The sequence below is a fragment of the Cydia pomonella genome, chromosome 1 (genome assembly GCF_033807575.1).
Source record: "Cydia pomonella isolate Wapato2018A chromosome 1, ilCydPomo1, whole genome shotgun sequence".
Taxonomy (NCBI): Eukaryota; Metazoa; Arthropoda; class Insecta; order Lepidoptera; family Tortricidae; genus Cydia; species Cydia pomonella.
In genome coordinates this window covers 9,565,758-9,637,846 of record NC_084703.1, presented here as the reverse complement: position 1 = coordinate 9,637,846, position 72,089 = coordinate 9,565,758, and the positions used below count along the sequence as shown (strand labels likewise).

The following is a 72,089-nucleotide window of genomic DNA, read 5'->3' as shown; positions in this document are numbered from 1 at the left end:
TTACAAGTACGAGTATATGCACATCAAAGCTTACAGACTTATCATGACTAATATAGGATATTACCAATCATCCAGCATTCCTAGACTGACAAACCGGAGAAGTAATTAAACTACACATCATAGACAATATCTGGGAGACCGACCTTTGTTCAGAAAACATGTAATAATTCAAGCTAGATCAATGCCTCCCCCTCGAAATCGTTAGAGCCGTTTCCGTGATCCCCGAAATATATAAATATATATATATATATATTTATATAAAAGAATAGCTCGTTTTGAAGGTATAAGAATATCTTGATAATGACTATTGAAATGATTGCGATCACAGAATCTCTTTCATATATTCACAGCATCAGTTGTCACGATAAGTTTGTAATGAATTAAAAATGCACTCTTCAACATTTAAACCGCTGTTTTCACTTAGTTGACTTACTCAATAATTCGTCTAGTCTTAAACTCCGCACTGCCAAAGATAAAATTATTTTACAGTGAATTCTCTCTCACTGCGGTATTGTGGGGAACGAGGTGGTGGATTGGTTGGCAGCATCAGACATGGGTGATAAATGCCATAATGTTCCTTGGTTTTCTGATGTTCTGTACAAGGTCAAAAATATGTGCTTAAACATGTGGTCTGAATATTCTGATGAGAGCATACGGCACAAAACGATCCAACCCACACTTCCTTGAGCCCCATGGTTTTCTTTCTGTAGGATGAACAAGCAGGATTTATTGCGTTTAGATTACGGCCTGGCCACATTGCTTTTAATAGCTATGCGTTTATGAAGCGTAAAGTTTACTCGCCCAATTGTAATGTGCCGCACAGCGTTGTTTACTTAATGTCAGGCTTATGACCTCAACAGAGTCAACAGCATCCTGGCATCCTCAGACTCGGAAGAGGCTGGGCTTCTTTATTATATGGTCAAGGACATCATAGAACTTAGAAGTAGTGAAAGTTAGACTGTTGTCATTGTATTAGAGAGCCACTACGAGGATGGCATTTGTTTAAAAATCCTCAATAAATAAACAAAAGTTAAAAAAGCAACTCGTTTGGCAGATGTTTGGTACTCGCCGAAACTCTTAGCATTCGCCTGTGTGACAACAAAACGCGATATTGCGGTCTTGCGCCTTAAAAATGTGCAAAAACCAATCTACCACGAAGAAAAAAAGGTAGTAGCGTAACATATCATCGGTAAGTAAACAAAATATTATATTAAATTAAATTATCATTTATTTCAGATCTTTACAATCCATAGATTTTGTTATTTTATCTCCTAATAACTAGTGTTAGTACTTACTAATTACAACTAAACTAAACTTATAAGTAATAAAACAACGTACAGGTCGCCCAGTCACAACTAATGCCTCCAAATTCGACAGTCGCATCTATCGGATAATACTTTCAGAAAGCTGTTGGGACTGCTTCTCGCTCGTTGCATTAAAGATGCTGAGCGCTTACGCAAGATGGCATGGAACCCGTCTGTGCGCGCCTCTCATATAAAACCAAACAAATCTGTTTTCATTTTATTTTCTTCTATATGCGGACATTTTGTTTGAAAATCATAGATTGAAATACCTATAACACATACCAACAGATATGACACGTAGGTGCCTAATTTTGTTTCAAGGTTTGATGTAAAATACCTACTTATGTTTTGTATGTTTATTTGATTACTTGTTTAGTGTCAGACCAAGCTAACTCTGCAGCGATCTTGATAGCACAGGCAGTGCAACCCAACTAGCAAATTGGTAATAACATCTGAACCTTTTACGACTAATTCATCGTAGGTGCGTCGTAAATAAGCAAGTTTTAAAACGTGATGTTGTATAAATGTCATTTATACCGCAATTTAGTTTCAATGCAAATTGTTCTTAAATCGCAGTTGTACAGACGTTTGTTTAACATAGTAATAAAGCAATTTAATCACTGTCGTACAAAAGTTTTAACCAAGACCTTTTCCCGGTTTTACAACCTCAATATGACATCTTACAGCACTTTGGTCATAGAAAAGCTTTATGAGTGATTACTGTACAACTAATCATAACATCAGCTTTTTACAGCTGTTAAATTGCTAAAGTGCCATACAACAGTCATAAACACGACCGTCTTATAGCTAAAAGATAGGGATTACGGCTTATTTGTTTCATAAATTTTCAGTTCTTAATACAGTGTTGATACACAAAATGTTAAAATTAGATTGGAAAAAGTGGAAGCAGTTCAAAAGGAGCGGTACTTATAGATGCAAAGTTCGTCAGAGTTGTGCTTCTTTACTTACTAGCACAGACTTAACTTCAAAACTGTTTGTTTCACCTATTAGGTTCACCAAGTTCACCAGGGAACCCTGAATTAGGGTGATGGCGGCCGTATCGTGTTGGCTTAAGAGTTTTAAGTCGTAAGCTAGTGCTTTTATTTATAAATGAGTCATATAACTACTCATAGATAAAAATTAAATTAATTTATTTAATTAAATATAATAAATAAACAATATTTAAAGGGGGCATTAAAATTTTCTTAGAAAACCTAGTAAATTCGTCGAAAATATTATGTTCGCATGCGTATCTGATTTACCCATTACCCATTTTAGTTGCAGTAATAGATGTCGAGTCGGTTATACTTAAGTACCTACTTAAAATGGTAAAAAGTATAATATTTTTCACGACTTGTTTGACCGGCAATCATCCATGCACAGTACACACAAACAGGTAATTATATTATGATTGAAACTGCTTCGCTATTGCATTTCACCGACTCATTAGTCGTAGAAACGTCTGCATTATGATCACTCTACAAGCAATTGCATTTACAAATCGAGAACTTACGATACTTTTCCGACTAAAAAGTCGTTTAATTTATTTTTTATGACAGCTGTAGGACTAAATGTACTTGCTTATGACGATTGAGTGACCACTCAACGACTATTTAGCCATAAAAACTGCGCCAAAATCGCGTCATTTAAACGTTTGTATGCCTTAAATTGCATACCATCAAGTTTTATGAAAAACGTTTGTACAACATTTATATGACATATTTTTGCTAGTCGGGAAGTATCTATTATTTTAAACGTCATCATTTCATAGAAGTCTTAATTCATAAAATAGTCAGGCTATTACAACATAATTAAGAAAAAATAAGATTTACCCCTACATAATGGCAGTTTTACAGTTCTACTACCCACCTCAGGCACAACAGCCACACCGTACTGTTATCCACTGGCTGCCAACAATGCGACCACCTGGGACCAGCTATCTATAGTCACGCCATACATCCAAACATCTCAGAGCCCCTAGTGTAAATTTATTCGATAGCGAAACGTGACGTACTTACGCGTTTGCGTTAAGTCTCATTTTGTATTGGATTTAGAAACAGCGCGCCAAGGAGCGCCCAGCATTTTGGAAACTCAAAATCCCATACAAAATCAGACTGTCGCAAACGACTCACCTCCCTATCAATATTTGTTAAATATTTAGACGACGGCACACTGGGAGTAAAACCTAAGGCTTGTTCATGAAAAAAAGTAGCCACCTAAAATTGAGCCTTCATAGGTGAATAGAAACTTTTTACAATACTAATATCTGACATTCTAACATAGGCATGATCAGGTATAAGAGAAATAAATATTGGAAGTCATTGACTAAATAAAATCAACATGCCGAGAATAAACGATAATATTCGTAAATTAATTATAGTCTCTTATTGTACTGAAAAGGGCATTTGGATGAGACAACTTGCAAAACGATATAAAATATCAAAAGAAGCTGTGCGAAAAGTTATAAAAAAGCGGCCAAGTGCGAGTCGGACTCGCCCATGAAGGGTTCCGTACCATTTATGACGTATTAAAAAAAAACTACTTACTAGATCTGGTTCAAACCAATTTTCGGTGGAAGTTTGCATGGTAATGTATATCATATATTTTTTTTAGATTTTTCATTCTGTTATTTTAGAAGTTACAGGGGGGGGGGGGGACACATTTTTTCACTTTGGAAGTGTCTCTCGCGCAAACTATTCAGTTTAGAAAAAAATGATATTAGAAACCTCAATATCATTTTTAAAGACCTATCCATAGATACCCCACACGTAAGGGTTTGATGAAAAAAGTTTTTTTGAGTTTCAGTTCTAAGTATGGGGAACCCCCAAAATTTATTGTTTATTTTCTATTTTTGTGTAAACATCATAATGCGGTTCATAGAATACATCTACTTACCAAGTTTGAACAGTATAGCTTTTATAGTTTCGAAAAAAAGTGGCTGTGACAGAATCGGACAGACAGACGGACATGACGAATCTATAAGGGTTCCGTTTTTTGCCATTTGGCTACGGAACCCTAAAAAGGTCGCGAAAAAGGCTGCGTGGAGCCGAAATTGGACGCAGCAATAGTTGCATCGTTCCGCCACAATCCATCGGCGTCTACCCGAGATATAGCCAAAAAGTTAAAGACTTCAGTTAGGAACGTGCAAAACGCTAAAAGAAGAAATAATTTACAGTCCAGGAAGAAATAGAAAATCCCGAAAAAGACTCCTGCCCAGCTCGAAAGAGCCCTTCCAGGGCACTATGTCCAAAGGTCAAAACGTCCAAGGAGTCAATATGTCCAAGGGTCAAAACGTCCAAGGAATCAATATGTCCATGGAGTCAACACGTACAATGGTCAAACCGTCCAAAGAGTAAATTTGCCCAAGGAGTTAAAACGTCCAAAGAGTCAATATGCCCAAGTGTCAAAATGTCCAAAGAGTCAATATATCCAAGTCCCAATATGTCCAAAGAGTCAATATGTCCAAAGAATCAAGATGTCCAAGGGTCAAAACGTCCAAGTAATCAATATGTCCAAGGAATCACAATGTCCAATGGTCAAAGCGTCCAAGTAATCAATATGTCTAAGGAGTCACAATGTCTAAAGAGTCAATATCAATATGTCCAAGGAGTTGACTCCAAGTTTGTAAATAATTGTTGAAGTCCAATTAGTAAATATATCCAAGTGCCAAAATGTCAAAGGGTCAATATGTCCACGGAATCAATATCTTCGTGGGTTAACCCACGGAATAGCTGGAGTTTACGTTATTTTGAAAACAATAATATTTATTTCTTTTTATACCTTTTTAGGGTTCCGTACCCAAAAGGGTAAACGGGACCCTATTACTAAGACTCCGCTGTCCGGCCGTCTGTACGTCCGTCCGTCCGTCTGTCACCAGGCTGTATCTCATGAACCGTGATAGACAGTTGAAATTTTCGCAGATGATGTATTTCTGTTGCCGCTATAACATACTAAATAACATACTAAAAACAAAATAAAATAAATATTTAAGGGGCCACCCATACAACAAACGTAATTTTTTTGCCGTTTTTATAGATAATGGTACGGAACCCTTCGTGCGCGAGTCCGACTCGCACTTGGCCGGTTTTTTATTTGATAGAGTCGAAAAGTTAAAGAAGGAACAAAGTACAAAAAGTATAATAGTGCAGTCGACATAGTGTGTATTAATAAATAAACTATTTTATTATTATTAATTAGTGTATTAATATTAGGTAACATAATAAGTTAACTACCAAGTGTACTAAATTGAATGGTTCGCACTAAATCAGCTGCATGGTCCCTGTTAAAGTCCACTGATTAATTTATCATAGAAAGCCGTTCATAGCAACCAACATTACTGTACGACAAATATCGGTACAACCTATATGTTACTAAACAAAGATGGCAGTACACTTTGGCGGTGTACTCAACGTAACACGTAACCAATGTTCGGCATCTATCACCATAAACCGTGACAAAAATAAAATATTAAGGAAAAATGACCACATTTTTGAAATTTTCATAATAAGCCCTTTCATTTGACATATAACACGATATACTTTGCAAAACTTTTATTTTTAATTTTCTCTTTTACCCCCCAAAACTTGTAAGATCTATCGCGTATAATGCACTTACGACGTTTTAGGTACTAATAAAATTACGTCAATACAGGTCGCAGACCTATGCAATTTTAACCTTTGTTATTATTGCCATAAAACCACATTTCACACATATACAGTCATTGTTTTAATCTCGAGCTAGTTCTCGCTTATTTAACCTAAACTTTTTGATGATGGAAAAAATATATTTAAATAACCGGCCAAGAGCATGTCGGGCCACGCTCAGTGTAGGGTTCCGTAGTTACTCATCCGTCACAATAAGCTAAACTGGAGCTTAAAGTATAGTAAATTGTTAACCAAGGGATGAAACGGTACCTTTCACCCGAGTTAAACAAATAGGCAAATTTGCATAATCAGTACCTAATTAAAGTAAGTCTTTTTAATATGAAGGAAAAACTTTTTGCGATAACTTAAAAACAGCTAAACTGATCATGTTCGCTATAGTTTTCATTTAATGTCTTTCTTAAGCTCTACTTCCACGATTTTTTTCATATTTTTTGGACCTATGGTTCAAAAGTTAGAGGGGGGGGGACACATTTTTTTTTTCTTCCGGATCGATTATCTCCGAATATATTCACTTTATCAAAAAATGTTTTTTGAAAACCCCTATTAGTTTTGAAAGACCTTTCCAACGATACCCCACACTCTAGGGTTGAAGCGAAAAAACAAATTCACCCCCACTTTACGTGTAGGGGAGGTACCCTAAAAAAAATTAAATTTTTAGATTTTATTGTACGACTTTGTCGGCTTTATTGATTTATATATCCATGCCAAATTTCAGCTTTCTAGCACTAACGACCACGGAGCAAAGCCTCGGACAGACAGACAGACAGACAGACAGACAGACAGACAGACAGACAGACAGACAGACAGACAGACAGACAGACAGACAGACGGACATGGCGAAACTATAAGGGTTCCGTTTTATGCCATTTGGCTACGGAACCCTAAAAATGGGGTGTTCTACAAGTGTGTCATATTATGTCAAGTTGTCAGTCAATGTCAAAAAATAGAAACTAATTTATTTTTTTAATTTATTGAATAAACAATCAATTTACAGTCTAGAATTTAATACAAGACCCATCGTAGGCAAAACCTTAAGGAGGTTTGTGTGCCGATGGGGAGTTCAGAGAACAATACATATATTAATGTCTTATGTCTACTTAAAAAAAAGAAAACATTGTAGGATGCTTAGTATAAGTAGCTTGTATCGTTTGATTTCAAATAGTAAAATGCTTAATAATTTTTAATAATGGCTAATTTAGAAGAACAAAGAGCTCTGAATGTAGTCTTAAGTGAGGAAGGCTATGGCATACGGGAAATATCACGCGAATTGAATATTTCTCGGAATACAGTGAGGACCTGGATCAGACGGCACGCCGGAGAGGGCATCTTCGAGGACAGACGACGTCATAACCACGACGTTCACCGACTCACGAACGAACAAAGAGTGGACATGCAACACCATTACGAAGAACATCCTTTTACTCCCACCCGATATTTTGCGGCACAACATGACGTCTATCTACAAACTATTGAAATTATTTGCACGGCACTGGACTGCATTACAGACATTATGCTGAGAAAGTAGCCTTAACGGATGATCATAAAACAGCGAGAACGAATTTTGCAAACGCTTATTTAGACTACGACTGGACTAACACTATATTTACAGACGAAAAAACATTTCGATCTTCTCAACACGGTCGCTTAACTTTGTGGCGTTACGATAACACGCGGTACACAGAAGATCACGTCGTGCCTAATCAGCTATCCGGTCGAATTTCAGCGAATATGTGGGCGTGGATGGGTATCGGAGGAGTAGGTGAGCTTGTCCATATTTCTTCTCGGCAAAACGCAATGAAGTATGTCGATCTATTAGAAGAATCTATGTTACCGACAGTGCGAACAGTTTACCCGCGTGAAGATGTGCCAGTATTTTCCTACGTTCATAACAACTGTCGAGTGCATACTGCCAGGGTAGTCTCAAATTGGTTTGATCTGCATAATGAGGTAGTTACTTTGATTCCATGGCCGAGTAGATCCCCAGACCTCAACCCAATAGAAAATTTGTGGGGTTTGATGGTCCAAATGTGGGATAACAGAAACGAGAGAACAAAGGAAGCAATTGAGCAACATTGTAACGAAATTTGGGATTACTTGAGAGACAGCGACATTTGCAGTCGTCTAATAGGGTCAATGCGTGACCGATTACAAGCCGTTATCGATAATGATGGTGCACACACTAGGTTTTAGATACTGAGTCTTATAATTTAAATTAGTTCTGTTAAAGATTAAATAAAGTTTTTTTTTCATTTCACAATTTTTTTTTACTCTTTTTACTTATATAGCTTGAAAGACCAACAATGGCTTGTTTCTGTTCTTAAAATACTTATAGGAATGACGTGAATGAAACCTGTTAATGAATTAATCTAAAGTTTATGCTGGCACTTCACTTGGCCGTATTTGCCCAAACATGACTGCACTATTTATGATTTTATATTCTAGAGAAATAAATGCGACTAATAGTTGAGCAAATTTAATACCGCCAAGTGAAGTGGCACCATTACGTTCGTAGAAAACTTCCTATACTTACCTACGTAATACAGATAAAGACAGTAACATCATCTCTTCTTTTTCATATACGAGCTTAGTCGATACTGTCCGATTTATTTAACAGTGCACTCAGTAAATGTCAGTGTCTAATCAAATGATAACAAGTTCGTTACCAAGGAAATAAATCTTCAAGCGAATTTCGACCTACTTGCATTTAAGGGGTTTAGCAAAATAAGCTTATGGTGGGTCATGATTCAGTTGGTTCGATTGTACAATGGTATAAAGGTCCAATAAAACAATAAATTTTTAAAAAAGACTCCACCTCCTCGGTGCGGTGCACCTCTTTTTGATGATTTTTTTTTATTTTGGAACCCTGTCACTTTGTTCCAAAATTTACCTACGCTGCTTCGGGCTAAATTTTTGCAAAAAATTCGAACCCGATTTATGCAGGGTTAAACTGTGCTGCATAAACGGCTTAGTTGTCTGACCCTGAAGCGCGGAAGTGGCCTTGTGGGAATCATGTTAAAAATACTTTGTTTTTACATTATTATCATGTACTTAGAATTAAATTTAAGCATCAATTATTTTCACACTAGAATAGGTATTACTGAACCACGAAGATATATAAAGTTTGGGACGCAAATAGTGTGAACATATATTTTTTTATTTAATCTTTTTTGTACAATACATGAAGGTACAAATTGTGGACTAAACTTATATTTCGAAACAACAGCATAAAAGCAATTAAACTCAATGTAATCGAGTTAAAAAGACAGACAGGGGCATTCGCATTTCAAATCAGCGCTCAACACGCCTCGTAATAAATGATAGAAAGAAGCATAGTTACAAATATATTTTATTACAAGAAATCATGCTTACAACACACATACAGACAACCATTGTGTGACACTAAATTACAGTTTCAGAGTGCGTTCATAGTACCTAGCATACAATAAATACTCTAGTTGCGATGATGCTTATATCACTAACACTAAACAAGTTTTAGTGTTTAAATAACTTGTACTGGCTGCCATCAATTAGAGCGGCAACCAGAAATGTATAAAACCTTGCGTTTAGCATTCTCTGTGTTTGTTGTATATCTAGTATAATATAGTATATTAGTTGTATGTTGCCTAATGTTTACACTTATTTGCTTTTAACCCTTAACCAGGGTTAGCGAGAGATATGTCTCTCCTTTAAGTATTGAGTTTAACCCCGAATCTCATAAAAGACATCATACTTATAAATCCCATAAAATATAATTGTGATCTTCATTCACAACATGCTTCTAAAATCAATGATTTATCCCTGTTTATAAGCATCCATTTAAATTCACTTTACCAGTAACTTATGTGTTTTATAGTGAAATCAGTACCCCTGTAAATAAACGTGACGTACGCGTTTGCGTTTAGTCTCATTTTGTATTGGATTTAGAAAGAGCGCGCCAAGCGGGACGTTTTGGAAACTCAAAATCCTATACAAAATGAGACTTAACGCAAACGCGTTCGTCACGTTATGATGTCGATTAAATTTACACTAGGGGTACAGAAGTCAGAACTAAAACGATAGTTATATACTCGGAGCGTTTTTAGACATTTGTAGATTTCGAATGTTGTAAGGCTATGCAAACTAATAGTTTACTTAACAAACATGTATTTTCGTTAAAAATATAAATAAGCCAATCCTATGACATGATATTAACCCAAGCGTTTTCCAGTTCTTGATCAACCATATAACAACGATCGATAACTAAGAAAATCAGAAAAAATACACCAAGGCTATGGCTGAGATCTCTAAAGGAATGCAGACTAATAAAGCAGATGCATTTGAGATTGTTAACAATAATCTCGAGAACCAAGCAATGGTTATCTCCGATCTTCAAACACATATCAAAGACATGAATCAGCAGCTGGACGACCTCAAATTTTGTTTCTTGGCATGCCAGTATGACTAAACTTCCTGAACCCAATCCTGTCCCAAAACAGGCGATGATGTCTAGGACTGTGGATCATGCCAGATTAAATCCACGGTTATCGAATTAGGACGCAAGAATAAAGCTGCCCATCAGAAAAATTCAGAAGCAGAAGCTACAAGAGATGGATGCGGTTCTAGTATATGTTAATCGTATTCTTGAACAATGAACTGGGAATCGCTGATAATATAATCTCCTGATTAACTTCAAGGTTTGATGATTTTAGAATATTTACCGCTTTACTGGCGGATAACGTGCCTTTTATAGCCCTGATTATGTAATAATTAAGTGTATTGATACTACTGTAGACCAATATGTATATTATTATGACCAGAATAAGGGCTCATTTACACGGTGCGAGAACTCGCATTCGAGTTTCATTACATTGCGGTATTTGATCGGTCGCCGAATTAGTTGTAACCTCAATAGTCCGCAATGTAACTAAAATCGCATGCGAGTTCGCGTGCCGTCTAAATCGGCCCTTAGGATATAAGATGGCAGTTTCTCATAGCTTTGTTAGAAGAGAGTGACTGTGTGGGAGCTAATCTGCCTGTAGTCTGGTTGAGTAAATTTTAAAAATATTATTGTTGTATTCAACCTCTGACCATCAAATTATATAATTTAAATTATTAATTTTACATTTTGCAAGAAATTTCTGGTTCTAAAGCCGTGAATGTGGAAAGCGATACATTATATATAGTCCTCCTCATCGTTTTCGATGACGGCGACCCCAAATAAACACATTATGGACGTTGTCTAGCATGAGCCCTAATGTGGCTGGCCAGGCCGAACTTGCTCTTAAATACTCTATTGCACGCGTGACAATAAAGTTGGCCAGCTGCGTTGAACGTGTACACGTAGGAGGGCTTAGGTCTCTCTTTCCATAACTGGCGTTTTATGTCTAGGCTAGTGAGGCGGTTATGTAGGGTAGGAAGCCATACGAATGGAGTGGCGGGCTACTATAAATGACAAAGTAGCTGATTTCGAAGCTCGTCGGCGCTTAGAGCTAGATGCCAAGCGCGACGATATAAAAGCCAGACCACCCGCGGCTATGCATTACAATTACGCAAATGGTGTGCTCACATGCCCGCAATGTTCGCGAACTTTTGGTAGCAAGATCGGCTACATCAGTCACTTGCGAGCACACCAGAGACAGCAACGGAGTTGATAGCAGTCGCCGTGGCCGAATCGGCCGTGGAGTTATTATAAGTACAAGCTTGCTTTAGTTCTTATAAAAAACATGCTTGTTTTTCGCGACCTGGTTAAGGGTTTAATTAATCTGTAATTAATGACTGAGGTCGGTTTAGGCATAACAGCAACAGTTCGGTTATACCATGACATGTTATAGATATAATTATGCCTGCTTCTCCTTTGTGTCGGGTTTCATTTCCATAATGGTAATAACACTTTCCGTTCTTGATGGTACGGACTCGTACATTTGCGTAAGAGTGCTTTGCGAGTCAAGACTTGAAGGTCCTTCTCCCGTATTCATAAGCGGCAAGTGATTACAATCGATTTCTTCCTAAAATAATATTTTTATAATATAACTCATTAAAAATATCTAGTTAAGGACCTCACTTTATGAAAGGGCAAACTTCCACTTAGATTTTAAATTATAGTTCAATATAGTACAAAATTTGAAAGCTCCCAATCTATGAGACGATGCCGTCATTGCGTATTTATTTATTTAAATCTTTACTACACAATAAAATAAAACACTAATGGTGAACTATATCATTCTCTGAAAGGAGGAACATAGCCTAAAAGCCACTCTCTGGTTTCATCTGCTAAACACCCTTTGAGTTTTATATTAAAAGTTCTTGAATACCATCTACAGCTTTTTAACATTTTTTTTTTAAACCAGTTGAAACCCGAAAATGCGAGAATCTCAATGACTAGATGAAAAATCGAGAATTGAGTCAGCCTCAAGTTTTGTATTTACTTTATACGTACTACATAGCTTGCGTCTGCGATTTCGTTCGACAACTTTTATCCTTCGATTTCGTACTTTTATAATCCTTTTTAGTAACAGAAAGTGTGAGACCAGTTCGAAGATACTTACATCGAAGGATATACAGTCGTGAAAACATTGCCGTTCATCTATAGAGACCTCGTACCGCCGCCGACGTTTACGATCACGCTTATCAAACGGCCCGTACTTCTTATTATTTCGAAAGGCTCCCATTAAATTCTGCGAAAATTATAACAATAGCAAATATATGACTTAAGTATCTAGTATATATTATATAAGTAATGTTTAACTATTGATCATAATTCAAGCGAGGAGTGCCTCAAAAATCTCAAATTGTAGTTATAATATTGCAAATGCCACGACTAAATACGATATGACTGACATGTAGGTAGAATCACGTCTAAAATATGGATACGGACAAACTGCCAAAAAATATTTATACACAAGATATTGCCCATTTATTAAGGTAGTCTATACATATTTTTGGCAATTTGCCCGTATCCATATTTTTAGACGTGACTGTACCTACCCACGTTTTTGTGAACTGGAAAGAAAACCTATGAAAGTTCCTATGTACCTACAATCTCAAAAACTGTACTTTTATTATTGTTAATACTCGGAGCCTGGTATAACTTTGTTTTCAAATGATATCACTTTAGAGTATTAAAGTCGAGGAAAAATATGAAAGGTAAAATTTCTCAGTGTAAAAGGATAAAAACGCTCGACATAAACCTTTCTAGCTGCCAGCATTCCTAAAACACACATTACTTCTATTTAGGCCACCTCAAAATAATACCTCAAAAATAGACAAAGAATTATATTTTCAAACAATAAATATTATCTTTCACAGCGTATTGCCCGCGTATTTCGAAAATTATAACACATATATTTAGAGGTCCGAGCCTCCGCTTGACCCACCTCGAGATTACGATCGGCTTTTCCCCAAGTAAACCGTCCTACAAACTCCCTACAACCTACTTTTGGCCACCTTGAGTGGCAACACTAGCGTGACGTCACTACCGGAACAGGCACCAACGCGCGCCGGCTAGCTGCTTGTTCAGTACGCTTTGACTTTTCCCCAAGTAACGACGTGTGTTCGTTCGCAAAGCAAATATAAAAAGTGAACTATCAACGTTTAGTTCTACAAGTGAAAGACTAAGGTAAGTCTATTTCCCTTTCTTTTAGCAACCTACAAGTTAATTTCATTGATGCCCCGGACGGCGTACCGCCTCCGAAAACCATCAAATCACATTACGTTATTAAACGTATGCGAGCAGCGTGCATTACATCACCTGCTCCTGCTTTTTTAAATTAACGTGCAAAAGCACGTTATACGCACCACAAAAGCAAAAGCCAGGAACGAACGGGATCATATATCCCTATATCTGACCCGTCGGCTCAATTGAGCCGTCGGCTCCTATCCGTTCCATACTGGACCCGTCCGACGGGCGGTCCAGCTGATCCGACGGATCGCCATACATGCCTATAGCTGCCCGTCGGATCAACGGCCCGACGCTTCGCACGGCCTGCTTCTCTAAGCCTTATCGATCCGACGGATCAACACTATGCTCAAATAGTATTCATTTTCCAGGAATATGCCGACAATCCGGGAGGTCCTTCTACTCACGGGTACCTCAGCCTCCACCTCAAAGGACCCGATCGACAAGCTGCATGACGCCGTTCTGCCATTCATGCCGTTAGACTGGAAGGACTGGCAAATAGAAGATGTCAATCTTCAAGAGCTCATTAGTGATCCACCGGATCCTAAAATAATCAACAAATTGCGCTACGCGATCCCGACAACAGACATAGCAGCAGCTTTCAATCTGAGGGAACTATCCGAAAAAACTTACAAAAGCATAAAATTGAAGATGCTTGAATGGCCTTTCACCAGAGCTCTAATTTACGCCCCTTACTCATTGGCTGTTAAAATACACGGCAACAACGTGGAAAATGTTCTGAATGCAGTCAGAACGATGAAACCACATCTTCGTAGCAGAGAAGAAACCGATAATTTCTTAAGAGGTCGTTCTCCGTCGCGAGCCACAAAACGAGCGCCAAGCACTCCAGTTCGATCCCCAATCAAAACGAAGAGATCGGGGACACCTAGGACCACAGAGAAGACACAGAGCGCCAGGCTGGACCCTATTGCCGCTGCACTCGAGAGGCAAACGGAAATGTTCAGCGCCTTAATGCAACAAATGTTGGCTGCCTCTAACAACAATGCCGAGCGCATATTACAAGCTGTAAACGCGGTTAAAGAAGGAACCAATCGGACCCAAGCAACCGACGACGTTCAAATGGCTGATCACACTATAGCCGAAGCGGACTCGTCTTACTCAGATATAGACATAGGGTCAGACAATGCGAGCGAGGAGGGCCACGAGGAACAAATAAGCCCACCAGCGCCAGTACCAACATGGGATGATAGGACAGAAGCCATCGCTGGTCTTTGTTTTGACACGATCACTACAGAAGCTGAACCTCCTGTCCCAGCGGCAGATGCAGACATGGTGGCAAAAGGAGCTAAATGCCAGCGCCTTGGCTCTGGCACATGAAATAATCTGCGTTACAGAGAAGGAGAAAAAACGCTACATGGAACTCCGGTTTTAACTCCACAAAAAATCAATTTTCAGTTAATCAAGACCACGCCGACATGGTGTGACCCAGATATGCTCCTGGAAATCGCTAGGAGTGCTCACACATGCTTTTGTGTTGGAGAGACGAGCTTTAGAGGATGGTCTTCAACAAATAGCAAGAGAGGTGAATGACCCTCTGGTTATCAAAGCAATACACCAGAATGTGCTCTCAAAAGAATCCGGGTATAGGCGTATCTCCGACCAGGCGCTACAATACGTCTGTGGCCGGCGCTCCGAAATAATATCTGCCAGAAGAGCATTCTACTTGTCCTCGGATATGGCGTGCGATACCGTCAAGCAGAACATCCCACCTTCTGAGACCCAATTGTTTGAAGAAACAATGCTTTCAGAAGGTTTCAAGCAATATGGCGGATATGAGAAGTTTTTTGCCCTAAAGAAACCTGAGTTCAAAAATCCTAACGCTCCCAACTTCAATAACACAATAAAACCTCGACGAGCCCAGGAGCCAACCAAATCTTCTGGCCATCAAAAGAATCGTTCCAAGGACGATCTAAGCTCGAAAAATGACTCCAAAAAGCGCCCCACGCGAGCTGCGCATAATAATAAAAAATATTGACTGTCAGTTTCGAGCCGGGGTACTACGTCTAAGGGTACATCAAATCAAAATCTACTAGACAAATAAAAGGATACAGGATCCCCTTTATCAATAAACCCCCATTAATTTGCTTCTCCAAGAAAGGCACAAAATCGCTGGAAACGACGCCCAGCCTTGCTATGGACTCGAAAATTCGGGGCCTACAAACAGTTGGGGCGATCAGCCAGCATTGGCTCCAACGGGGCTTTCCTGTCCCCTTTATTCCTGAAAAAGAAACCGGATTCAGCAGATTTTCAAAATTCAGACTTATAAACTCCCTAAAGATTCAGAACAACTCCCTAAAGATTCAGAACTTACAACCATAGGATTACCTACGGAAAATAGATATTTCAAAGGCATATCTTCATGTGCCAATAATAGAACAGCATATGAGATTCCTGATGCTAAAGATGGGAAAAAGCCTCTCCTAAATGACGTGTCTGCCCTTTAGTTTAGCAGCTACACCTCATGTCTTCGTCAAACTTACCAACTGGGTAACAACTATCCTAAGAAGCGAAGGAATCCGCGTGGTCGTGTACCTCGACGATCTCGTGGGGCGGGGCAGGGGCAGAATCCGTCACAGCTAACAAAACAAGGAATCCGTGCCCGTCAAATGCTAAAATACCTGGAATGGCAACTGACCTCCGGGAAGACCAGCCAAACTCCATGTCGAAAACAAAAATACCCGGGGATTCTTTTGGTACACGCAAGTGGACGTAAAGACTACATGAAAACTTGCCTACGAGGAAACAGCTGTCGAAAATATTGGTGGCACAAAAGTGCACCTGGCTAGAAGCAAAACGTCTGCTAGGACGTCTAACTTTCGCATCCTTTGTCGTGCCTTACGGGCAGCTGCATTGTCGGTACCTTCAGAGAGACAACAACAGAATGAGGAGATTCCCGACAAGCGAAAAATATGCTCTATCCCGGGAGATTCTAACTGATTGCACGGGGTGGCTAGAACACCTGTCCGGCAACTCCACCATCTTTCAAAAACCAACGACAATTTTTATATCGACAGACGCATCGGTCTAGGGATGGGGTGCATCCATAAATGGCAGACACCAAATAGGGCCGTGGAACAGCAAGCATAAAACGTGGCACTGCAACAGGAAGGAATTGTGAACGGTATTCATAGTGCTAAAGAAAAACAGTAAAATAGTACGAGGACAAACGTGCCTTCTACCGAGCTATCGTAGCCTATCTGCAAAAACAAGGGGGCACCTAATATTTGGTTCTGCTGAAGCTTACGAGAATGATATTCCAGCTTATCAATCAACTAAATATAACACTTACAGCGAGACATACCCTAGGTCGATACAACGCTCCGGCGGACAGCCTCTCTCGCCAACAAGAACTTCCGGAGTGGTCCCTGACTAATTCATTCATGGTCATGATATTCATCAAATAGGGAATACCGTAGATTGACCTCTTTGCGTCAGCTCAGTCAAAGGTGACATGAATATACGTGACCGAGAACATACGGGATCGAAATGCATTACCCATAGATGTTATTTCCAGACACTGGAACTGCAACCTTGCAAGAATATTCCCCCCACCATGCCTAATGCTGAGAGTACTTTGCCACCGGAACAAAGCTCGATGAATCTACTTAATTGCCGGCTCAGGGGGCCCAAAGTACAATGGAAACCCGATCTCAAATATCGCGCAACAACAGCCACGTTAAAGATTCCAGATTTGCAGTTGAATTTAATGAATCGCAGAACCAACCAGCCACCTCCAGAAGTGAGTGTCTGGAGGGTACGGGTTGGGCCGCCGAAATAAATACCGGGCCACAGAGTACAATGTTCGCGAAAATTCCTGGCGAAGCTCTTTACAAACTTACTATTCAGCATGGATCAGATGGATAAAATGGGCAGCTGAAAATTCCTGTTCCATTAATAACTTATCTCCAGAAAAAGTGGCAAATACCCATGTTTTCTTCATCATAGAAAACATCTAGTTGCTGCAACAATATTAGTACATAAATCAGTGATTTGCACCTTTACCAAGATCAGAATTAATCTCCAGTCATCCATTAGTGAGAAACATGCTTAAGAGCATATCAATATCTAAGCCTAAGATTAAGAAACCTATCTGGATTTCGATGACTTTTTAGATGGCCTGAATAAAAGTATAGTAGATGAGTCCTTATCTATCGTACATGATACAAGCTGTCCAGCTTGTATCAAGTATCCAGGCTCTCCTGCTGCTACTGCATTCAGGCAGACGTATTCACGATTTGACGTTATTAGAGATCTAGCAATTGCCAAATTAACGTCGATTCCGTCATCCTTCGACCGAGGTTTGGGTCGAAAACAGACTGCACAAAATTTCGTCAAACCGGATGGGCCCTCAAGGCCAAACAAATCAAGAAGCTTAATTCAGTATACTGGATTAATAAACTATTAAAGATATCGTTGCCTCGGCGAAACGCTAGGCAAAATTTCAACGGTCTGTTTATTACAACTAGAGGCAGGGTGCGAGAAGCCAGTAGATGCGTGATAGCCGGTTGGATAAAAAACTACTTCAAAGAACTTCACATAAATGCTCCACCTGGCTCCACCCGTGCTGCAGTTGCGAGTGACAACTACTCTCTGAGCGGCTTAGACACAGAAGATGTCCTGTGTAAACGAAATTGGAGATCGCAAAAAACATTTTTTAGACATTACTATAGGCAAATCAGCCGACCACGTATGATTAATACTGACAGACCTTCCAATCATTTCAATACGGTCTAGTCTATTGTAAGAGGTAACTTGAGTTTACCCTTTAATTACTTGTAATAAGTAGAAATAAAGTGATTTCTTACAATGCTCTATGAGTTATTATTAAAATAATCACGATACCATTCACAGTACACCAATCGAAAAATGCCGGCAGAAACCAAACACATCTCGAGGTGGGTCAAGCGGAGGCTCGGACCTCTAAATATAACCGTTTTTCCCCCGAAAGGGATAAAAACGAATATTTCGAGTCCAGCCGAAGCTTGACCCACCCAAGTTTAAATGCCTTGCCGGCATATAAAGGTACTGAACAAGCAGCTAGCCGGCGCGCGTTGGTGCCTGTTCCGGTAGTGACGTCACGCTAGTGTTGCCACTCAAGGTGGCCAAAAGTAGGTTGTAGGGAGTTTGTAGGACGGTTTACTTGGGGAAAAGCCGATCGTAATCTCGAGGTGGGTCAAGCTTCGGCTGGACTCGAAATATTCGTTTTTATCCCTTTCGGGGGAAAAACGGTTATATTTTTTCGTAAAATACGTAAGAGCCATCGTGTTCTAGGTTCTCCGGGGTATGGATTTCGCAAATTATAGTCATTTGTATTTAATTGAAGATGGCAAACACGTACTTCTTCGTAAAATCTACATGGATGGATTTCGTTTTCTAGGTTGTGGGGGGTGCGGATTTCGAAAATTATGTCATTCATTAACTGGGGCGGTACATAGTTCACCGCTAGTGTAAATAATATACTAAGAGATAGTTATACGCACCCCTACCTCTTCGGTAACCAAGATTATAATTAAGATAAGGTAGGGTCAAGAGAACAGAAATCCTCACATTTTTCATGGCGTAACCCACTATTATCCTGATCTGAAACCCAAACGTGATCACAGCTGATACCAGGCACCACATAAATGCACATCTTTTTTCGACCTCAAATTTCCATTGTGCTACTTCGTACATTGCTCTACCAAAGGATATCTGCAAAAAAAATGATTTAGGTATGTGTAGATGTGAGGAGCTCCCGGGTATAATTTGTGCGCGCTTAGAATCGGACGCGCATAAAATATGCAGCAGCATATTATCGAATAATTTATATTTATTCGCGATCGGCGCGACTTAGGTCGCTGCCCCGTATTTTTCGCAATGGGTTCGAAACAACTCATAGCGAATGAGTTACTGGCGTTCGTACAGAATGCCATAGACACCATGGATGAAGTCAGCATCAGGCAGATCTGCAAATCAAGTTTCAGTGAAGACGATATTTGCAGTGGCAAGGCGCTACTCTTCCAGACGCTCGGCAAAACTGACCAGATGCCATCCCGTCGGAGGGATGGGGGTGTGAAGAGTCTCCAGGACATAATTAAAGTGTTGAAGGAGACCGATCCAGACGACGTGCCTGCCTTCGTTGCGAAGCGGTTGGACCGGTTACCGCCGGTTACCTTCGATCACGTCGACGTCACCAGACTGCTGAAGGACATAACATTCCTGAAGACAAGTCTGACTGAGATGCAGTCCAAGTTAGAGGTGGCAAATAAAACCATTTGTGAACTTCGTGTCGAGGTGGCGACGCTTCGTGACACTGTTTCGGAATGTAGGTCACGCGAGGCCACTGACTTGGGCTCGGGTAGTGATGCGCGTGCAATTATGTGCAATGCTGGGTCAGCAACGAGCGATATGACGCCTGTCCCCGCCGGCCCGCCCCCCGCACCCCGCACGCCGCGTCGTGTCTTGCCGTCAACTGCTCCAGTTGGTGTATCAGCGACTCCACATCGCGATTACGCTGCTGCTGCAAAACTGAGAAAAGCACCTTCAAGGGTGCCTGAACATGTTTCTCGTGATGAGAAGCCACCCCGCGCCGAGAAAGGATTCACACAGGCGTCGAAGGAGAGGAGGCCGCGCAAGGCGCCTCGCAAGAGCCAGTGTGGCACGGCAGAGCCGGATATTGCTTCTGGCCTGAGGGTTGCCACACCGAACACGGCGCTATATGTTTCGCGCCTGCATGTTTCCGCCACGGCAGAAGATGTGGTGGAATATGTCCGCAAGAAGATTCGTTACGAGCTGAAAGTATTCCAGCTGCGATCGCGGCATTACGTGCACTTCAGCTCGTTTGTGGTGCGCGTCCCGCGGCCGCTGCTGGAAACCATCGCGAGCGCAGACTTCTGGCCGAAAGGTGTGATATTTCGGCGGTTTCGTGGGAATCTGCCGAATCCCGCACCAGAACAGGCGGCGCAACCGAAAACTGCGTCGTCAAAATGATATTTATATTTTAAGATTTTTATTATTGTATGTATGTTAGTCTGTAAGGTATGTATATATGGGCCATAGTTGCCTGAAAATAAATGTTATTTAATTAATTAATAAACCATATCATTACATATTGAATTAATATAGAAATTATATGTGCCTAAATCTCAAAACGGAATGCCTTTTTTTCACAAACTACCTCTTTCCACAAAACGCCTATAGCTCAAGAAAATTTACCTGAATATGGGCAATCAGGGGAAATAATTAGTGTAGTTTTGTAAATTGGTAATTGTGGTGTACAGATGAACATACTAAAAGGGGTTGTGCTGATGGTGTAAGGTACTTTTTTCAGATTTTAGCTCATATCTCGAATATCTTTACGAATAGCATTATAATTACTTCGGACAAAAGTTTTACCATAAAATTCCCTACAAATTTGGTTACGCTTATTTTTACTCTAAGATCAATAAATACTTTAGGAGCTACAGGTGTTTAAGTTAACAAAGAGATAAATAATTTTTTTGCAAAAAATTCATTTTTGGTACAAGCTTTTATCGCTGACTGTACTTTTCTTTCCACAGGCAACTAATACTCATCGAGCAAATTCTAAAAACCCCAAACACAATTAGGTTGCGTTGTTTTATCACAGAGTTCCTATGCCCACCTCTTGTCTCCATCCAGATCAGGTTGATGGTACCATAATATTGCATTGTCAATTTGTCACCCGGCTTACATATGTATGCAAATTTTCAGCTCAATCGGAAACCGGGAAGTGGATCAAATTTAACTTGCAAGATTTGATTACAAACAGACAACGGTCACGTGAAAGTAAATAAAAGCTTGTAAAAATTGACGATTTAATAAAACCTCGTTTTGCATAATTGTTCATCAAAACTCAATTTTTTTGTTTACAATAAGCAATCACTAAGCTTGATGCTAACCGAATATAAAAAACGGTCAATAGCATGTCGGGCCATGTTCAGTGAAGGGTTCCCGTCCGTCAAAATAGATTTTATGCAAAAATTCAAAAACGGCTAGACCGACCAGATTTGGTATAGTTTTACTTGAAAGTCTTTACTAAACTTTACTTTCACTTTTTTTCATATTTTCTGGACCCATTATTCAGAAATTAGGGGATGTAGAGGGGGAAACATATTCTTTTTTCTAACAGAACGATTATTTCCGAAAGTTTTACACTTTAAAAAGTTAGTGACATTCACCGCCGCATTACTGCCGCAATGATGGCGTTCATTCCGACACTCATTTCACCAAGGAAATTGACAGATACATCAGCGGCAACAACGACGCCGCAACAGTACCTAATGCAGTTGCAGTTGATACCCGAATGTCACCTTTATCTATTATTATTGTCTTTTTGTTCCATCAAACCGTTTAAAAATAATTGTTAATATGATAAAGAAAATAAAACTTGTGCGTAATTGTACGAAACGAACATTTCAACCGTTGAGTATTATGGGACATGGACAATATGAATAAAAGTAATTATTACATCCTGTCATTTTACTTAAGAAGGAAACCATTTGGCATTAAGGTATTTTGAATATAATTAGAGACGAGTACAATTATAGATCCACAAAGGGCACGTTACGTTACGCCTATATACTTAAAAAAAAAAAAAACACTAGACAACTCACCCATAGTATCGCTGGAAGAACAGACCAACATACAGTCCAGTACTTTGTTGGCTTAAATCCGAGCCAAAAGTTAATATCTGTTGAGAATTCTGTAACCCCGTATATCCACATGATAATAGCCATTCTTAACCCTCCCAAATACAACATGGCTAAGCTCAATCCATAAATTAATCCGGTTCGTATTTCATCCGCATACTGATCGACCTACAAAAATAAATTTAAATAGTATTGTAACCTTCCATGTAAACCAGTAATTTTATATGCAGGGCAAGGGCCCATTTCTCGAACGATTCCACAAGCTGTCAAATCGTATGGGTTTCTATGACAACACACTGATAATATTAACCTAATATGGTTCGAGAAATGGGCGCCAGGGGCTAAAATGATACCGTAGGTACTTGACTTAGAACCTAAACTTGAACAATTATTAACACAATTTTAAAAACGATTTTTCTCGTACTTACTAATACTCTCGCAACCTTGAAAAATGTTGATCTGATCCAATGTTTCATTTGCCACATTTTTTTTATTAGACAACTGAACCCATTGTTTTATTTTTGTAAACTGTATCCAGTAGAAGCCAGGTTAAGTCAGGTAGAAATTGCAACTGTTCTGAAAATTCGACGATAATACAATAAAAAGAACTCATTCGGTCAAATGATAATTTGAACATTAACGAAAACAAGTTTCGAGGTTGCGATAAGTAATAGTTGCGTTTAAACACGACATGTAAAGGTCATATACGAGTTTCTCTGAACCAAAGGTTTCATTCGACACAAGTGGTCTTTGTGCAAGATTTTTATTCAAGAAGTGGAGCCACCCAGATTTCTGATGCAGGTGGGAGGGGGAAAGGTTTTCAGCATCGGCGACGTCTGAGGTTTATAACTCTTTTAGTTAAGGTACTAAGTCAAGTTTGGTATCCTTTTCAATTAAATCAAAGATGTAGAATCCAATTACCGAACAAAAATTGCATCAACCTATACTAAAAACCGGTCAGGGAGAGGGGGGGGGGGAGTTCACATTTTCCCCACAATTCAATTTTATCCACTACGAAAAACAAAGTTTTTGAACGGTCAATTTGAGTTCTTTCAAATAATACCCCACTTGACTTAGTCACTAGACTTTGAAATTTTTCACCCTCTTCATTGTTGTGACAGACGGACGAACGGACGGAAAAGTCGCACCATAAGGGTTCCTTTTGTACCTTTTTGGTACGGAACCCTAAAAATACAAGACAAAAAGCTGGTCATGTGCCTTAAAGACAAAATGCTCTAGAATCTACAGGCGAAAATTTGTCCCCAAAAGACTGGGGATGGACTGAAATTGATGGGCAATGGCAGCTCAAATGGACAACCCAGCTCAGTATCTGGGATACGGTGCGAGAGCTGGTCAAGTAAGTGATGTAGAACAGGTGCAGATGCCGTTGTGCTTACAGGCGAGAGGCAATTGCACGCACACTGCTGTGAAAAACTTGTAATGACAACTGTGACAGTTTCAGGTAACTTTTAACTCTTAAACGTACTTTGTATTTTTTTATTTTTTTCTTCTTGCTTATTGGTTTGTTAATTTTTGAAGCCCAAGTTTTTCGATATTTTGAGTAGTTTTCGAGATATCCTCTCTTGAAAATTTATTTGGGGCTCTCAATTTTATCTTGATATCTACATTATTTATTTAAAGCTTGTTTGGTATCGTTTTCGTATAAATCGGGAGTGCCAAATTCATTTACGGTATAACATTGACATCATTCCGAACTTCACGCATATAAACTTTAAACAAACACCTTTTTTTAAACTCCTCTTCACCCTGAAACCGCTGAACCGATTTAGTCGAAATTTTGGTAAGTTTAGATATATCTCGAGTCCCGACACAGGACATACAATAGTTTTTATCTTAAGAATTATCCTTTAAAGGTGTGAAATGGGGTGTGGGGGAACTGAGTTCCTGAAGTTAATACTGTTTAAGTTTAGGTTAGAAGTCATGATTGGTATCACTTTCAACTAAATCAAAGATGTAGAACATCCCAAATTTCATCTAAATCGGTTCAGCAGTTATTGATTCCCCATACAAACCTCGACCCCACTTTTCACAAACTTGGCCTAGTACCTGACGTACCTACATAGATAACATCGATGGTGATCGATGGGGGTCCATCGGATTCATAGGCAATGAAGCCGATGGACCCGAGTTTGAATCCCGATGGGAACATCTTTCCTAAAAATTTACTTCAAAAATCTGAACACAAAAGGACCGATTCTTCACACAAGAAAATCATTGGTTCATAAAAAACGCATTTTATCGCCACAAACGCCACTAAAACCATTGTGCCAGAAAAAATACCTAGTTCAGTAGATACAATAAATAATGTTTCGTAGAACAAGCATTTTATTCAGAACTCAAATATGAATACATATATTATAGCAGGGATTCTCAAAGGTACGCGTACCCATCACATGATTTTCAGTTATCTGGAAAATCGATTTGGGGTACGCGGGGTATACAGTGAATATGTAGATATTGACAATGGTCATTATTTGAGAACTATTAAAATGGGGGTGAAGCTAAGAATTAAATAAAATAATATGAGTATAATCAAAACTTACCAATAAAATAGGAACAGACAAGAAAAACCCAAAAAGGCAAATTAGTCCCTGTATGTAAATAAACTTTAATGAAGGAAATTCACTATGTAGTAATCTGGTTACCGTTAACGAGTACAACACCTGAAATAAAAAATTGAGTAGTCAATATTACATTTGGTGAAATTTTTGCAAAGGTCCCACTTTGTCGATTCTAGTTGAGTTACGGATAGTTTAGTTAAAACTGGTAAACTTTTACTGAAAATTGGGTTTGGACAAAAACTGATGCAATGTACTCTAAACTCTGTCTAGGGTCCCACTTTGGCGATACCTTAAAAAACGGTAATACTACCTATATTTTAACTATTTCTAGCCATGCCATAATTATCGTATAGCAATTCTAGACTGTCTATAATAGGCCAATTTAGATAAAAAAAAAAGCGTTTTGAGGAATTAATTCCCAGCAAGCTGGGCATCATTTTAATACCTTCATTTGGTCTTACTCCTAAATGCGTGTAATCAGAATCCCAGGCGTGCGCGGAATCCCAGGATAATCTTTTCCTTGGATTGCCAAACCAGTCGATGTGGAAGGAACCCACCGTCAATTACGAGTACAATGGCACTACCAGCAAGGTTTGGTGGACCAGACATATCGAAAGACAGACAACTATATCTAAAATAATTATATTATTACATACTTTATACTATATATCAATAAATATCTTTATATACATATATGAATAAATATAAATATATATTTTGTCTGCCTATTTAGCGTAAGCTTAAAGCGTAAGCGAAGATGTAGATCTCGGATCCGGATCAGGGCATCTATTTATATGATGACTGCAAGTTTCACTCACAGGTAATGCCCCCGAACTGAAAATAGTCTATTTATTTGACTGATCCATTAACCACAATGCATTGTTAGGGCTCTTTCTTACTTGTAACGCTGTTTTCTTTCATTCAGAATGTGTGTGAAGGCGAAAGTAAGCCTAATAACAATTTTATATCACCCGATTTGACAACATCACATGAAGTTGCTACTAATATAACTAACAATACTAATTCTGCTGCTGATCCTGTAAGGAAAAATGCCAATATGCGATATATGTGCCTTGCGCTGCACATTCGTTAAAGCTGGAGGGTACATGTGAATGTTGCCTAGAAGCTACAAAGTTTTTCGGGTTGGTGGAAAATCTGTACGTATTTTTTACAGCGTCAACGCAGCGCGCAAAAATACTACAAGATTTCTTAACCGCGATCGAAAATCTAACCTTGAAGAACTTATCCCAGACGAGACGGTCAGCTAGGGACGATGCTTGTTCCAATCTTAACAAAGACTGGAATCAAGTAATAGCTGCCCTTAAAGCCATTAAGAGTGAGTTTGGCAAACAAACTGCTTTGGTAAGAAACGAAGCTGCAGGTTTAATAAAACAGCTGAAATCCCTTGAAACGGCAATCTTATCAGAATTTTGGGGAGCTATTTTGTAGAAATCTAATATAGCTGCAAAAGTTCTGCAAGAGGTTGACTCTGACGTAGTTTGTTTCAACATTTTACGACTTCTTAATTTGTTATATTATGACTCAAAGAAATTGTTTTGACGACTTCAAAGAGGCAGTTAAAAGGAAATCAATGGAAGACTACAAGCTTAACCAGAAAAGACTTGTCAAAAGAAATAAACGCGATGATGAGAGTCGCGAAGGAGAAGTGTTACTACAGGGACGTGACCACTTTCAAGTGAATACATTTTTTCCAATTTATGACCAGTTGTTGACCGAGTTGAGGAAGCGCAAAACATCATACGACGCAGTGACGGCCAATTTTACCTTCTTAGGTGATACAATGTCTGAGACAGAATTTAGAAGGAGTGCCGTAAATCTTCAAACTGTGTACCCGTTAGATCTCGCTTTAGGCCTGGAAGACGAATGTGTGTCATTAAATCATTTTTTGACGGCCTATAAAAAAAAAATTAGCCTCAGGCACAAGTTATATACTAAGTACTTATATACTTATAAAAGAAAAGGACCTTCAAGAAGCATTCTCATACGTAGATATTGCATTGCGTGTTTTTCTTTGCGCCGCAGTGACAAATTACAGTGCATAACGTTCGTTCTCTGCACTTAAAAGAATAACAAATTATCTACGTTCAACTATCGGCGAAGAACGCTTGAACGGCTTAGCTCTTTTAAATATCTAATCTAATCGTCTGGACGAATTTGCTTCTTCCATATATAATGTGTAGGTACGAGTACACACAAAGTGCGCTCCGCTGAGGCCCGACTCCAGCCGGTCGGTGGGAATCGTACATTAATATACTCAATGGAATCACGAGTGAAGATCAAACCATTATTAGTATTTTTGACAAGTCAACGTACCTAAATTCAAAGAAATGTAGAAATTGAATCGGTGATCAGGAACCGCTTTTGCGAATTCAGTAATCGATGGCGATTACATATATACTAACACAACTATTTATTTATTTTTTATTTTTATTATGACTAAATTGTTCAACGATTCGGTCGCAAAATGACTAGAGTCTGTGTGTAAATGTATGGGGCCCAATACATTCCACGACTCTTCTCTTTCCGAACAGATTATACTTCTTAAATTACATTTAAGTATCAGTATCCAATTTTAGATGTATGAACCATGAAACCGGCAAAGTGGGACCATGTCATTTAAGAAGAAAAAACGTAGTTTTTACCAAAGATTTATAGCATAATGCGTAAACAGTGAATAATGTACAACGCACCAAACATGACCATTTTACTAATGAGTCACTAAGTTTCGTAAATCCACAAAGTGGGACCCTCTAAGTTCTAAGGAAACTAAGTTTAATAAAGAAAATGACTAAACACTATAATTATAAAAAAATATTTAATATTTGGTATTTGGATACTTTTAATACGTGATACGTATATCTGTTAAGATATGGGGTTTTTTTTTTATAATACTTACACGCAAAGATCTTATTTATATACCAAAACATTAAATAGTGTTTTATAAACTTTACTACACACCTAATAACTAATTAAAATAATATATGTACCTTGTTTGCTACTCTTTTGGTTTAAGAATACATTTATAACTTTAATGAAAAATCAGAGTCTCATGTAATAATAATAGAAAAACGGCGACATTCACATTGAGTGTTTTCCTCCTTTTTTATGTTTTGGCCATCATGACACTCCAACTATTAAGATTTGAGATTTGCTTAATTTAGAATCCTGAAAGTATATATAGTAGTTTGATATCAAGAACTCCATAACTTCAAAGCACGAGTGAACAAATGAGATGAAGGTAAGTTTTTTGCCGTCCCAAACTTTAATCATCGTTTTCTCCGTTCTCGCTTTGTCACAAAGTAGGGATGCACTAATCAATGACATAGACAAAAGATTAAAAAAACCAAAACATTGAGAGACTCCATTCTTTCACCAATTGATTATCTGTTATTGAAATTGATATTATGTAGTTGTAGAGACTACTAATAACTCCATATCGACAAAGTGGGACATTCACATTTATGAATTATGATTCATTTTTTAAATACTACTAGCCGTTAGAACTATAGATAGGTTTTTAAGAAAATTAAATAACACACTTACTAGACATGGAAGTAACGACAGAAGCACGTGCAAGTATAAAGATATATTGATTAGTTTCTGTCCAAATAAGAACTCCGTTGCTAACGGCAATAAAACAAAAAATATATAATGCCAAGATTGAACTTCGTCACTGTGAATGTTTACGCAGTCGCTTAATTGAAATAATAGTATATTCACAGACATAGATCTTAGTGAACAAAGAAGAATAAATAATACTGTAAATATGATAACAGCGTTGTCAGTCATTGTAAAAGGCGAAGTACTACCAAAATCATGGACGCCGATCATGCCTATACCATAAACCATGGCGACCACAGTTACTGTTTCACCCTGAAAATATTTGACATAATAAAGTCCAAGCTACGTGTTGCAAGGATGATCTAAGAAAATAAATAAATATTATTAACTTAAAACCACGAGCAGCACGCGACTCTTGTAAATTGCAGGCACAATTAAGAGCAAAGAAAGCGAATAACTGTAATAGTGTGAATGGAAAAGTCTACACAAAGCGACCCGTTTTCATTGCTCTTACTTGAATGTAATTATAACATTCAGACTAAGTACGTCTATAGATTTAATTGTGATGGAGGACTCACAATTGAATGGTTTGCATTCATATTCATCAATTCAAAAAAAGCTTCCTCTGCTCGCCCGGTAGAAATTGCTAGATACGCGTAGGTTAAAATACTACAGACATGTTTCAGCAGAACTAAATATTTGTAAAACTGAAATGGAAATGATATAATTATTTAACATTAATTCAATTTTTTTTTTTTTTAATAGCCTATTCTGTGTCCCACTGCTGGGCAAAGGCCTTCCCTTTTTTCCGCCACTCATCACGGTATGAAGTATGTTCCCGCCAGTCTCTGCAAAAAGCGTCGAGGTTATCCCGCCATCTCTTTTTTGGTCTGCATCTGCCCCGGCTAATCTGCGGTGTGCATTCGGTAGCCAATTTGGCCCACCGATCCGGGTGCATACGGCAGACGTGTCCTGCCCAACCCCACTTAAGCTTAGCGGCCTTAACACCCACATCTATGATACCAGTTCTGGAGCGCAGTTCGGTTTTCTAACTCGATCGGTTCTCCGAACTCCTAGTATGCTGCGCTCCATTGCTCGCTGGCAAATCTTGAGTCGGGACTTCTGGGCTTCCGATAATGACCAAGATTGGGCACCGTAGGTTAGGATAGGCAGGATACATATGTCGACGAGTTTGCGCTTTAGTGTCAGTGGAAGGTTGCCCTTCATTAGTGCCTTCATGGACCAGAAGCTCTTCCAGGCATTTTCGATGCGTCGATCGATTTCTTTAGATTGCCTGTTATCGAAGGATGCTATCTGGCCCAAGTATATGTATTCGTCGACATATTGGATATCCTGCCCATCAACCTTGACTCCACGTTTCGCGCCATTGGTCATTAACTGGGTTTTGGCCCTGTTCATTTCGAGTCCGACTTCAAGACTTGCCGTGCTAAGGTCTTGTAGCATTTGTTCTAGATGGGGTGCAGTGAGGGAGAACAAAACTATGTCGTCGGCAAAACGCAGGTTAGTTAACCTTTTGCCGTCGACGTCAATGCCCATTGTTTCCCACTTGGTCGCTAGCTTTTGGAAAAATCTGTTGTAAGCATGAGGTGAACAATTTCGGAGATAGCGGGTCACCTTGCTTGACTCCCTTTTCAATGCGAATTTTAGGGCCAGGAACATGTAATTTAATGCTTGCTGTGCTTTGCCGATAAATGGTTCCAACGAGTTCAATATATGCATTGTCGATACGTTGCTCACGCATTGCGGTGAATACAGCAGAATGCTTGACACTGTCAAACGCTTTACTGTAATCTACGAAAGCCAGATAGAGTGGTATTTTGAACTCGCTGGACTTTTCCATTATTTGATTTATGCTGTGAAGGTGATCTGTAGTGGAAAAACTTGGACGGAAACCGGCTTGTTTTTGGGGGGGCTGGTGTTTATCAATATAATTAATATTATGATATAATTATGCATGAGTGATGATGATGAGAATGACCTTCATTGCAAATGCCCTCTCAAATGTAGGCATTATGTTAAGTACGATTCCACCGAACGGGCGGAGTCGGCGCGCATAACACATAATTTGTACGGCCGCAAGCCGGTCGGCTCCTCGCGGACGCGACTGGGTCTGGACGAATTTGCTTCTTCCATATATAATGTGTAGGTACGAGTACACACAAAGTGCGCTCCGCTGAGGCCCGACTCCAGCCGGTCGGTGGGAATCGTACATTAATATACTCAATGGAATCACGAGTGAAGATCAAACCATTATTAGTATTTTTGACAAGTCAACGTACCTAAATTCAAAGAAATGTAGAAATTGAATCGGTGATCAGGAACCGCTTTTGGGAATTCAGTAATCGATGGCGATTACATATATACTAACACAACTATTTATTTATTTTTTATTTTTATTATGACTAAATTGTTCAACGATTCGGTCGCAAAATGACTAGAGTCTGTGTGTAAATGTATGGGGCCCAATACATTCCACGACTCTTCTCTTTCCGAACAGATTATACTTCTAAAATAACATGGTAAACAAAAACGACAGGTTTAGTGACATTAAATATATGATTTATAAGGAGTATTACTGCATTGTTCTGCCGCCATAGAGCAGCACTATCACATCCCTTAAACCATAGAGTAACTTATACATACTAAGCCTTAAACAATTTTTTGAGATGTTTTACTGACTGGTTAGATCATTTTCCCAAAATCATTATTTCCTTGTAGCGTAATTTCCTGTCGCATTTTTTCCTATTCTTAATTTACACCAGACGTATTTATTCCTAACATGATTTTTCCATTCGCATATTTTCCCATTAGACAATTTAACTATTCTTAATTTACACCAGACGTATTTATTCCTAACATGATTTTTCCATGCGTAGATTTTCCCATTAGACAATTAATCCACAATCACCCAAATTGCGTACAGTTAGCAATATCGACGGAGCCCCGCTTACGCGGGGCTCCTATTCTTTGCCGTTTGGCCTTCGGCCGTTTGAAGATACCTAACGAACCTAACCTACCGTTAAATTTTCACCGTCCCAATCCCAACACTCCCAACACCGACAATTTTGCAAGGAATAAATACGTCTAGTGTAAATTAAGAATAGTTAAATTGTCTAATGGGAAAATATGCGATTGGAAAAATCATGTTAGGAATAAATACGTCTGGTGTAAATTAAGAATAGTTAAATTGTCTAATGGGAAAATATGCGAATGAAAAAATCATGTTAGGAATAAATACGTCTGGTGTAAATTAAGAATAGGAAAAAATGCGACTGGAAATTACGCTACAAGGAAATAATGATTTTGGGAAAATGACCTAACCAATCGTTTTACTATGACATTGATGCATCAAAGCGGTTTGTTTACAGAGGCCTACAGTGAAACGCGAAAATCGAAATTTCGTTATCTGGCCTCTTTATCGTTCGAATATGCAAGAATGATGGAGAGGCAGATAACGAAATTTCGATTTTTGTGTTTCAAGGTAAGCCCTCAGAATGTGGTAGTGGCGCCGTATTGAAAACGAATACCGGAGATGATAGAGGTGTATCGGTAGGTCTAAATAATTTGAATAAAAGAGGCCGAACTCGTGAAATACACAATACATGTTATACATACATGTAAACTTATAATGTTTGTCATCTTTTTAATTTCTTTGACTGTAGTTTATTTGCAATCATATTTTTAATGATTGATTTATTAGTTGATGTATTACTCATGTAGCGTACATCGTTATCCGATACTACCTTTTCGTACCAAAATTCACTTACGATCTAAGGTGCGGCCATTATTGGGAATTTCCCACTCTCTTAGGAAAATCGACAAAATTTGCAAACAATTCTTGGACCGCTCATGGACACATGCTTCCCTGCCTTGAAGCGTTCCGCTCTCTGCATCCAATATCAATATAAATGCAATCCATAGTCCACAGGAAATAATTAGTATCTAAATTGGTGAAGTCCCCAATCCACCAATATGTGGTGCATCTCAGCGTCTTTGGGACGAGCCGATTTGTAGGCTGGTACGGCATAACCAGTATAAACGGCAACCAGGCTTCAAGTGCGCTCGCCTGCTTGCCGCTTTCGAATGGGAATCCGAGCGACCGACATGGGTTGCGTAGGAAATGCTCCCGGTACTGAGTTTTCTAGTGTTGCCCCACATCGTTGTCATTGTGGTTGCCCAGTTGACCTGTGGGGCCACCATGCATTATCTTACGGCAAGCGTGCCCCCCGCCATGCTGGCCATAACGATAGCATCCGTCAGGCCTTAGCCAGTGCGGGAGAACTGCACGTTTTGGAACCGACTTGCGATGGCGGTAAGAGACCCGACGGCATGATCCTCGTGCCATGGAAGATGGGACGGCCGTTGGTCTGGGATGCAACCTGTGCCGATACTCTAGCGCTGTCCTATCTCCATGGCACCGCATTGAAGGCTGGCTCGGCTGCCAATTCGGCCGAGCTCCTCAAGGTGCGCAAGTATAAATAAATAACTATAAATAGTGGTTGCATATCTAAGCCGTTTGAGGTTGAGACTATGGAGCCCTGGGCAGAAAGTGCTGCAATGCAATGCTGCCAGCCTTCTGGGCACGATGCCAATAGACGGCGATTTGGGGCAAGACCAATCCGAGCGGTACCAGTTTATGGAAATGAATATTCGGCTTCAGTCTCCCCAAATAAAAACAGAGACGAAATTGTTAGACAAAGTCGTCACAGTTGTGCATCTCATTAAAAAGAGAATGAAAGAGCTTTGAAAAAAATATTCGAAAAACATGTGGTAAGGCACCAAATTAAACTACCGTAAGTGTACGGTTGATTGATGCCATCTTTTACGAAATAAGGAATTCAATTATTTGAAAGACGTAAAGATATCGAAATTATTAGCACCTAATATTATGGTAGCTGACATTGGTGAACAGGATAAAATACTGATGTTTTGTTCCAAAATTGCCAGAAAACTAAACTGTTCGCTATAAACAGGTGTTTTTTCGGCGATAGAACCTTTAAACCTGTCACCTGTCAACGTCATACATATTTATTTTCTCCTATAAAATATTTTTATTTACTTTTCATTAATCTGAAATTTATGTCTGTAATTCCAAGCAACATGTTGCCTTTATGTGGAAAATGAGGCTGCAAAGCAGCGCCCAGGAAGTCTTTTGTGTGCCCAGAATGCAATGTCCCTTTCTGTTTGGAATGCTTGGAACAGCTTGGCGTGAGTTATAAGCGTTATTCACTGATGACGATAGAAAACCGCACGGACTGGAGGTGCCGTTATTGTTGTGAAAAACCGGGTCAGCCATCTACATCAAACAAATCAAAGAAACCGATGACCCAAGCGAACAAACCTAACTTATCCAACGCAACATACCTCCAAAACCCCCGACCTTTCACTGCTAGTACTGGTAAAAAGACTAATAGCCTCAACCTAGTGCCACATAATCCATCGGTTACAGATAGCGTTGACACTGTCACTGACGACACAACGTCGTGTAAAGTTAGGACCCCCCGACGCGACAATACTGATACTCCATAGATAGATAGATAGATAGATTTTAATTGGTATTAATCATACACTGTCACATTATGTACAATTTAGGCATAATTAATTACAAAATTATTATAAATTAAAATACAATGTCAATTAATTATTCCATTTCACGTAAATATTTTACGATTTTAAAATTCTAATGTATTAGGAAAATAATAAAATATAATAAAACAAAATATACATACAAGAGCGATGAGCTCGAGGAGGAAGACACACCTTCGCCCGCTCCAATGCAGGGCGTTGCCGAGCAGCTGCACCTGCTCCGCATGGAATTCGGAGCCGTGCGTAGTGAGATTGCGGGCCTCCGACGCGAGATGACGGAGCTGCGCGATCTGGTAGATGGCTACTCAAGCCGGCCGTCGAAGAGAGGGTCAAGCGTCTGGAGGAGCATATGGAGGAGAGCCTCGCGGCCGCAACTGACAGCGAGCTAGCGGCCACCGTGGCAGCCTTAAAAATGGAACTCGCTGACCGCGACCAGGACTTGCTCCTCAATGACCTTGAAACCACAGGAATACCTGAGCTTCAAGCCGAGAACCCGACTCACCTTGTGTGCCTGGTTGCTCGTAAACTCGGGGTCTGCCTTGAGGAGCGTGATGTAGTGTTTGCCGAGCGTGTGGGTGCGCTCCGTCAGCCAACGGCCAGTGCCGATGCTGGGAGCCCGCCGGATGATGCGGCAGTAGCTGCTAAAGCGGCAAAAGTTCGCCCGCGCTCACTCGTTGTGCGGCTGGCACGCCGATGGTCTAGCGCGGAGTTGCTTCGAGCGGCGCGCATTCGCCGTGGAGCTGACACTGCTAACTTCGGCCTGCCGGGTAACCCGTGCAGGTTCTATTCTAGGACTCACGAGAACGAACAGAACACTGTTTCACCTAGCCCGGCAAGAATGCAGATTGGCGGTACCAGTGGACCAAAGATGGACGAGTGTATGTTCGTCGGAACAAAGATTCCGCTGCTCGCCGTTTGCGCTCAGAATGTGATCCCTTTGGTTTTTGGCAGTGCTTCTATCTTTATTTCTTATAATGTATACATACTCGTACGTTAGTTATTTTAAAACCACAAAATTATATTTAAATAAGATTATCACCAGTACCACGCACAATAACAGCAATAATCGCACCAAACTAATTTACACGTGCCACTTGTTCAGATCACGCGTAATAACAATTATTTTTTGCTTAAGTCAACATACTTTTTACATCGCGGTGTCCTATACATACACACCTAAATACTTACATATCCTTGTCCCATTTGTAGCTAACTTGTATAATCTGTAGTAAGTCGCTTATAACAGGTTTGTTTAATGCAAAATCCAGCTTTAAACTTTAAGCTAGATGGAAACATTTTCTTCAAAGCCTGGAACAAGGCCGCGACAGATTTTGACGAAGCTTTTTTCAATAACTTGCTTGTTGAATTTAAGGATTGTTTTCCTACTTACATCTGCACGAAGACTAAAGAAACTATAAATATTACAAAAGCATCTAGCCATTGGTATTGCCTGGATAATTGCAACTTTGAAGAAACTGTTCATAATTTGCCAGAAAATATTTCTTTCTCGGATTGTTGTAGAAGTCTCGATGATGACGAAGCAAAATGGAATGGATTCAATCATAAATGGTCACCGACACCCCTAGCAATAGAACCGAACAACAATGTGACATTTTTAAGTTTTACAAACATTTGCTGGTTTGATGACTTCTACGGTGTCCTTTTCAAGGAATGTAAAAGACTGCGCACTCTCGATGTAAATGTTAAATGCTATTACAATATGAAAGACTACAACTGTAGTGCATTGCGTGTGTTTGACTCTTTACATCTTCTTCTTCATCTTTTCAAGTCTGCGAAATTTGAGGATATTGACCAAAAGCGTGAAATATTTCCACAGTTTTTGATGCTTTATCCTCATGTCAAACATTGTTCACATCAGCGAAAGTAGCTCGTATTTTGAATACGATAGTAATGAATATGATGTGCTTGAGCGTGCAGACATCAGGCAAAATGTATCATCTCTTATATAGAAGTGCTGCAACCTTTATATTTTCTTTATCCAAGCAAACATGGAAAAAACGCATTGATTACTTTGGAGGACTCAATGAAATTTGCCGCACGGAAGTTCGGAAGAGATTACTTGCATATTAAGATTTGCAGTAGCAAAGGAGGCTGGAACCCATTCGCGGATGTCTTCAGCCCCAGTTATCTGCACATAAAAAATTAACAATACTTATTATACTTAAGGTAGGTATTTAAAGTCAACATATTCTTTTAATTATAATATAATTATACGGGGAAATGGGCCTCGTTAGCATTGTGCTGCAACCCGTCTAGGAGAAGGAAAACTCCAAAATATAACCCGGGGAGATCGGCCTCGTTAGCTTTGTGCTGCAACCCATCTACAAGAAGGAAAACTCCAATATAAAACCCCCAAATCCAAGGTGTTAGTCGACCCGTGCCGAGGGATGCAGAGCCAGAGGGTAGTTCTGGCGTTGAACGGAGGGTGTCTGTGTTGGCGGTCACAGGACACAGTGGTAAACCGCCTTGCTTCAGTACAGGGCTCTGCTGTTATGGACATTTAAATCCCTATTACTCGTGGGAACGCAATGGAGATTCAAAATAATAATCATCCGAATGGCGGCGACGTGGTTCGCCACCCGTCACGTCTCGATACTCGCGGGGGCGACAAGCGGCTCACGGAGAGCCGCTTTGCTACGCTGAATGTTGGAGGAGGAATGGAAGAGAAATTAAATGAGGTTTTGCAGATGATGGATGAGAGAAAAATTGATATTTTGTGTGTAAATTAGACGAAACGGAAAGGATGCGATACTACCCTGCATGGAACCTACAAGGCGTATTGGTCTGCGGTGCCTAGTTCGGATCGCGCCTGTCAGGGAATCGGTATTGTACTTTCCGCAGGAATGGCTGAGTGTGTGAGAGAATTTGAATGTGTGAATTCTAGACTGATGTGGATTAGACTGAAAGTGGGATTGATGCGCATATTTGTGGTAGGCGTTTACGCTCCAGTAGACCAGGGTGCGAGGATCTCACACTGCTAGTCCTGGTAAAAAAACTAATAGCCTCAACCTAGTGCCACATAATCCATCGGTTACAGATAGCGTTGACACTGTCACTGACGACACAACGTCGTGTAAAGTTAGGACCCCCCGACGCGACAACACTGATACTCCTACAAGAGCGATGAGCTCGAGGAGGAAGACACACCTTCGCCCGCTCCAATGCAGAACGTTGCCGAGCAGCTGCACCTTCTCCGCATGGAATTCGGAGCCGTGCGTAGTGAGATTGCGGGCCTCCGACGCGAGATGACGGAGCTGCGCGATCTGGTAGAGGGCTACTCAAGCCGGCCGTCGAAGAGAGGGTCAAGCGTCTGGAGGAGCATATGGAGGAGAGCCTCGCGGCCGCAACTGACAGCGAGCTAGCGGCCACCGTGGCAGCCTTAAAAATGGAACTCGCTGACCGCGACCAGGACTTGCTCCTCAATGACCTTGAAATCACAGGAATACCTGAGCTTCAAGCCGAGAACCCGACTCACCTTGTGTGCCTGGTTGCTCGTAAACTCGGGGTCTGCCTTGAGGAGCGTGATGTAGTGTTTGCCGAGCGTGTGGGTGCGCTCCGTCAGCCAACGGCCAGTGCCGATGCTGGGAGCCCGCCGGATGATGCGGCAGTAGCTGCTAAAGCGGCAAAAGTTCGCCCGCGCTCACTCGTTGTGCGGCTGGCACGCCGATGGTCTAGCGCGGAGTTGCTTCGAGCGGCGCGCATTCGCCGTGGAGCTGACACTGCTAACTTCGGCCTGCCGGGTAACCCGTGCAGGTTCTATTCTAGGACTCACGAGAACGAACAGAACACTGTTTCACCTAGCCCGGCAAGAATGCAGATTGGCGGTACCAGTGGACCAAAGATGGACGAGTGTATGTTCGTCGGAACAAAGATTCCGCTGCTCGCCGTTTGCGCTCAGAATGTGATCCCTTTGGTTTTTGGCAGTGCTTCTATCTTTATTTCTTATAATGTATACATACTCGTACGTTAGTTATTTTAAAACCACAAAATTATATTTAAATAAGATTATCACCAGTACCACGCACAATAACAGCAATAATCGCACCAAACTAATTTACACGTGCCACTTGTTCAGATCACGAGTAATAACAATTATTTTTTGCTTAAGTCAACATACTTTTTACATCGCGGTGTCCTATACATACACACCAAAATACTTACATATCCTTGTCCCATTTGTAGCTAACTTGTATAATCTGTAGTAAGTCGCTTATAACAGGTTTGTTTAATGCAAAATCTAGCTTTAAACTTTAAGCTAGATGGAAACATTTTCTTCAAAGCCCGGAACAAGGCCGCGACAGATTTTGACGAAGCTTTTTTCAATAACTTGCTTGTTGAATTTAAGGATTGTTTTCCTACTTACATCTGCACGAAGACTAAAGAAACTATAAATATTACAAAAACATCTAGCCATTGGTATTGCCTGAATAATTGCAACTGAAGAAACTGTTCATAATTTGCCAGAAAATATTTCTTTCTCGGATTGTTGTAGAAGGCTCGATGATGACGAAGCAAAATGGAATGGATTCAATCATAAATGGTTACCGACACCCCTAGCAATAGAAGCGAACAACAATGTGACATTTTTAAGTTTTACAAACATTTGCTGGTTTGATGACTTCTACGGTGACCTTTTCAAGGAATGTAAAAGACTGCGCACTCTCGATGTAAATATTAAATGCTATTACAATATGAAAGACTACAACTGTAGTGCATTGCGTGTGCTTGACTCTTTACATCTGACAAAAAGTCTGCGAAAGTTTTGATTGGACAAGAAAGAGTTGAACAAGTGAAAGAGTTTGTGTATCTGGGAACCTTGTTCACTAGGGACGGTAAACATGATGAAGACAGTGAAAGGAGAGTGAATGCTGGAAATGCTTCTATCTTTATTTCTTATAATGTATACATACTCGTACGTTAGTTATTTTAAAACCACAAAATTATATTTAAATAAGATTATCACCAGTACCACGCACAATAACAGCAATAATCGCACCAAACTAATTTACACGTGCCACTTGTTCAGATCACGAGTAATAACAATTATTTTTTTGCTTAAGTCAACATACTTTTTACATCGCGGTGTCCTATACATACACACCAAAATACTTACATATCCTTGTCCCATTTGTAGCTAACTTGTATAATCTGTAGTAAGTCGCTTATAACAGGTTTGTTTAATGCAAAATCTAGCTTTAAACTTTAAGCTAGATGGAAACATTTTCTTCAAAGCCCGGAACAAGGCCGCGACAGATTTTGACGAAGCTTTTTTCAATAACTTGCTTGTTGAATTTAAGGATTGTTTTCCTACTTACATCTGCACGAAGACTAAAGAAACTATAAATATTACAAAAACATCTAGCCATTGGTATTGCCTGAATAATTGCAACTTTGAAGAAACTGTTCATAATTTGCCAGAAAATATTTCTTTCTCGGATTGTTGTAGAAGGCTCGATGATGACGAAGCAAAATGGAATGGATTCAATCATAAATGGTTACCGACACCCCTAGCAATAGAAGCGAACAACAATGTGACATTTTTAAGTTTTACAAACATTTGCTGGTTTGATGACTTCTACGGTGTCCTTTTCAAGGAATGTAAAAGACTGCGCACTCTCGATGTAAATGTTAAATGCTATTACAATATGAAAGACTACAACTGTAGTGCATTGCGTGTGTTTGACTCTTTACATCTTCTTCTTCATCTTTTCAATTCTGCGAAATTTGAGGATATTGACCAAAAGCGTGAAATATTTCCACAGTTTTTGATGCTTTATCCTCATGTCAAACATTGTTCACATCAGCGAAAGTAGCTCGTATTTTGAATACGATAGTAATGAATATGATGTGCTTGAGCGTGCAGACATCAGGCAAAATGTATCATCTCTTATAGAGAAGTGCTGCAACCTTTATATTTTCTTTATCCAAGCAAACATGGAAAAAACGCATTGATTACTTTGGAGGACTCAATGAAATTTGCCGCACGGAAGTTCGGAAGAGATTACTTGCATATTAAGATTTGCAGTAGCAAAGGAGGCTGGAACCCATTCGCGGATGTCTTCAGCCCCAGTTATCTGCACATAAAAAATTAACAATACTTATTATACTTAAGGTAGGTATTTAAAGTCAACATATTCTTTTAATTATAATATAATTATACGGGGAAATGGGCCTCGTTAGCATTGTGCTGCAACCCGTCTAGGAGAAGGAAAACTCCAAAATATAACCCGGGGAGATCGGCCTCGTTAGCTTTGTGCTGCAACCCATCTACAAGAAGGAAAACTCCAATATAAAACCCCCAAATCCAAGGTGTTAGTCGACCCGTGCCGAGGGATGCAGAGCCAGAGGGTAGTTCTGGCGTTGAACGGAGGGTGTCTGTGTTGGCGGTCACAGGACACAGTGGTAAACCGCCTTGCTTCAGTACAGGGCTCTGCTGTTATGGACATTTAAATCCCTATTACTCGTGGGAACGCAATGGAGATTCAAAATAATAATCATCCGAATGGCGGCGACGTGGTTCGCCACCCGTCACGTCTCGATACTCGCGGGGGCGACAAGCGGCTCACGGAGAGCCGCTTTGCTACGCTGAATGTTGGAGGAGGAATGGAAGAGAAATTAAATGAGGTTTTGCAGATGATGGATGAGAGAAAAATTGATATTTTGTGTGTAAATTAGACGAAACGGAAAGGATGCGATACTACCCTGCATGGAACCTACAAGGCGTATTGGTCTGCGGTGCCTAGTTCGGATCGCGCCTGTCAGGGAATCGGTATTGTACTTTCCGCAGGAATGGCTGAGTGTGTGAGAGAATTTGAATGTGTGAATTCTAGACTGATGTGGATTAGACTGAAAGTGGGATTGATGCGCATATTTGTGGTAGGCGTTTACGCTCCAGTAGACCAGGGTGCGAGGATCTCACACTGCTAGTCCTGGTAAAAAAACTAATAGCCTCAACCTAGTGCCACATAATCCATCGGTTACAGATAGCGTTGACACTGTCACTGACGACACAACGTCGTGTAAAGTTAGGACCCCCCGACGCGACAACACTGATACTCCTACAAGAGCGATGAGCTCGAGGAGGAAGACACACCTTCGCCCGCTCCAATGCAGGACGTTGCCGAGCAGCTGCACCTTCTCCGCATGGAATTCGGAGCCGTGCGTAGTGAGATTGCGGGCCTCCGACGCGAGATGACGGAGCTGCGCGATCTGGTAGAGGGCTACTCAAGCCGGCCGTCGAAGAGAGGGTCAAGCGTCTGGAGGAGCATATGGAGGAGAGCCTCGCGGCCGCAACTGACAGCGAGCTAGCGGCCACCGTGGCAGCCTTAAAAATGGAACTCGCTGACCGCGACCAGGACTTGCTCCTCAATGACCTTGAAATCACAGGAATACCTGAGCTTCAAGCCGAGAACCCGACTCACCTTGTGTGCCTGGTTGCTCGTAAACTCGGGGTCTGCCTTGAGGAGCGTGATGTAGTGTTTGCCGAGCGTGTGGGTGCGCTCCGTCAGCCAACGGCCAGTGCCGATGCTGGGAGCCCGCCGGATGATGCGGCAGTAGCTGCTAAAGCGGCAAAAGTTCGCCCGCGCTCACTCGTTGTGCGGCTGGCACGCCGATGGTCTAGCGCGGAGTTGCTTCGAGCGGCGCGCATTCGCCGTGGAGCTGACACTGCTAACTTCGGCCTGCCGGGTAACCCGTGCAGGTTCTATTCTAGGACTCACGAGAACGAACAGAACACTGTTTCACCTAGCCCGGCAAGAATGCAGATTGGCGGTACCAGTGGACCAAAGATGGACGAGTGTATGTTCGTCGGAACAAAGATTCCGCTGCTCGCCGTTTGCGCTCAGAATGTGATCCCTTTGGTTTTTGGCAGTGCTTCTATCTTTATTTCTTATAATGTATACATACTCGTACGTTAGTTATTTTAAAACCACAAAATTATATTTAAATAAGATTATCACCAGTACCACGCACAATAACAGCAATAATCGCACCAAACTAATTTACACGTGCCACTTGTTCAGATCACGAGTAATAACAATTATTTTTTGCTTAAGTCAACATACTTTTTACATCGCGGTGTCCTATACATACACACCAAAATACTTACATATCCTTGTCCCATTTGTAGCTAACTTGTATAATCTGTAGTAAGTCGCTTATAACAGGTTTGTTTAATGCAAAATCTAGCTTTAAACTTTAAGCTAGATGGAAACATTTTCTTCAAAGCCCGGAACAAGGCCGCGACAGATTTTGACGAAGCTTTTTTCAATAACTTGCTTGTTGAATTTAAGGATTGTTTTCCTACTTACATCTGCACGAAGACTAAAGAAACTATAAATATTACAAAAACATCTAGCCATTGGTATTGCCTGAATAATTGCAACTTTGAAGAAACTGTTCATAATTTGCCAGAAAATATTTCTTTCTCGGATTGTTGTAGAAGGCTCGATGATGACGAAGCAAAATGGAATGGATTCAATCATAAATGGTTACCGACACCCCTAGCAATAGAAGCGAACAACAATGTGACATTTTTAAGTTTTACAAACATTTGCTGGTTTGATGACTTCTACGGTGACCTTTTCAAGGAATGTAAAAGACTGCGCACTCTCGATGTAAATATTAAATGCTATTACAATATGAAAGACTACAACTGTAGTGCATTGCGTGTGCTTGACTCTTTACATCTGACAAAAAGTCTGCGAAAGTTTTGATTGGTCAAGAAAGAGTTGAACAAGTGAAAGAGTTTGTGTATCTGGGAACCTTGTTCACTAGGGACGGTAAACATGATGAAGACAGTGAAAGGAGAGTGAATGCTGGAAATGCTTCTATCTTTATTTCTTATAATGTATACATACTCGTACGTTAGTTATTTTAAAACCACAAAATTATATTTAAATAAGATTATCACCAGTACCACGCACAATAACAGCAATAATCGCACCAAACTAATTTACACGTGCCACTTGTTCAGATCACGAGTAATAACAATTATTTTTTGCTTAAGTCAACATACTTTTTACATCGCGGTGTCCTATACATACACACCAAAATACTTACATATCCTTGTCCCATTTGTAGCTAACTTGTATAATCTGTAGTAAGTCGCTTATAACAGGTTTGTTTAATGCAAAATCTAGCTTTAAACTTTAAGCTAGGTGGAAACATTTTCTTCAAAGCCCGGAACAAGGCCGCGACAGATTTTGACGAAGCTTTTTTCAATAACTTGCTTGTTGAATTTAAGGATTGTTTTCCTACTTACATCTGCACGAAGACTAAAGAAACTATAAATATTACAAAAACATCTAGCCATTGGTATTGCCTGAATAATTGCAACTGAAGAAACTGTTCATAATTTGCCAGAAAATATTTCTTTCTCGGATTGTTGTAGAAGGCTCGATGATGACGAAGCAAAATGGAATGGATTCAATCATAAATGGTTACCGACACCCCTAGCAATAGAAGCGAACAACAATGTGACATTTTTAAGTTTTACAAACATTTGCTGGTTTGATGACTTCTACGGTGACCTTTTCAAGGAATGTAAAAGACTGCGCACTCTCGATGTAAATATTAAATGCTATTACAATATGAAAGACTACAACTGTAGTGCATTGCGTGTGCTTGACTCTTTACATCTGACAAAAAGTCTGCGAAAGTTTTGATTGGTCAAGAAAGAGTTGAACAAGTGAAAGAGTTTGTGTATCTGGGAACCTTGTTCACTAGGGACGGTAAACATGATGAAGACAGTGAAAGGAGAGTGAATGCTGGAAATGCTTCTATCTTTATTTCTTATAATGTATACATACTCGTACGTTAGTTATTTTAAAATCACAAAATTATATTTAAATAAGATTATCACCAGTACCACGCACAATAACAGCAATAATCGCACCAAACTAATTTACACGTGCCACTTGTTCAGATCACGAGTAATAACAATTATTTTTTGCTTAAGTCAACATACTTTTTACATCGCGGTGTCCTATACATACACACCAAAATACTTACATATCCTTGTCCCATTTGTAGCTAACTTGTATAATCTGTAGTAAGTCGCTTATAACAGGTTTGTTTAATGCAAAATCTAGCTTTAAACTTTAAGCTAGATGGAAACATTTTCTTCAAAGCCCGGAACAAGGCCGCGACAGATTTTGACGAAGCTTTTTTCAATAACTTGCTTGTTGAATTTAAGGATTGTTTTCCTACTTACATCTGCACGAAGACTAAAGAAACTATAAATATTACAAAAACATCTAGCCATTGGTATTGCCTGAATAATTGCAACTTTGAAGAAACTGTTCATAATTTGCCAGAAAATGTTTCTTTCTCGGATTGTTGTAGAAGGCTCGATGATGACGAAGCAAAATGGAATGGATTCAATCATAAATGGTTACCGACACCCCTAGCAATAGAAGCGAACAACAATGTGACATTTTTAAGTTTTACAAACATTTGCTGGTTTGATGACTTCTACGGTGACCTTTTCAAGGAATGTAAAAGACTGCGCACTCTCGATGTAAATATTAAATGCTATTACAATATGAAAGACTACAACTGTAGTGCATTGCGTGTGCTTGACTCTTTACATCTGACAAAAAGTCTGCGAAAGTTTTGATTGGTCAAGAAAGAGTTGAACAAGTGAAAGAGTTTGTGTATCTGGGAACCTTGTTCACTAGGGACGGTAAACATGATGAAGACATTGAAAGGAGAGTGAATGCTGGAAATGCTTCTATCTTTATTTCTTATAATGTATACATACTCGTACGTCAGTTATTTTAAAACCACAAAATTATATTTAAATAAGATTATCACCAGTACCACGCACAATAATAGCAATAATCGCACCAAACTAATTTACACGTGCCACTTGTTCAGATCACGAGTAATAACAATTATTTTTTGCTTAAGTCAACATACTTTTTACATCGCGGTGTCCTATACAAACACACCTAAATACTTACATATCCTTGTCCCATTTGTAGCTAACTTGTATAATCTGTAGTAAGTCGCTTATAACAGGTTTGTTTAATGCAAAATCCAGCTTTAAACTTTAAGCTAGATGGAAACATTTTCTTCAAAGCCTGGAACAAGGCCGCGACAGATTTTGACGAAGCTTTTTTCAATAACTTGCTTGTTGAATTTAAGGATTGTTTTCCTACTTACATCTGCACGAAGACTAAAGAAACTATAAATATTACAAAAACATCTAGCCATTGGTATTGCCTGAATAATTGCAACTTTGAAGAAACTGTTCATAATTTGCCAGAAAATATTTCTTTCTCGGATTGTTGTAGAAGGCTCGATGATGACGAAGCAAAATGGAATGGATTCAATCATAAATGGTCACCGACACCCCTAGCAATAGAAGCGAACAACAATGTGACATTTTTAAGTTTTACAAACATTGCTGGTTTGATGACTTCTACGGTGACCTTTTCAAGGAATGTAAAAGACTGCGCACTCTCGATGTAAATATTAAATGCTATTACAATATGAAAGACTACAACTGTAGTGAATTGCGTGTGCTTGACTCTTTACATCTGACAAAAAGTCTGCGAAAGTTTTGATTGGTCAAGAAAGAGTTGAACAAGTGAAAGAGTTTGTGTATCTGGGAACCTTGTTCACTAGGGACGGTAAACATGATGAAGACATTGAAAGGAGAGTGAATGCTGGAAATCGTGTGAATGGGGCACTCAACGCTTTTATGAGCAGCTAGAAGGTGTCGCAAAAAGCACGGTTGGCTGTGCATAGAGGCGTGTTGGTGCCTACATTTATGTATGGTAGCGAAATTTGGGTATGGCAGAAGAAACATCGGAGTCAAGTGAATGCAGTGGAAATGAGAGCGTTGAGAAGTGTGTGTGGTGTAAAATTATAAGATAGAATTAGGAACAGTGTGATAAGGGAAAAGTGTGGACTGAACGAAAATGTAGTGACAAAAATTGAGAAAGGTATGTTGAAATGGTTTGGACACGTGGAAAGAATGAGTGAAAGAAGGTTAACAAAGAGAGTGTATAAGGGAGAAGTAGAAGAGGGAGCTGGAAGGGGTAGACGTCGGCGGACTTTCTCTGATCAAATCGGGGAAATCCTGAAGAAAGGCCAGGTCAAGAGCACCCTAAACCGACGAGCGTGTATGAGGAATGTTATGAAAGTGAAGGAAGCGCAAGAGGTATGTCAGGATCGTAGCAAGTGGAAATCCGTGGTCTCTGCCTACCCCTTCGGGAAAAAGGCGTGATTATATGTATGTATGTATGTATGTTTAATGCAGGTTCCCTTGCATGCCGAATAATGAAAAAATAGCGATTTTACAATGTTTGGATGATTGTCGGAAAAGAGTAATACGAGTAGAAGAAAATGAACCAATACCAAAAATATTTGAAGAGTCAACGATGCCATTATTAGAGAGAGGTATCATTTGTTCATTTTGCCAGTGGCCATGGCATTTGCCACCGACGTTCGCTGAACGTACATTTCTCCTACATATTTTCTGATACGAAAGAAAGTTGAAAAGTGAATTACTCGTTCAACATAGATAGCGCCTGCCAGAAAGCATGCTACCTAGCGATTACACATTGATCATTGTTTTCTCATAAGTACGTATAGTACTTTTAACAAGCGTACAATTTCGTACAGTTCTCGTACATATTTTCCGATTCACAAGATAGTTGAAAACTCGACTACAACATAGTGAAATTAAAAGCGCCCGCCAGAAAGTATGCTTCCTAGCGGTGACAGATTTATCCTTGTTATCTCGTAAGTTTGTTCGTGTAGTACTTGTTTTTAGGGAGCGTACAATTACGTACAGTTTTTTGATATGAGTTTGAACTGCGCACAAACCACTGAAATTGCCAAATCAAGTAGAATGGCTGTCAAATATCCTGATCACCCATTAACATTCACCGTGTAGAGATAAGGCCAAATAGAGCAATGGAGGTGCAATAGCAGATTGTGACTGTTGCATAAACTCAGGTTTCAAAAACCCACGCCCGTACCTGAGGTATGTTTTAAGCTCTCTATGTGTTCATCAGGAACTCGACTGATTTGAGTTATGACTGATATTAGAATTAATGTCTGACTAATATTACTGATATTAGAATTGATGTTCGACGACCGGTCTGGCCTAGTGGGTAGTGACCCTGCCTATGAAGCTGATGGTCCCGGATTCAAATCCTGGTAAGAGCATATATTTGTGTGATGAACATGGATATTTGTTTCTGTGTCATGGGTGTTCATATGTATTTAAGTTCACCATCAGCTTCGTAGGCAGGGTCACTATCCACTAGGCCAAACCGGTCGTCAAATATCACTTATTTCGGTCGTCATAATATTTATTTATTTATTTATTTTAATGTAAAATCTTATTATGTCCTGCAAAAAATTTCAAAGACGTTCGTTTGAATGTTATAATAACATGTAATGTTAGGTTACGTTTCTTATAATATGTTTATATGTATTTCGTTTTATTTTGTATAAATTTTGTATTTTACTTTCATATGCATAATATAAAAACCTAGCCTAAGATGAAACATAAATGTAATGTAATTATTATTTTATTTTAACAAAACAATTCATCTTATACTGGTCGTAATTTGCGGTTTTTTACGTGCGGTTTTATATTACCGTGATTTGAACTTCACTCGTCACTTTAGCGTATATGACATTTATGTGGAGAGCAAGTCCCGGGAAATAGTTCCAATATAATGAGATGCAATTAATTGCAGCTGTTCAAAGGTGGAGGTCATAGGTATAAGGATTCTACTTTTAGAGTCGTATCACATTGCCTAACGTTTTTGTTGGGGGGAATGAGTGCCAAATGATTTCTAACGTTATCCATAGTTAAAATGATACCTAGTCTAGCAACAAATTGTGTCCCTCCGTTAATTATACAAAATAATTATAAAATACACTTTATGGAATTAAATTTTACATATCAAATAGAGAAACTAGTTAAGAATAAAAATGCCCAATGATTCTACAATATTGTCGTCCCCTGAGTTAATACATACTTTTTTGAATGACTATCTAGTACTATCTAAGTAGTACAACTGTGAAATTGACATTTATAGTGGCATTTCTACGCTCTATCACTACAAATTACGTACAGTGTGCTGGGAACTTGCATGGAGAAATTATGAATGGATACATTGATAAAGTCGCCATGCACTTTCGCAGCTGATGGTACATAGTTAACTTCGTCTTACCCTACCTTCAATATCACGCTGTCAGGTACTGTCGTGAGGCAAAAATTAAGTATCCACATTACAGCAATGACAAAAAACCTCCATGTCCATGCACCTCTGATGTTACTCTTCATGTATTCCCTGTCAAGTCAAGTCCCACATTAATATCTACCAACTAGGTTTTTTAAGGTGATAAAGGTTCTTTAATGGTTACACAAAAACTGTAACTATTCGGATTACAGTTTTTCAAACGTTTTGTGTGTTACACGTTAATATAATTCAGACGTGATTGATTTGTATCCCTGATTTCTAATAATTCTCTTACTTTTCTAAACTGCTAAAGCCAGGGACCATAACTCGTTACCAATAAAGGAGTAATAGATAAAGTATTTCATAGAACTGTTTTTACAAATCCAATTAGTTTCGAAACCATACCGTTAATTATTTACATACAGTACGGAAACCACTAGGCGTGTAAACTGAGAACCTACTGCGATAATCGAAAATAAATCCAAATATCGTTATCAGCCCTTATATCACTCAAATATAGAAAAGTGATAGAAATAAATTTTTATTTTTTGTGGTAGGCCAGAGAGCCTACCGATCGATCAACTCTTTTCTTCCATCTCGATATAATTCTGTGGCGGAATTAATTAGTAAAAATATCGAAAAATCAAGATCGACATCAGATGGTTCGCGTTGATATTTATGCATTTTCCGACTGGTGTGACCTTACGTCTGGTGTTCCGCAGGGCGGAATACTATCTCAACTTCTTTTTTCCATTTTTATTAATTTGATTGCGTCTCACATTGCATGCTCTTACCATCTTTACGCCTATGACTTGCAATTGTACGGCCATAGTAGAATTAACGATCTGGATTTAGCTATAGCGAAAATCAACGAGGACTTGAATCGCATTTCTGCTTGGTCCCGTTGTTTCGGCATTTCCGTAAATCCGTCCAAATGCCATGCTATTGTTCTAAGAAGTCCCCGCTTACTCTCCATGGCCGACCGCTTACTCTCCATGCTCACTATTGCCTCCTGTTGTGTACGAGGATACTCCTGTACCACTGGCATCGCAGGTGAGGAACCTGGGGTTGATTCTTGACAGCGGCCTGACGTGGGAACCGCAGGTGTCAGACGTATGTCGCCGGGTCACTAACACACTTAGAGCCCTATACCGGCTTAAAGCACTTCCTTCCGATTGGCACTAAGGTGCTCCTTGTTCAGGCTCTTGTATTACCTATTGTAAATTATGCTGATGTATGTTACACGAATATCACACAAGTTTCTCTGAACAAACTAGATCGGCTTCTTAATAATAGCAATAGCATCAGATTTATTTTCGGACTCAGTAAATATGACCACATATCTGCATATCTCCCTCGGCTTAACGGGCTCCCTGTTCGTGAACGTAGATCGTTGCGAATTTTGTGCACACTATACTCTGTTTTATTCGATCCAACAGCACCTGACTATCTCAGATTCAAATTTCATTTTATAACTGCCCGAACAGGTTGCACCCTTCGCGAGTCCCGTAGTCTCAAGCTTACTGTTCCTTGTCATAGTTCTGGTTTTGTCTCTAACTCTTTCACCGTTCAGGCGATCCGGCTTTGGAATGATCTCCCACTCAACATCAGACAGGCTCAAACCAAGCTCTCGTTTAAGCGTATGTTACGCAAGCACTTTTTCGACAAGCTCTCTGGTTAATTGTCCTTCGTAGTCATAGTATTTTTTGCACTGGGTACATAAATTAATATATATGTATGTATATTTAATTATAGTATATTTATGTAAGTTTATTACCGTTAGTATATATTATTTATCGCCATTTTGCTTGTTTTAAGTTACTTATTCTGTTTTTTTTTGTTTAATGCCTGCACGTACTACTGTTTCTGTTCAGCCTGATGGTTGACTGGTAGAGAATGCCTTTAGGCATTAAGTTCGCCATTTGTACTTTATTTGTTATATTGTGCAATAAAGTTTAAATAAATAAATAAAAATATTATCGCTATAGGCGCAGAATAAATAATAGTACTACAAACAAAAGCTTTACTGTATTTTAAATCCACAGCATATGTATGTATACCGCACGAGCCTATCTCTCTATATCGCAGGTAACGTCCCGCTCCAACGGGTTGGCGCCAGCAAATAATTAAATTAAATATGGATTTTTTAAGTATTAGTCTACTTTTTTTACTTGTTGAGGAACTTGTATTGAAGAGATATATAACAGAGAACCTGAAAGGCTCCGATATAATGAATATGAGGTCACATTTGGAAGAAACAGCCGTCACCTTGATTTTCTCTGCATTTTTGGCATGATCATGATGAAAATCAATATCTGCGGATCCTCCCGTGGATCTTAACATGATTGAACAAATTTAAAAATGGCCGACCGCATGTTTGTAATAATTTGGACCGCTAATATACCGATAAATTTGGGCCATTAGAATCCGCAAATATCGATTTCCATCGTGATGAGACCGAAAATGCATATTTTCAAGATGGTGATCGTCTATTTTTAATTTTGGCCTCACAGCGAATTCGAGAGGGCCCTTGTCTCTCGGATTCACTGTTATAACGATTTTCAACGTAGACCAAAAATGTAGAGATTCGAAGTTTTACCAACGCAGGGTTTTTACCAATTTGATTGATTCAGATTCGTAAAAAGGAGCCTCTCAGATCCTCACATCATTTCAACCATATACTCGTAATCAAATCCCTGGCTTCATCGATTTTAAACGTGACTGAATCTATACCCCTAGTGTAACTTTGATCGACATCATAACGTGACGAACGCGTTTGCGTTAAGTGTCATTTTGTATAGGATTTTGAGTTTCCAAAACGTCCCGCTTGGCGCGCTCTTTCAAAATTCAATACAAAATGAGACTAAACGCAAACGCGTACGTCACGTTTGGAAATCGAATTTATTTACACTAGGGGTACAGAAATGAACTAGACTATATGTTTTAGAATAAATTTTAATAGACATCAGCACACTTCAAACTATTCGTACTAATCAGTTTCGAGTGAGACAGGTAGAAACGCCTGCCTGTTCGAAGAAAGAGACTGGTAAAGTGTAACAGTATTAAATGGTAAGTGGTAAATATTATGGGTACGAAAAACACATTAAAAGTGTTTTCATATTGATAGGCTAACACTAAAATAGGGTAACAATATCGTCTGTGTAACCCTATCGAAAAGATTAATCTTATTAAATAAGTATGTAACTAATCAGCATAAAAAAGACTCACGTGTAATATATGTGCACAGATGTCACGTTTAATGTAAGGAGTTCTCTGGGGCTTGGCTTTTCACAATAATGCAAGATGTTTTTAGAGCCCATGCAGTAAGAGCTATTGACGAAGTGAGTGCAGACCGACCATATTGGTGTGCTCGCGAAGCTGCTGCTCAAGTATCGCGCACCATCACCTGCGTATCTTAAGGACTATTTTTATATCATTTATATTCATGTATTTTAAATTGGCTTAGATATTCAATTTGATTAAACAGCGGTTTAAAATGCAAAAATGACTACAAGGGGGACAAAATCATCAATTTTAAGTACCTATTTTGTAGAGGTAATGTTCTCAATAAGGAGTTTTTAACTTTTTGAACGCCAAGAACACCTAATGTCGTCGCTAAGTACGATTCCCACCGCGGGCGGAGTCGGCTTGCATTTCACATTTGTACGGCCGCACGCCAGTTGGCTCCTCGGGGACGCGACCGGCTCCGGTCAGATTCCATCCAGTGTTGCCAGATCTCTTGATTTTCCAGGAGATCTCCTGGTTTCGGGGTGTATCTACTGGTCTACTGATTTTTTCCATAAAATCTACTGGATTTTAGAAGTTCACTTGTGTTACACAACTATAATATAACATAGATTTTAGAATTGAGTATTACATACATTTAACTTGTCAAGGTTCTTCAAGCCAGTGTAGGGTGGCCTTAAATTCAATCGTAGTGTAACATCTACCTATGCCATAGTTTCTGAACGAAACTAAAAGAGCGAATTAAGAATCTATGGTTTCGTTGTCAACTTCCTTCAAGTGAGTGTAGGGCAGCCTTAAATTATATCCTAGTATGGTATGCCACAGTTTCTGAACGAAGAATCAAGGAGATTTCTTTTGTAATGTAACGGAAGGAAACTAAACTAAGTTTACCAAGTGCCTAAGTTGTTTGTTGCCGGTTTGCATAATTATCTATCTATCAAATAGAGAATAATCAATCCATCCAAGTTTTTTGTTGTGATCGTTGTGAAACTTGTGAATCCGCTGGGCCAGGTACGTAGATACATAATATAATTAATGAATGTGATAAAAATAAAACATAAAATCAATAAACCGAGGAATAACGCAAATTATACATGAATAATAATATAATCTATGATTTTTATGACATAAATTTTGTCTACTGATTTTATTTAAAATCTCCTGATTTTTAGGACATGTATCTTCTGCATTTTTCAGATTGGACCTGGCAACACTGATTCCATCGCTTCTGCCGTACATAATGTAGAGGCACATTGAAAATGCGCTCCGACGCGGCCCGATTCCAGCCGGTCAGTGGGAATCGTAGATTAATCGTCGTGCCCACCGCGCTATGGACAACTACCTATATGTGTTACGACGAACGCTGTCAAAGTAACCATCAGACTTTCAAGTACGTTTTACATTAGCTCGCTTGCCGGGACCTTGGGGTGTCAGTCAGTAATGTTTTTGTTTATAACGCAAAGCGTTCAAAGGGTTAAAACATGTGCTCGTATTGCTTAGATATTATGTTTTACACTTGTACACTAGAAAATTGCGCACGCGACAATTGATCACTAGACGTAGAACTTTTTCTAAAATAAACGCGAAATGGAAAAATGAAACATCGACGTACTTGCTATCGATAAGCATATCAAGTCAAAGATAAATATATAAAAGTAAATTATAATGACTTATAAATTCACCGAGATAATATCGTCGCAAATCGACATATATATTATATTACCCTTTTAACGGCTATCTATACGCAGATTATTTTCTACGTATGTCGATATTTCACTTTGATACTCGTAATCACTCGTTCTAGGTCTACTGATAACGTGATGACCGTGATTTCAAACTAGACACAATTGACAACATTCCATACTTTTGAGCAGTACTTGCTATTCTCTGGGTCAAAACAATGCGATTATGAAATATACGCGTATTATTTAAATTTTTACGAAATTCTTACTTTTCCAAAGGGCGTGTTTAATAAAAGTCTAGTAACAGCAGTGTTATATCCAGTGATGGATTTACCACTAGCTGACTAGGCTGGAACCTTGGGTGGCAAAGTTGGTCTAAAATAGCTAAGTTCAAGCCATGTCTTTTATTACCTACTCGATTTGCGAATCTCCACACCAAAATATTCAATAATTCAAACTCCCGACAACTTGTTTTAAAAAAATATGGCTGAACTGTATTATTTATGTGCTTTAACCCTTTTCCAGGCAGAGTACAATTTATCGACCACATACGCGCCAATCGAATATCAACCTTAGCCATCCGATTTAAGGTTCAAATTAGATTGCACTTTCGGAAAATGTGACTTGTCTTCAAATGTATCATCAAAGCTGGATTTATTGGAATATATATTTTTTCTTTTTTGGGAAAACCTTGTAGATTGGTGCGGCCTGGAAAAGGGTTAACGTATTCAAATTAAATAATGGTGTACGACTTAGATTTTGAGAAAACAAGTTGAAGTGTTTTTTCCATACATTCTATAAATTAAATGAAGAAATTATTATTTTTTAAATATAATGCCGTATCGATGCGATTTTTTGTAGCAAAATGAGCAATGTCCCACTTATCTCGATTTTGGACCACAGTGCAACGACAGTTGCCAAATGAACTACAAAACAAATAACCAATTTAAAAAATACCTAAATAAGGAATTAAAACTACTGTAAAATACTATAAAAAATAGACGAATACAAACAACACAGAAAATCGACAATAAACACTGCAGGAAGTACTAAACGAGCATAAAGAACTGAATAAAAAATGGATAGCGAAACTGAAAGCTGGAACCACATGCAAAAAAGGAACATATGTATTAGAGCCAGCGACACAATTCTATGAAACTTTAGAAGTGTGATGAAAATTCGAAAACTTGTGGAAATAACATTATATAAGTAATATAGAGAATATAGAGATACCACAACTACAGAAATTCTGCAGTGTAAAAATATAAATTATATGGAAGTAAACGAAAATAACTTCAAAGTATAGTTTGTTCGTTGTACATGTATTTTACTCGAAATGCATTTCGAAGAAATGAAAAATATGAAATGTTGTAATTGTTTAGGATTCCCTAGTCCACTATTTTTTTTTTAATAGCTACAATAATACATTCAGTGAATATTTACTGCCTCTACTAACACTGTCCGTAGACTGACAAATAACGTTTTAGTAATAATATAAGGGGGACTTAGGCGTTAGTCACCCTTAGGGTACGGAACCCTGACCAGTCAAGATCAAGAATAAGTGGCATTGGTAGAAAACTGATCGTGATAGAAAATCGGTAAATTCAGAAGAACCTGAGTCCTCCTAAATTTACGAACTTTGTTCTAAACTATAAATTGTTGTATATCGACAACAATAATCCAAATATTTAAGTTACATGATTTTAAAAACATTTAAAAAGGCTTACCAGTAAACAAAATAAGGTATATTGCAAAATTAAGGACACTGTTATGCCTTTTAAAACTGGAGATAAATTTTGATCCCAGTCTAATCGTTGCGTGTACTGTTTTATAAACAGCTCCGCACACATATATGCCATGCCAAATACTATTGCGGCTGCTGTAAAATAGAATACCGTCACTGAAAAAAAAAACAACAAAAATTATAATTATGAAGCATTGTAACAGACATTTAACTGCAACATGAGTAACGTATCAAATCATAACTCTGAAACCTTTAACTTTTCAGGAATTTCCTTAATGCGGACAAACAATACATTATGACTTATAACTTTATGAGAAACAATAGAGACCCGATATTTTATAGGTAGATAGATAATTGAATTTAAACTGTCGTGAGACACACTAAACGTTAGTTACCTATAAATTAATGTCACGTATTAACTCGTGTGTTTAGTACCTCGCGCAACAAGTTTCGGAGGTTTTATCTCTGTCACGTTGCCCGCGCGCGCGACTATAAACACATGACTTAAACCGTAAAAATATTTTTAATTCCTTTAGGTAATTAGTGTAAATCATTAATAATATTATATTATACCTGGATTTTGGACTAGAATATTAAACATGTAAAAAAACGGCGGATGGGAGGAATATGTAAAAGTTAAGTACAACAGATTTCGTATGCTTCTCCATTTGAAATGGTAAGTCCTGTCTAATGCCTGAAACAAAGTACATTATTCATAAATTCTCTTTTATTTAGGGCTATTTAAGAATTATTCTATGTTTAGTAAACGACTTTTTTGTGAAGTCAATATATGCGTATATGGTACATATAGTATTATAATTAAATAACACTAGATACAGACTCGGGATAAATAAAACATTTATAGGTATACCACTTATCTCAGGCGGTTGATAAAGAAGCTGTGCGCTGATTCTCTTGTAGAAGGTGCGCCATAATACCTATAGGTGTCCTTGACGCTGTGGGCACGACGACGCCTTTAGGTTTTTTTTTTATATAGCGATAGGTAGGCATTTGACCACGATCTCTACTGATGGTAAGTGATGATGCGGTCTACGGTGGAGCACGCTTACCTATGAGATACCTATTTACCCTAGCCTTGAAGAGACCCAGATTGTACTTATGCGGAAACACAGACTCGGGCAGGGCATTCCACTCCTTAGCAGTTCGCATAAGAAATATTGAAGCAAAACGCTTCGTGCGTATTTGTGGAATACCTACAATGAAGCGATGCCGGAGTGCCGATTGTCTGGTAGTCCGATGGTGAAATGGGGACGGAGGAATAAGGTTGTGTGTTCTTAGCGTTCAAAAGGTTGTATTACTTTACTTACTTATTTAACTTATTTATTAAGGTAATTAAAACGACATATCTAAAGGATCGTAAAACTAGTGAGGTTTGTCTCAATTCTCCATTCCGCAGTAATTTGTATACTCGTACATTAACTATCTTCTAATAAAACTTCTTTTACTTAACAAACAAATCAGCTTCATGCAATCAAGCCTTCAAGTCAAGAGTCTTAAAGCTGTGCACAATAACCTCTTTCCAACCACCCGGTTAAACGGTAGACTTAGTTAATTATAAATTATGAATGAAAGTGAGACGTTTCTCTATTTCATGTCGAACTAGCGTCACTAGCGATGTAGGGAGTTAGTAGTTATAGCTGAACAGAAAATCAATTTCATTTCACAAATTCGGAAGGCTACTTGTTTCACAGAATTTACAGCCTACTGAGTAAACAAATTTGCTGAAGATATCAGCAATATATATGTTTACTAGGGAACTGGTACATATTTTTACTTACTTCATCGCTGAAGACTTTGCTCCCAGACCGACAACTACTAGATCTGCGCATTTTACAATGATTTTACATTATTAAATCATTGCAAAAATTATTAAATAATTGATACTTGATTTATTTTTGATTTGAAAGTAACTTGAAAATGATTGACGTTTGATGGCATCTATCGTAGGACCCGTCAAATAGATATAGGTCAATTATAGGTCTGTCATTTATCTATAACGTTGCATATTAAAAACATATTTGGAGTATGGAAGGTAGAGGTAAGGAATGAAATCTCTATAGGCAGAACTGTTGCCTTTTTATTTCAATAATAAATACCCTTGTCGTCCTCGTACCTGCATTTTTAGAGTTCCTTACCAAAATGGTACAAAAGGAACCCTTACGGTGCGACTCTGTCCGTCCGTCCGTCCGTCATATTGCTAAATATCCCGAGAATTACTTAAGCTATCGATTTGAAATTTAGAATAGTAATAAACAACGCTAAAAACAACGCTTGAAAGTGCGTTTTATTTTATTTTATTCATATTAATTATATATATTTTTTTCACGTTTGTATGGAAACAAACAGCTAACAATCTTACATAATACACAAGCCAAAACAGTTTCCACTAGTTAATTAAAGCAGAAAAACTTAAAGGGAACTTAGTGAAATACAAAAACCATAAAAAAGTATTATTCAAGGCAATCAAGTAAATCGAAAGCTATTTAACAGGTACGAGTATTCTAGTATATCTTATTCATTTGGGAGAAGAAAAGGTACAGTACAACACTTACGTTAGTGTGTTAGTTAGCTTGTTGTTAAATGCTAAGTTAGTTATTCGAGGCCAGAATGTTATTATCCTGTGAACTGATCAATATATTTTTTTATTAGAAAGAAGATGTCTTCTTTCTCTCCCTTCGGTCGTGTCTTAATTTATCACCACTCGTTTCGAATTTCCTATTTTTCGCAATTGTATCGTACTATTGTATCACTTACTCATATATAAAAAGGGTAAAATAAACCATTACATCCATTTCATAGTTTTTATTAATGACATTATTATAATATTATTATAACAACAATAGTTCAACTAAATTTGCTAGATATTTAGTTATGCATGCCAGTTATGGCCTTAAAGGGAAATAGGTAGGTATTAGTTGCAGAAACCAGAGATATTCTTGCCAAATTTTCTAATACTTATAGAATAACAATCTATTTTATGTACATACATACATACATATAATCACGCCTATTTCCCGAAGAGGCAGGCAGAGACCACGGATTTCCACTTGCTACGATCCTGACATACCTCTTTCGCTTCCTTCACTTTCATGACATTCCTCATACACGCTCGTCGGTTTAGGGTGCTATTTTATGTGTTGTTGTAAATATATCAATAACACGAATGTAGTTCAAAAACTTGGCATTCGGGTTTTTTCCATACATTTTTAAATATTAAATACCTCCTAAATTCTGACCAGGCTAACTTTGCACAAACATGGCAGTAAGAACGCATACATATCCCTATAAGCTCCATACTTGACGTAGCACTAGGCATGATAACTTAGCATGAGCCGACTCTAAGTGTGACGTTACTTATGAGACACCGTTGCTGTTTAACACATTCAGTGCCAGGGCGAGTTCAGCGCTATGAGCGTAGCCGATAACACGGGAAAACCCGTATGAAGCGAAAAGCGCCTACGAGAGCCCGCCTAGTGGGTCCTTGTGGATACCTGAGCAATCGAAAAATTCCAAAATTGAACCACGAGCAAGAGCATAAAGAGTAACTGTAACACATTACAAATCAAACAAATGAACGTCATTAAATATTTGTCATTCAAATTCATGGCTAATGTTGTGGATAAAATGCAACTTCATAATCAGTTTTTGAAGAGTAAAGAGAACTTTTACGAGCTAGTGTAGCGAAATAGTAAATTGTTAAACAAGGGAAGAGAGGTACTCATTTCTGCCGAGATAGTTTAGCCAATAGTCCGAGGGTGCCATGATGCCTTTCCCCCGAGTTAAACACTACTTTTAATTTCGAATACGAATAATAAAAATATGTGTTTTTATAAAAAAACATTATAAAGTATAACTTTTTATAGCAAATCTTAAGGGTACTTTCAATTAACCACAGGTAAAAGTATCGTTATTTATGGAATGGGAAGTTAAAGTATCAGTATGGAAATAATATAACAAATCCATTTAAAACCTAATTTCACTTGCTATTGTTAAAAAATCGTACTTGGAAAGTAAAATGCTCTAGTGCAGAAACGAATCACATCTGCACCCGTTTTGAATACAACAATGACCCTCTTTCAGAGCATGAGAAATGAAAAAATACTATAAGACGCCGGGAAGTAATTAAAATTCAACTTCGTTTTAGATCAAATAAATACATTGTGACTTGATTAAACGATTTGACTTAATTTTATATTGTCTACAAAGAGTGCGGTCTGGTCCCACTTCGCAGAATATGCATCCATAGATTGAAAAAAAATGCTCATAACACAAACAAATGTATTAGCTAAATTCGAACCCTACCCTTCTGAGTGATGAGTCGCAGGTAAGAGCTCGTTACCAATATTTTTCCATTTGGGAATATTACCCGTAAGTTACCAATCTTACCAAAAGCGAGTAACATACGAAATCTACGATTTTTATGAGACTTGATTGTTTTTTATTATTTCTATATGAATTATTAGTAGTATGCCACCATTTTAAAAATAATACACAGGTAACCTTGGGGAGTAAATAACCAATCTTACTAGTGATATTTTCAATAATACCGAGTAACTTATTAATCTCACTGGAAATATTCCCTTACTGCATTCGAACGATCTGCGAGAATATTACGGGTATTTTTGCGGTGTTTGGATATTTTGTCCCTGCCCCATACAAATTTTATGAATATAAACGTACATGACACTTTCATACTAAATCGTTTGAAATTGTTAGGTAAGGTTAGGTTACACATACACCATACAATTTTTTGTGAATAAATTCATACTCGACACTTTCATGCAAATCGTCTGAAATTCATGAGTAAACACAAGAAAAGTGGGCTTTCTTGATAAACAGTAAGGGAGCTGAAGATGCTCAATTTAAGCTTAAATGATAGAAAGAATAAAAGGTTAATGTTTTCTTTTCATGTGGTTAGGGGAGTGTCTAAAGATTATAAAAAAATCAGTGTTGCCAAATCGTACCTTTTAGTACGGTTTTACGTACTATTTTTGGACCCTTGCGTACCTTTTTTGTACGCAGCGTACATCGTACTAAAATCGTACATTTTGATGTATGATTGTTTTACAAAAAAATTTTTTCGTTTTGTTGGTTCTGGGCAAAATTTCTAATCTGATAGTAATGGCCAACCTAAAAAAGTAACATCTACTATAGACAATACACGTCCAAACAATGCATAAGTTGCAGTCGGCAGTTGTGTCTTACCTGTGGTCTCTAATTTTTTTCACGCTAGGAAAGAAAATGGAAATTTCGCGCGCGGTTTCGTTCAACCAACGTTGAATCTTGTCTTGTCTTGCCTTCGTTTTCTAGTTTGAAAACTTTAATTAAAAATAATATTGTATATTACTTGCTTTTCCGCTGCAGTTGTTCGATAAGAAATAAAAGGGTCTAAAAGTAAAAAAAAAAAAAACAGAGAAAGAATTTAATTTTGCTCCTTGGCTATCAGGTAAGTCTTAAATAAATAATGTTTGTTTAATCTAACCAATCTTATTCTTATGTATTTATTTTTAATTTATATACATTTGCATATCCAGGAGAAGGTTAATACTAAGTCATCTGCGTGTACTTCGTTTTATCCAGATTACAAAACTCAGTCCAAGTTCGGCCAGCCATTTTATTTTTCACGTATATCAAATTTAACTTTGTTTATGTTAGAATTTATTTACTAAGACAAATACTTAAAACAAATGAGTCATATTTTGTACTTTAGAATTCATAGTTCTTTTCTTTTTAGAATCTGGAATAACAAAGTTACATGCATAGGTTATACTAACGATTAATTAACATTCAATAACTACCTAATTAACATGGTATTGGCAAAGCATTTTTTATCAATGTTATTTAATTTTCCTGCGTTTTTTTTCATGTTTGTGTTGCATGGCATAATTTTTAATGGGTGTTTTAACCTTTCGAGCCCCGCCGGCTCCCTGGGTCGCCAGCGCTAAAAACCTCTAAGCCCCGCCGGCTCCCCAGGGCGCCAGCACGATTTTATTCAAATTTCAACCAAAATTTAATGGCGATAAGGTTTCTTTTTATACGAAAGGCAAGCGAATGAAATGAGCTACAGAATGATACCAAAATGTCTATGGATAACCGTTAGGGAAATTTTAAATCGGCAGTTATTTACGCGGCGAAAACAAGTGAGGTTGCTCCGTGTTTTATTGTGAAAATTTGTGTTTTGAGTGAGAAATACGTAAGTATATGTTATTATTTCACTACTATATAGTGTTTACTATGTAAATACATAAAAATAATAATGTAATTATAGTGTAAATCCAATATAATAGATAAATAAAACTGAGTTTTGCTGGGACTACTTGCGGCTCGTATTTGTAACGTCTTTTTTTCAATTTTTCTATGGACTTTTATAGTGGTGACTATTTTATTTCTTAGGAAATTCAATTGGGAATCTATTTATAATATTCAATTTACAATCCATGTTATACATTATTTTATTTTAGCATACAAATGAAATGCCGCGTCCTGGGTTCGGCCATGTTTGGAATAAAATGAACATACAGCATGATTATTTTATGAATGTCGCGAGCATACCCGCTGGCTCCCCGGGGAGCCGGTAACTTTTTAGTTCTGTTTTAGTAATTGCCAAAATGAACGGCGATCAAGTTCAACCTCCGAACTTGTCGGTAGCGTACCCTGTGGCGGTAACACCTGGAGGCTCATTACGGCTTACTGATGATCCGTTGATTATTCAATGCAACGAACGTGGAGTCCAGGTATGTAACAAGAGATCGACTTTTATTTGTCTCGTGTAATAATTTGCAATTGTAACTTCCGCACGTTTACTTTATATTTGTTCCCCAATCACTCTGCTGGACCGATTTGAATATACATTTTCAGGTTTGAAAGGGTATACCTCCCAGGTGATCCCATTCTAACCAGATCAAAACGAGACAACTCTTCAAATTATAAAGGCACACGTATATAGGTATTTTGGTCGATATGGGCATTTTTTGGGTACCTATTGGTAACTCACGCATGTTTTCATTGAATAAACTTATTTTAAAACGGGCCATTTTATGTTTTATAGCTGGCTCCTTATCGATTGTGTTTGTTTGCTTGTGTGTGTGTTGGTTGGTTGTTGAATGTATGCAAACGCATGTAAATTGATATTATTTTACTCCCCAACCTTCAAAATATATACCCTAGGCATTTTGGTCGATATGGGTATTTTTTAGGTACCTATTGGTAACTCACGCATGTTTTCATTGAATAAACTTATTTTAAAACGGGTCATTTTATGTTTTATAGCTGGCTCCTTATCGATTGTGTTTGTTTGCTTGTGTGTGTTGGTTGGTTGTTGAATGTATGCAAACGTATGTAAATTAATATTATTTTACTCCCCAACCTTCAAAATATATAACCTAGTTCACACTCGTACTTATTAAAAAAAAATCGGTAATAAATTAGTAACTTTATGATTTGTGCACTAACGTGCTTATCGCATCTTTTCTCTTGTAATTAGTACGATTGTGCACTAGGGTATCGATATATTTAATTTATTGGAGTTTGGTTTATATTGTGCAATGTGAATTGAACTTATAAGGATTTGGCAAAATGCAAAGGATCATTATAACTAATGTACCCTTGTAATATGTTTTCTGGTGTGCAATAAAGAATAATTGTATTGTATAACTGGGTGGTATTGGAATATATTTTAGCTTTTTGGTCTGGGCCTTATTGCATGTGCATGTGTATATTTCTAGCCATGGCGGCCGCCGGTAACTCCGGAGGTGAGAACTCCTCGACCATCGAGAGCGCCAAACTCAAGGTCTCGTCTTCGAAGGAAACGTCGACCTTCGCTACCGGACCCGCGAGTATTAAATTTTGACCGCGATTCCGGTAGCGAGCTGGAAGGAGACGGAGAGGAAGACGATGACGATTTCGAAGACGCTGGACCCGTTTATGACGACGTTGAGAGGCTTCGGGCTGCTGCAAGAATTCTCCATGAATATACAGACGAAAACATCGATGAAATGGCGGAGATTGCAGGAGATGTGGATGTAGCTCCTCATGATGAAGTGGTTGTAACCCCTGGACCCCAAGAAAACAATAACGAGTTCACCTGGTCTAGGGATTTCAACCAGTTTGCTAGTCGCCTAGAACAATACTTGCGTAACCCGGGGCCAACACATGGGCTCCAAAATGGGGTGGATATTTTTTTATTAATGTGGGAGGACATAATGCCTACCATAGTAGAGGAAACCAATAATTACGCATGGCAAATTATCGCTGCATTGTCGGAGCATGGTCGTCTCTCCGAAAATTTAGACAGCTGGTATGAGACAACTGAAGCCGAAATGTACCGATATTTTGCCATCCTCATGTACATGGCCATAAATCCCCGTAGCTACCTCCAGGAGTATTGGTCTACTGGTATCATGGGGATGCCAGAATTTCGAACTTTGATGTCGAGGAATCGCTTCCAAATGATCTCGCGGTTCCTCCATTTTGTAAATAATGAAGACATTCCCCATGATACTAGTAGCTACTACAAAAAAGTATACAAAATCCAGCCTCTCGTAGAGCATTTAAATAATAAATTTCAAGCCCTTTATACACCCGAGCAGCAACTGAGCCTCGACGAATCATTGCTTTTGTGGAAGGGTCGTCTTGCCTGGGTGCAATGTATTCGGTCCAAGGCGGCCCGATTCGGCATAAAGCTGTTTGACTTATGCGAGGCTTCCAGCGGGTACCTGCTCAAGTGTATAATATACGCCGGCAAGAACTCCACTATGCACGAAGGGCCTATCCATGGGTTTTCAGCACCGACTGCCAAAGTCGTGCTTAAACTCATGGATGCGTTCCTCGACCTTGGCCATACCTTATACATGGACAATTGGTACAACCAGTTGCCCCTAACCCGGTACTTAAAGCAGCGTAAGACCGATGTGGTGGGGACGTTAATTAGAAATAGGCGCCACGTGCCTGAGGAGATCAAAAGTATAAGTGACAGGGATCTGACCAGCGGGGAACGAGTAGCGTGCCACTCTGGGGACATCGCAATTACAGCGTGGAAGGACGTCAAGCTGGTCACCATGATCACCACCTGTCATGGTGACGAAATGGTCCCCGGAATGAGAGCAGGCGCGGAACGCGAGAAGCCAATCTGCGTGTCCGACTACAACAAGTACATGGGCGGAGTTGACCTTAAGGACAAAAAACTGTCCATGTACTTATTGGAGAGGAAACGCGGCTTGAAGTGGTACGTGAAGGTGTTTAGGAGACTCCTGAATACGAGTGTCCTGAACGCCTTCATTATATACACGAAGAACCCTATTTTCCGCGTTTTGTCACACAGGGAATTCCGCTTCCAACTTGCGGAAGCCCTGTGTACACGATTCGCCAAAGACCACCCGTGTCATCCCCTTGCGGGTGATGCGGGCATGATGAAATAACTAATAAAGTCCAAACTCAATTTCTCAGTACGAGTATATATGACGTAGATTCTGGAAAAGCAAAAGACCTGTGCAATGAAATGATAACATGGTTGGAAAAACATAACATACCATTACAAAATTTTGTGAACTTTGTCTCTGATACAACCAATAGCATGGTTGGTCAATTTAATTCTGTGTTTACCCATTTAAAAGAAAGATTTAGCATGTCTGATTTAGCATGTATAAAATGCAGTTGCCACATGATACATCTGGTGGCATCTAAAGCCTGCTTAAAACTACCCAGATCAATTGAGGATCTTTTGAGAAGTATAGGCTCTCATTTTAGTAGAAGCTCCAATAGACAAAACAAACTTAGAGAGTTCCAAACATTCTTTCAAGTAGACATACACAAAATTTTAAGCCCTTGCAACACCAGATGGCTGTCCCTAAAGGAATGTGTTGACCGAACCTTGGAATAATACACAGTGTTAACTGAATATTTTAGAGTAGAGTTATTGGAAGACCCAAGTAAAGTAACTGAGGATATAATCACAACTTTAAATAACCAATTCATAAAGATATACTTAGAATTCATGCCCTATAGCTTAGGATTGTTAAATGACTTCAACACACTCTTCCAGTCAGACAAACCATTGCTCCATAAAATTAAACCTGAAATTATAAAACTAATAAAAACAATAACGAGTAATTATATGGACTTTAACTACTGCCGAACCACGGATGCACTGAAGATAGAGTATGCTAACCTTCGGTTTTTTTGACATAGGACAAAATTTACCTCGGAGTCGCAGCACAACACTCTATTAATGATTTAAAAAATGAAGTGCCTAGCCCAGAATCAGCACTTTAAAAAATCATGCTTAGCCTTTTATATTGAACTCATCAAACAAATAAAAATGAGATTTGATTTCTCTGATCCAATATATGATATCATCCCGATACTTGAACCGAAAGAAGAACAAAATTTTACCGTTAAAGATTTAAGTGCCATAATCCAGAGGTTCCCTAATCTAAAAAAAATCATATTGATGAACAAGGAGCTCAGAAAGAGTGGAGAAATCATGCCCTTCTAGATAGAGATCAAAGTATAGCTAATTTGGAAGCGGATGCGCTATCTCCCCGCCCCGCACGCCCCGCGCCGCGTGCTGCCAAACCACCTTCGCTTGCAGTTCGTTGCGATTAATTCTATTTACTTTTTGACAAACTTCCGGTAAAAAAAACTATTTTTTATTTAGTGCAAATGTAGTGTCTTTAGATAAGAACCGTTTTTAAAATTTTCACGTCTATCTTAATTTCCCCCGAATCACAATGTACAAAAGAATTAAAAATACATGTTCCATAATTTCCCCAGGCGTGCAAAGTTAACTGAATGTTTATAATGCTTTAAAAAGCTTAACTTGAGATTGCACCAACCGACTGACTTATCCTCAAGCCGCAATCGAAAAAAAAATTTTTTAGGGTATCATACATGCAACATCTCTTTAATTAAGATATACTATGCACCAAGGTGTTCTCTATACACTAGTAAGCTTGAACCCAATAGCTTTTAATTTACTCCAAAATTACGGCACTTTATAGTTTATACCTAAAATTGAACGGTCTTCCGTACATAATAGAAACGGTGCAACTCGGGGGAAACAATCTAGTTGCGCCCTCTAACGAATCCAAAAAGAACCACGACTATACGACTTACTTCCATACTTTTCCTTAACTTGACTATACTACAGTGTGAAAGTGTCCACGAGCTACCAACAGAACTTACGACGTATTATTCTAAATATCCACCACAACAAGATCAAAAAATCGACAGGGAGTGAAATAATCAAAAGAGTGCGACTTTGTATTCAACAGTATGACACTCACTTTGAGCACTTATAAATTAATTAATTTTGTAATAAAAATGTTAAAATTCATGGTTCATTCATTATTTCTGACACTATGTTATTTAGCAAAAAATAATCCTTATGATGAAGCCTTTCGATCGGTATGATAACGCTTCATGGTATTTTTTTTCGTGTAGTGGGTTCTATTCCCGGTTCAACCATGTAATTATTATATCTATGAATGCAGTTCAAATTGTTTTGTAAATTAAAATAATGTCTTCTTTCAGTAAAATCTTCCATCTACAATATTCAAGGTCCTTTCCCTCCATGTGGCATAGTCGTGGGACGCTCTGTATAATATACAAATACATATACTTATACACAGAAAACACAAATGACTCAGAATCAAATATCTATGCTCATCAAGTCATCACACAAATATATACCCTTACCAGGATTCGAAACCAAAACCATCGGCTTCATAGGCAGGGATCACTACCAACTAGGCCAGATCGGTCATCAAATTATCATTATAATAATTTCATTAAAAGTATCGTTATTCAGAGATATACCGACCTAACAATAATAGTAGGGTACACCAAGAGGGTATTTTGAGAGTTATTCGAGCGCAACAGGTTAACATAAGGGGGCAGATACCTTGCATCCTGTTGAGTACCTTCAATGTGAGACCCTTAAAACAGAATAGTAAAAAAAAACGATCTTCAGAAATACTCGAACGCATTTGATTATGGTATGTGTCCTTTTCAATAATCTGACCAACGACAAGCGTGTTCACAAACTTCCAAAAAACAGTCAAAGTGACTTACTTACTTAAGGATTGTGTTTTGGATGGGATTGCTGTGGAGGTAAATGACTAGTATGTAAGTTAGCTTCAATACAGAATCGGGTACATTTTATCTGTTTGTTCTTCTAATAAATAAAATAAAAATAAAAACTCGACCACGGTCGATTTTTTTATTTTGAAACAAATAAATATGTAACACATTCTCCACATGTATTAATAAATTATTTCATTAATGACGATATTAATATAAACCAAATTTAGCATTTCTGGCTCCCCCACTACTAGTCAGGAAAGCCCACTTTTTTGGCATGAAGGTGTCGAGGATATTTTTTTTTTTCAAAAACAATTGTACGCTTTACCCTAACCTAACCCAACCTAAGAATTTGAGACGATTCAACATTAAAAGTGTCAAGTTCTATTTTTCTTATTCAATTTGTATGGAGCACAGACAACATATCCATATATCTCAAAAACCGTAAGAGAACCTGTAAAATACTCGCACATCGTTAGAATGTAGCAAGGGAATATTTCCAGTAAAATCGGTAAGTTAATCGGGAGTATTGGTAATATTACTAGTAAGATTGGTAATTTACTCCCCGAGGTTTCCTATGTAATTTTTTGTCGTAAATTGGTGGTACTGCCTTGAAAATATTACCGGTAACGACCCATCACTATTGTGATCACTTCTATCGTTAAATTTTATTGCTTAACTTTAACTCCTCATTGCCGTGGCACAAACATCGCGGAGTACGGTCTCGGGGCAGCTATGAGGCCTATAACTGGCTCGTCGCTGGGATAGACACCGTTGACGCACTGGAGCTTAAACTTCTGCAGTATTCCCACGAATGTTAAGAAGACGAACGATCGAGCTAATGCGTCACCGGGGCACCTCCTTCGACCTGTAATGAAAGCATTATTTTACTCGCTATCGTCGACCGATTTTGAAAAACAACAGTATTTTCAAAGTGGTGGTGGTGGTGGGCTATTCGGTACAATTTTTGGGGTAAAACATCAATAACTCTAATGATGAGATATTTTATATCAATAATAAAAGTTTTATATTTTTATTAGATAAAAACCCATCTTTCTTCATTATTGTATCTACTACAGATGTTAGAATTATCAACACAGAACGAGTAATAATTTTCTAGAGGTTTTTGGGATACTTCGTGGTTGGGGCTTAATGGAAACCGATAGATCTCGCACTGGTTTTGAATGAATTTTGAAGCTTAAGTTGCTTTAAACGTGAATGCCTATTTGAAACGCTTTAGAAACGACCACCTAAGGAATGTAAAACAGGGTACTCATATTTTTTACATAATATCTGGGACAAAAAATCACAAAGTTATGCACATCAAACACTCTTGTTAAATTTAGTTTAACTACAATCACATGTATATATATCCAAAATGTGCGCTTTTATAATAACATAACATTTACGTTTCTGACAGCAATAAAATAAAAAACGACAAAATCTGAATATGTATTTTAGTTATTGCCTATTTGCAGTTGTTTCATGTTCAGAAATTTGCGGCAATATGTTACTGTTCTTATAAATTCTTGTAAATTATCATATTCTATATTAATTAATGCTCTGTCAAATTTCTCTCCTTCTCGCTTCCATACGCGATTAAATTTGCCTGTATCACGTTCTTCCTTTCTAGGTCGGTTGAAATAACATTTCCTTTCTAGATAGCCATACCGGTGGGAAGGCCCACCATAGCTTAGAAGCCTTCAACTCTGACAAGTATACAATGTCGGCGGGTATTCCTCTGGATACAATGTCGGCGGGGTTATCCTCGGAAGTGACGTGATGCCACTGGTTTTGACTAGCATTGTTTGTAATTTCCACAACTCTGTTTGCCACAAACGTTTTCCATCTTTGTGGTTCGCCAAAAATCCATGAAATTACAATGGAAGAGTCGGTCCATGCGAATATTTGTGAAGCTGGTATTCTTATAGCACGGCTGACTTGTCTAAATAATTTTGCCAACACAACAACTCCACACAGTTGACACAGTTCCAGTTTACGTAAAAAGAGACAGGTTTCACTGGATAGACTCTTGTCCTCGAAGGGATCAACTTTGTTTTGACTGTACCAACTGCCTTTTTTACTCAAATGTAAACGTCCGAATTAAAAATCAATTACATTATTATACATAGAATTTATTTCATGTATCAAATATTCTTATAATTAATTTCAATGAAACTGTATAAATTCAATCGTCATTCTATCTCTCTACTTATGTTTAAATTTCACTATGGCAATTTTGTATTCAAAACTGACAGTTCCTAGAGCGTTTGAAATCTTACCGGTTGCTATCCGATGCCCCGACGACTATACACTTTGACACTTTTTGTGTTTTTGTAATTTGGAAGTAAACCAAAGATCCTTCCCAGACCATGGTACTTCGAGCCGGATCAGTTTGCAAGACCGTGCTGTTATAAAACGGTCGTAATCGTAGCTGGAAGTGGTCAGTCTTCCCCCTACACAAGTTAGTTTTCCATCCCCATGAAACGGAGGCGACCTTTTAATCTCGCATCAACATAACCTCTTGTTAATCTTGCCTTATGGCATTTCTTTAAATTCACTTGTGTTATTTGAATATCCGTATCTTACAAAACAGTCAATTGATCCACCGTAGCCATTTTTCTTAAGTTGAATCTTCACTTAGTCACTTAAAAACACAATGTTTTGAAGTAAATTATTTAAGTTGTGACTAATTTGCATTGAAATCGTATATTTTAACTTGTTTTTATCGGCTTGTTTATCACATTATTTTGTTCTCGCGGCCAGGTGTCTGACGGCGTACGCTCGATGCACTGTTTTCCTCATCTAGATCGTTTGGACCATATGTTGAATGCAGTAAGATTCGTAATTGAGTGTGGAATTAAATAAAACACGTCCTGTTGTTGCTCTGATTTTTGTAATGCGACTTAATAAGAAATGCAATGCATGCATGCTACTAGTTATGATCATAGGTATTCGAGTACGCGTTAACAGTGGGTATTTGGTACTTGAAATCAAATACCCCAAAAATCGTCACTTTATAAAATCTGCAAAATAAAGGCCTAAAATTATGTCGTATAGCTTAAAAAATTCCAGAACCAAAATCTGGATAGAAGTACGACGCGGTTCAATTGCACTGATTTTCCAACATTGAACTGATTTTTTTTTAAGCACGCGGTTCAATCACTCGGCGTCATAGTGACGATTAACCAATATTACATTAGATTGACTATTGTTAGACGAAGATCTACGTTTCTACCACTGTTATGATAGGAAATATATAACTTATAATTTTTATTTTCCTAATAGCCCCGAGTTTCTCAATAAGCCCCATTTTACGGTACCATTAATACTTGGATATTATATTTCAAAATAAAACATTGCTCATTTTTCCATACATTCCAACTATAGTTCGTGTTTTGGTATTTGAAAGAAGGTAAGAGATTTAGACGTCTCTTTTTATTCGAAACAACTTTTGAAAAATAAGTCACGGCTAATATATAACAATTATAATTGAAATACGATAATTTACATGATTTATAAAAAGCGTTTTTCAATAATAAAAAAAACATGTCAAGATTAATTAAAGCAAGAAATATTACTTCGCTAATCCGCGAGAAAATAACGTGTTAGTCAATCAGTGCTAACCCGTTATACTTACTTGTGTATTTTTGTTCCCACCCTCCCACCGCAAAAATAAATACGCAAATAAACATAACAGCCCACCACCAAAAGTACAAAACTCGACACGTGTTTCGCCTCTCTACGAGGCATCCTCAGGAGATGCTGGAGATGTTGACGGTCTGACACCCGACAACTGACTCACAAGATTCTCATGTGAAGATTGTTTACCTTTTTCCTATTGAAAAAAAACGAACTTATACCTTTAAAAAAAACTCAATCCTAATTTCCCGTGTGATTTTGATTAAGTGAATACTTCTTAACGCCCGGGTTGGAAAGCCAGTAGGCAGTTCCTTTTTTACAACAACTAGTCCATATGCCAAATTTTGTCACCAGACAGTTCATGCACTAATTTTCACAAATTTTATATTAAGTATGTTAACACATTGAATTGGCCGACAAATATCGACTTCATATGAATTGCAAAAAAAAAACCGACAGGCGTTTGATTCACGTTGTTCACCGAACCGAACGAAATATTATTTGCACCCATAAGTAACAAAACTTTATTTTTACGAATAAAAAGAGCGACAACGCATTCAGTAAGTCGGCTGCCCGGATACTTTGTGTCCAGATTAAATGTTTATATGCATGAAACTTTTTTTCAACCATACCGGATCATTCTGACGCATGGTGCTTTAGATTAAATATTTAATTTAATTTTACAGTACCTAGAAAAGTTGATAAACCAGGAAAATAAATTAAAATGTAGAACAATTAAGTGGGATCAAGATCTTTTAGCTTAAGTATATTTTAAGCAAAGTCGGATGTTAATGATATTATTACCCTATCCATTAGAGACAATAATATTTCTTCAACTACAAAAATAAAAAATATATATATATGTATATATATATATATATATATATATATATATATATATATATATTCCTTATAGTAAACCGGGACTTTACATGGTGTATTGTTTACCTATATGTATATGACGAATTAATTAGAACGAATATACAATACATTATTTAGAAATGAACTCATGATATTTAAAAAAAGTGAAAAAATACTTATAAACGAAATATGTAATGGTTGAGAAAATAATGCTATTAATAATCCTGCATCAGCCGTAAGTACTGTCCGTAGTTTTCGTTTATTGTAGTTCAGGTAATAGTGGTAGTAGTGTAGTAGTAGGTATAGTTTTACGACTTGCAAGAGTAAATGGTTAAGTATTTCCTGATATTCCAGATTCTTACCCCCAGGTAAGAGAGGCTAGTAAGTCCTCGTCATATGCTATTGAAAATAGTTCGTATGGTTCAAGTTAAGTTCAGGTTAAAAAATATGGTGAATGCTTCTCGTCATCAAATAAATGACGATAATGTGATCACTGTCGAATTCAAATGAAAAATGTTACTT

At 38.4% G+C, this 72,089-nt stretch overlaps 3 protein-coding genes across 4 annotated transcripts in view; 1 reads left to right on the top strand and 2 right to left on the bottom strand.

The window, feature by feature from the left end:
* Positions 1–19,499: 19,499 nt before the first annotated feature.
* LOC133529477 (uncharacterized) lies at positions 19,500–20,938 on the top strand. Its single transcript, XM_061867194.1, has 2 exons — positions 19,500–20,420; positions 20,903–20,938. The coding sequence occupies exons 1-2, from the start codon at positions 19,500–19,502 to the stop codon at positions 20,936–20,938; spliced, it is 957 nt and encodes a 318-aa protein (XP_061723178.1).
* A 6,557-nt stretch (positions 20,939–27,495) lies between these two features.
* On the bottom strand, positions 27,496–55,543 carry LOC133531495 (uncharacterized). 2 transcript variants are annotated; one of them, XM_061869788.1, is made up of 5 exons: positions 54,949–55,543; positions 51,522–51,715; positions 48,290–48,404; positions 29,034–29,162; positions 27,496–28,767 (listed from the first exon to the last, which is right to left on the bottom strand). In XM_061869788.1, the coding sequence occupies exons 1-5, from the start codon at positions 55,078–55,080 to the stop codon at positions 28,375–28,377; spliced, it is 963 nt and encodes a 320-aa protein (XP_061725772.1). In that variant the 5' UTR covers positions 55,081–55,543; the 3' UTR covers positions 27,496–28,374. The 2 variants fall into 2 exon arrangements, with proteins under 2 accessions (XP_061725772.1, XP_061725853.1); XM_061869869.1 differs by lacking the exon at positions 27,496–28,767 and having other exon boundaries at positions 28,777–29,162; positions 54,949–55,536.
* Positions 55,544–57,773: 2,230 nt separating this feature from the next.
* The window catches only part of LOC133531426 (probable cytochrome P450 305a1), a gene marked incomplete in the record, with an annotated part of 24,892 nt that continues 10,576 nt past the window's right edge, over positions 57,774–72,089 (bottom strand). The window contains 1 exon segment of the mRNA XM_061869674.1: positions 57,774–67,932. Within this exon segment, the coding sequence (XP_061725658.1) occupies positions 67,754–67,932 (179 nt within the window).

What these genes read in the sequence shown, in the direction of transcription:
- LOC133529477 (XM_061867194.1), top strand. Translation starts at nt 19,500, where the DNA reads ATGGGTTCGAAACAACTCATAGCGAATGAGTTACTGGCGTTCGTACAG. An exon ending in AGATTCGTTACGAGCTGAAA is followed by an intron (nt 20,421 to 20,902) that starts GTATTCCAGCTG and finishes TGTGGTGTACAG; the next exon opens with ATGAACATACTAAAAGGGGT.
- LOC133531495 (XM_061869788.1), bottom strand. Translation starts at nt 55,080, where the DNA reads ATGGCATATATGTGTGCGGAGCTGTTTATAAAACAGTACACGCAACGA. An exon ending in CTGACAGCGTGATATTGAAG is followed by an intron (nt 29,163 to 48,289) that starts GTAGGGTAAGAC and finishes TTTCCATTTCAG; the next exon opens with TTTTACAAATATTTAGTTCT. An exon ending in TGAATGCAAACCATTCAATT is followed by an intron (nt 28,768 to 29,033) that starts GTGAGTCCTCCA and finishes AAATATTTTCAG; the next exon opens with GGTGAAACAGTAACTGTGGT.